General features: G+C 36.7%; 3 protein-coding genes across 3 annotated transcripts; all 3 read right to left on the bottom strand.

Moving 5' to 3' along the window:
- Positions 1 to 31,544: 31,544 nt before the first annotated feature.
- On the bottom strand, positions 31,545 to 39,338 carry LOC143883024 (replication protein A 70 kDa DNA-binding subunit B-like). Its single transcript, XM_077386395.1, has 9 exons — positions 39,293 to 39,338; positions 39,049 to 39,148; positions 38,824 to 38,948; positions 33,962 to 34,043; positions 33,733 to 33,877; positions 33,455 to 33,612; positions 33,221 to 33,341; positions 31,805 to 31,879; positions 31,545 to 31,601 (listed from the first exon to the last, which is right to left on the bottom strand). The coding sequence occupies exons 1-9, from the start codon at positions 39,336 to 39,338 to the stop codon at positions 31,545 to 31,547; spliced, it is 909 nt and encodes a 302-aa protein (XP_077242510.1).
- Positions 39,339 to 40,195: 857 nt separating this feature from the next.
- LOC143883022 (uncharacterized) lies at positions 40,196 to 41,512 on the bottom strand. The gene is made up of 3 exons (XM_077386394.1): positions 41,364 to 41,512; positions 40,792 to 41,246; positions 40,196 to 40,731 (listed from the first exon to the last, which is right to left on the bottom strand). Exons 1-3 carry the CDS (start codon positions 41,510 to 41,512, stop codon positions 40,196 to 40,198), a joined length of 1,140 nt encoding a protein of 379 aa, XP_077242509.1.
- Positions 41,513 to 42,010: 498 nt separating this feature from the next.
- LOC143883021 (uncharacterized) lies at positions 42,011 to 42,550 on the bottom strand. The gene has a single exon (XM_077386393.1). It carries the CDS (start codon positions 42,548 to 42,550, stop codon positions 42,011 to 42,013), a length of 540 nt encoding a protein of 179 aa, XP_077242508.1.
- Positions 42,551 to 53,866: the final 11,316 nt, after the last annotated feature.

Below are 53,866 nucleotides of genomic sequence, written 5' to 3'. Positions count from 1 at the left end.
CACTGACCACTTTCTCTCTCCATGGTGGTGAACGGTTACAATCTACACTTTATTTCACTTTAATTGGATTCTCAACTCTCTCTTGGGTTTTTTTTAGTGGTGCTTCAATATCTCTATAAACCATCATTCAACCTCGGCAGACTCTTTCGGACTCTCTTGCTCCTGGTCTCGGATCGAATAGTCACCAAAGGTAGGTATTCTATTCTCAGATTTTTTTGTATTTTTTGGCATATTTTTTAATGATTTTCGGTACTCAATAGAAAAACGTGTATTTAATTTAATATTGCATTGGTTGGCTTATAATTATGTTTTACATGGGTGTTTTACGTCCGTTCCATCTCAAAATTTAATACAATGTTCTATTTAGTTAGCCTAAAAGAACTATCCAATCGGATCGGACGTTAGATCTAAGGGTTTTGAAAATTTTGATGAAGTTTGAGATTTATTTGAAATTAATGGGATAGATATTTGGAAATTGTGAAAAACTGTTATCTTAGGATGATGTTTTTCTCAAAATATTATATTTTTCTCATGTTCATCACATCAGAGCAGTGTTGGAAACAATATTTCAAAGTCATAATTTTCCCAAAAATCAAGTTTAAAAAATAGAAAACCCTTCAAAGACACCTTTTTTCAAGAGAAAAATTGGAAAATATATCGAATAAATTAAAAAATTAACGAGATTTGGTTTCCAGTAGTTATTCAATGTTTCAAGACTAAAATTTTCTCCAGTGATTACGTAGTGTTTTGGTATTTTTTGTTGAATTATCGGAAAAAGGTATTTTATTTACAAAATCAATACAAAATAATAAACACCATAAAATCCTTTTTCTCATTACCAAATCTCTCATTATCATTATTTTCAGAAGAAATATGCAAAGAAAATTCAAATTTTCGAAAAAACCTATTTTCTAGATATTTTTATTGTAAAAAATCAATATATGCAATTTCCATGTATGCATATGTTCTATGATCAAACGATTGTTTCTGAAATCTATATTCTAGAATGTCATACTTTAATCCATGATATGCATATTTTGAATTTTTTGAAATTATTGGACATGTTTTACTATTTTTAGAAATTTCTGTTTAAATTGGCATGAATCTTAAAAAAAATTACTAAAAATAAAAAATTCAAGTAAAAAATTATGAAATTTTTTATGTTAAACTTTAATGATATAAACATGTAACTCTACTGATTTGAACCAATTTGGATTAGATTTAGTAAATAAGACAAGGAACATTACTAAAATTGTTTAAGATACTAAAAATTATAAAAAATTGGTAGAAATCTGAAAAATTTCAGAAAATTTTAGAATATCAAAGCATATCAGAATATGCATAATGTGTAAAGGTTTAAAGCAATAATCATCTAAAATGGGTTAAAAATCATCTTATCCCTAAAATGGTCATAATCCTTAGCTTGGTTAAGGACCCTTAGAGCTCTAGATTATGACCTTTAGGCATTAGGGGATCTCAAAAGAATTTAAATCACTCAATTTTCTAATTTGGGTTTGTCATACCCAAGGTTAGATCAATTCTGGAACCGTTAGATCACGGTCCCACCCCGTAAGAACCTTTAGAGCCCCTTTTAATAGCACTTAGGTTACATCGAGTTTTAGGTCTTAGAGAGTCCTAGAGTTAGGAGTCCGGTAAGCCTCAATCACAGCCAGTTGCTATTGTTAGCAATTGAGCCTTAGATTAGGTTTCATATAGTCATCCATCTTCCCTTATAGGACATGCCTAGTCAACCGAGGATGTAGAGCCCACCTGCATTAGTTTAGAAAAATCTTCACATTTAAATAGGTTCATATAGGAATAGTATCCTAGATGGAGTCCTAAGATAAGAAAATAAAATCAATTTGAATTAATTAAGCATATCCTGCAAACTGTTAAAACAGTTGAGTCCAGTCTAGATCGGTGTCCTAGATGAGTTAGGCATATGTAGCTTAGTTTAGGTCACCGAACTATGTCGACCTTGATCCTAGTGAGGCTTGGGTACGTAGGCAACTTGGATGGCACTCCAGGCTCAGGTCGACCCTACAGACTCTAGTAGGGTTTTAGGGTTGTGTTTTGTTTATTTCTTTATCATTTTTCAACCCTAAATTAACTAATTTATTCAAACTAAAGTTGAATATAAATTGAATAAATCATCTAGGATTCCCTCAACTTAGATTTTTTAGGAAAACTGTCACATAGATCAAATTAACTTAAAAGAATCGAAAGATGCATCTAGGAACCACATCGAAATTAGATCACTTAGGGTGCATGTTTAGTAGATTACTTCGAGAGAGTTTAAATGAGCCTTTTAAAAGAAATTCAAGTGAGTTAACATTTGGAATTGAGGACCGGATTACCGGGCGAGAATGGTGCCTAACACCTTCCATTCTCATAATCAGGTAACAGATCTAGATTCTGGGATCGTAGATCATTGCAGTGTCACTTATGGGTCCTAGGTCCCTTACCTAGGTGGCGACTCTGGTCATTCTCTTTTGCGTGAAATTCAGATTTCTTTAGTGATCCCAAGTTCATGGAAAAGAAGAGTCATATCAATAATCAAAAGCGCACACCACTCGCATGGGTACGAGAGACCAAGAGAGAGACGGGTCGCACTCCTCTCGCAGGATCGGGTCCCACAGGAAGTTTGCCAACATAAATGCCTAAATTCAATTACATAAAAAAAACCCCAACAGTAAAAAAAATCAAACAACATTTGAGAAACCATCCAATACATTTAAGCATGTTCAATACCTGTTCTGAATAAAACTTGTGTCTAATTATAACCATAACCATGTTAACATGGTAGATAAAGTATAAAAACTTCAACAACTTCCCAAATACCATAATGTCATAATCTGAGTAATGATTTCCGTTTACTTTCAATGAACACACTTCTAATTATTTTCAATTGTCATACTCAGTAAAGATCAATATTCTAAAATATCACCCAGTAAAATATAAGCAAAAATTATGTATATACAGATTTGCTTAAACTTAACTGAGACCAGAGAATTAATCCAATATTTCACGGAGGAAGTAATAATCACAACAAACGAAGATACCTAAAGTAAAGGGAATCTAAAATTCAAAGTTATTGCATTTAAAGTCATGTTATGTCAATATAAAGTTTATGTAGAGTGACCAAGTAATTTATGTACTTTTAGTTAATTTCTTTATATTTTCTCTGAAAAACTACTGAAATAGACATGATGATTTATTGAACCACTAAAAAAATAGCACTGTGTAATTGTGTAAGTGCTACTTTAAAAGTGAACAACATAGGAGGTTTCCAAAAATCATATAAATCAAGGATATGACTCAAAAAAAATAATCACAAGTGGTCAGAACAAATAGCTTATAATTCTTCTATAGGATCATAAAAAATCACTTCATAGCATGCATCATAGTAAACCATTTATTCCAAAATGCTTAAAAAAATAATGACTGTAAACCAAAGATGTTACACTTATCATTCCATCATAATGCTATTTTCCATCATGAAGCCTGGAGAAACAAAAACAATTCCCCAATTAAGCTAAACATCAACACCATTTTTTTTAAACAACTGAACTTCCACTAAGATTAGGATGCAATCCACAAAGAGGATTAAAATTTACACCCATACTACATTGTTATATGAACCCATCTTTATCCAACTAAACGTCAAAATCTAATTTCCATTTATCAAAAGAAAACTCTTTTAAAGAAACTTAATAAAACATATATATATATATATATATAATATACCATAGCATGATTTGCATTTCAAATACAACTACAAGAGAATTCCATCACTTCAAAACGAACTAACAAAACTGGTATAAATAATAAAACATAGCCATTTTTAGCAAAAAATGATAGAATATATCAATGATAAAATATAGCAATAATATGAACAAAAGGGCTTGCACTATTTGTCCTGTTCTACCAACTCAAAGGCCACTAAGATTTCTAAAATATTAACTAATAGAATTAACACTAAAGATGGAGCCAATGGAATTGACACAACTGCTAAAGACTATTTGTAAACCTATACAAAACCACTATGTTTGGGACTATATTTTTTTACTCCTAAAATAGCATTTGATTTAACCTGTTATCGAGTAAATAATGTTCCCAAGTAAATAATGCTAATTGTTTCAAACATTGGAGTGTACTATTTCATCATTAACTCTTCATGTCCTCTACCAACCACACTACTAATGATGCCTTTCAGTTCCTTATAATTCTTGTCAATCCAAAAGCTAACTCAGTGTAATTATAATAGTACCAATTCTAATGGCCAATTACCTTATCCCTAAACCAAGCTTATGGCCACAAAATTACTTATTAAACATGCTAATCAATGGACAAAACCTCAAGCATAATTTTGTATCTTGATAAAAAGAAGAGAACGAATCAGGTCTGTTCAATTATTAAAAATAGATTGACATTAATAAAACATTAGTCACAATACCATAATAATTTCCTCAATCAAAAGAACATCAAAAACTAATATCAGAGAATCAGAATATTCATAATTTTAGCCCTAATTACACAAATCCAGATTCAAAGTTAATGCGGACAACCTCTAATTGGCTATACAAACTTATTTTTGTACCACTAGAGACATACATACATATATATATATATAGCAAAGGAGAAGGAGAGAATTTTTTGAATTTTTTGAAAAATCTGTAAAAATTACACATCACCATTTTTTGCTTTTGTTAACAAAGGCACCCATTGAAGGTCCATATTTTCATCCTACCCCCATCACAATACCTATCTTATCCTTCTTTATGATTTTTTTATTATACATTTTGTCCACAAAGTCAACATATGTGACGTTTTTTCTATGCAAAATTACGGATTGGGTGCATATGTTACATAATACTATGGATTTTTGTGAACAAATTATATAATACTACGGATTCTGGACACCTTTAAAAATATTGACGAATTCCGGGCACCTTAAGAGGAACAACAATTATGGAGACCTCTATAGATTGGAGGGCTAGGATCAGCCTATGGAAATGATTTTACTGTCACAACCTATTTATGTTGTGTTCCATCACATGAATAGTTTGGATCAACCGATGATGTGGTTCGTACAGTTCTTTGTCGGCCCGTGCATCGTTTTTTACTCGTATATATATATATATATATATATATATATATATATAGAGAGAGAGAGAGAGAGAGAGAGAGAGAGAGAGAGAGAAAACGGTTCCTACACATATGTGTAGATAAGTTATCTACACACTAGCTTGAAATACAGTGGGGGCCACATTATTTGGGTGATCCAAACCATTCATTTTTAAGGCCCTCACATAGATAGGGTGTCCACAAAAAATCAGATTCATAGGATCATCCTAACCATTCGAACTGTGGAGGCAAAAAATGGACTAATTTGTGAAGGTTTAAAGACATCCATTTTACCTCCACAAATCGTAGGGTTGGGATGATCCTATGGATCTGATTTTTTGTAGACACCCTATCTATGTGAGGGCCTTTAAAATGGATGGCTTGGATCACCCAAACAATGTGGGCCCCCACTGTATTTTAAGCTAGTGTGTAGAGAACTCTCTACACATATGTGTAGGAACCGTTTTCTCATATATATATAGATGATTCAACAATCATTTTTTTTACACCTGCTCTCATTGCTACTAAAAATTAAGATAGCAGATTATTTAGTTACATGAATCTAGTCTATGCAATTCAAACAGCAACAAAATAAAATCAGAAATTTATCAATTAATTATTAAAAAAAATAAGAAAGAGAAAATTACTTGTAACGGTGTTATAGATGAAGAAACAACCCGAGCTCAATAGATCTTATAAACTACAGCAAACTACAATAATTATTCAGATACAGAGGAGCAAGTAGATTTTTTTCAAAGTATGAATTGTCCTCTCAACAGAGCAGGAGAATCATTTTAACACAAGAATTCAAACAAATTCCTCAAAGGAAACAAATGGATCTTTCAAATGACAAGAATTATTCACACAACAGAGCATAAGGATCATCTCATCCCAACATTCAAACAAATTTCCAAAGAAAGCAAGTGAATAACACGAATCGCTCATATAGCAGAACATGTGAATCATTTCAATCACCAAATTTTTGCAAACTCATCAATTTAAAACAGATCATGAAAAATATAATAATTTTTGAAGACAAACACACAATGATTATAAAATTACCCTTTGTTTGAGATCCATACCTTGTCCAATCCTGCAAATCTCCTATATCTTTTGAATAAACTCCTCTTGTGCTAAAGATTAATAATAATGATCACTCGATTGTTAGAAATCCTAGGCGAGACTACAGATCTGAGGATCTAAGGTTTTGTAAGCCCAAGGGTTCTCCCATGGGTCTAATCATTCACCTTAGCTCTTGTTTCGATACTAGCAAACACAAATTGATTAGCATCTATGGACTAATGTGTTGCTTTGAGGTATTGTGTTATATACAAGATTTTCATGTCATAATCGCCATTACACAACTCTTCTCAACACATAACTTATGGATCAAGAAGCAAAGGAACCAAGAGCTTGCACTCACAGTGAAGACATCATCATTTGAAGATGTTCAAGTCAAGAAGCTCAACATGAAGATCCCACAAGTTCCTAGCAAGTGTGAAGAAGGAGCTTGGAGTTGAACATGCCATGGTGACTCCTCATGCACCTCTCAACATGATTTGAAGATTGGAGGAAGTCACAAGAGCCAAGACAAAGTTTAAGATGTTCACTCAAGCCGAAGAAGTCCAAAGAACTGCAAATGAGTGAATACATTCCAAGAAGACTCATGGTATGCTCTTTTAGAATGTATTTAGAGTCCTCTTGATTTTATGTAAAATTGCATTTTCAAATAGGCTTTCAAATAATTTTCATACCAAAATTTTAACATATTTGGAAATCATCAACACACCCAAAAATATGTTTGAAATCCTAGGACTTAAGCCCAAAGACCATGGCCCAAAAGCCCCTGAACTTTTAAAATTAAAATGGAATTTTACAAAGGGCCGGTCGACCAGGGTGTCCCGGGCGACTGCGGCAAGGTAGCAAAAATCCAGCACTTGCAAGTAAATAGCGGGCCGGTCGACCGGGTTGAGCCGGGCGACCGCGGAAATGTTCAATGGAATCAGAACCATTCCATCATAGGTTTGGGCGGACGACCGCCATGGATTTTGAGTTCAAATTTTTGAGCGGACGGGTAGCCCTCGTCGGGTGACCTCCATGGGGCCAGTCGACCGCGACGATAGAAATTTTTTAAAAAAAAAGGCGCCCGATAGGGGCGGGCGACCGCTGTGGCTCGATTGACCGTACCGGTCTGGTAAAAGTGTCGTTGGGGCTTTCACAGGTTGACTTTTTTAACCCTGTTTATTACAGTTTTAGTCCCAAACGGTCCTATTTTCAAATGGGCTATATATACTTCATTAAAACCTATCTAAACAAGCTTTTGAACATTTTAGAAAGATCAAATCCCATTTTCCTTGAGCCAAAATATTTTCTATCAAAAGTTCATCCTCTTTAAACTTGCATTTGCACATTCTATCAAGAGGAACTTGATAGGCTCTACATTTTATCTTCCTTGGAGTATTTGTGAGCAATAAAGTTTGTAATCCGCCTATCAAGAGGCAAGAGAGTTCTTTTATTTTTTATTTTCTTCATTGTATTTGAGGGTCTTCTCTTTGGCCCGGTAAGAAAGGTGAAGACATTGTGAGGGTCTACTCTTCGGCCGGTTAAGGAAGGAGAAGATGTTGTAAGAGGGAGTGTCCCCTAGCCAAGGCTTCGTGCAGAAAGGGTTTGTTCCCTTTGGAGTTGGAGGAGTTGGGTGTACGGCTTGGAGATTCGCCCTATTGAAGAATCTCACTATTTATGTGGAGCGCCGAATGAGGTAAACTTGAAAGAGTGGAGTAGGTCTTGTAATAGACCGAACCACTATAAATCTTGCGCATTGTGGATGCTTTCTCTCCCCCTTGCACATTGTGGTGATTGGTAAACTCTACCATTTTCTTGTATTTATGTTTTATTAAAACAAGGGTTAGAGTATATAGGCTTAAAGTAACATATAAACCCTAGATTTCAATATATTGATTATTTTAACAAGGTTAGATTAACTAGTATTTAATTAACAAATTAATTTCTAATAATCCAACTAATTAGGCCCAAAATTTTTAATTGACCAATTTAACCCCTCTCTTGGATTGTCACACCTGAATTTCATTTGGTATGAAAGCTTAGGCTCTTGAAGAGATTTTTAAATTTTAAAATCTACAAAAAAAAGATTCGTGACAATCCAAATGGATTTCGAGTTACGCCAATCCGCTCTAATTCCTCCATTATTTGATGGAACGAATTATAGAGCTTGAAAAGTAAAAATGCTTGCCTATCTCAAATCCATTGACTTTGACATTTTAAATGTCATTGAAAGGAGATTTTCTATTTCAAGAAAAAGTAATAAAAATGATTTAAAATTACTTTCCTTGAACTCAAAAGCAATGATTTTATTGTGTTGTGGTTTAACCCCAAGCATCTTTGAGAAAATTCCAACATGTTTAAATGCAAAAGACACTTGGACCACACTTGAAAATATTTTTGAGAAAAATATTTGTCTCTTTTCAAATGATAAAATTCTTGAACAAAAAGAGACTCAAAAAGTTTTTACAAATAAAGAAAATGTTGAAACTTCAATTTCCAATTTCAAGAATCAAATTGAATGATTAAAAATTAAAATTGATGAAGGTTTAAAAATGAATGAAAAATTAAGTCAATTGAGCAAAATCTTGATAAATAAAAATGATGACTTAATTGGAAGATGTAATGCTTTTAAGAGAGAAAAAGAAAGCCTTGAAAACACAAATAAGAAATTAAATGAAAAATATAAACTTGTTTGTGAAAATGAAGAAAAATTAAAAACTAATTCATCTCATAATATAAATTGCCTTTAAGATTAATTAAATGAGGTAAAATTAGTAAATAAAGAACTCTCTATAAAGAACCAAAGATTACAAGAAGATAAAGACAAACATACATGTTTTCATGTGTATTCTTATGGTTCTAGTTGCTCCTCATATGCCCATGCTTATTCTTGTTCATATTGTGGTAGATTAGGGCATCACAAATCTAGGTGTAAGCTTAGATTTGTGAAATTAAATCAGTTTGTTTGGAAAAGAAAAGATACACTCCCACAAACAAACTTGAATGGAACCAAAGTAATTTGGGTTCCAAAGTCCCCAATTCAAATCATTCATTGAACATATTGTTCTTAGGGGTTGAGCTTAATTGTTATGTCTTGTATTTTTTCTCTAAATACTTTACTATATGTTGCATTCATTGTATCTAGATTACTTGTGCTTAAATGACATATCATTTCATTTTTTAGCTTAGATACTCATCTTTATACATATTTTAATAGAATATATATATGCCCATAGAGCTTCATGATCACATCATTCTCATTCTTAGTCTATGTAGAAAACTAGAATACATATCTATAGACTATATTTTATGCTTTATTAAATATCATTCTAGTATGTTTAGTCTAAGTGCTTACATCGCATAATAAATCTTCTTGCACTTAGTATTCATCCACAAAGAAAAACCACAATAGAAAATTTCAATGTGAAAACCATATGTGTGCTTCCATGAAAATCAACCACTCCTTTGCCCATGAGTTCAACTTGATCTATCAAGTCCATTTCCTCTATATTTGAACTCTATCTAGGACAAATTTGGCATTTTTAGATCTTAGAATATTCAACTTGGTTTGAATATCATTTCTAGCAAGATTAAGAAGTTAAAAGTCATGTCTAAGGAAATCCACTCAAATCCTTTCTTAGACATTTCTTGTGCCCTAGGTGAGTAGTCATGTCTATTACTTTGACTTAGTTGTCCTTCAAACCCATTCTTATGTGCTTAACAATTATCATTAAATGCATAAGAAATCTTGATGGGTTAAAGTAGATGTGTTCCAAAAGTCTAAAAATGAATATCCTCTCGTGACTAAGATGAAACCATCTAGTCATAGTAGGTCATGTTGGAATGCATTTGTCCAAGGTGTTCATCCCTTGATTTACTCTAAAAGAGTCCTTGGATCATTCCCTAAGTTCATATAAGAATATATTATTTAGGAAAGTTGAAAATGAATCAAGATTCAATATATGATACTCATTTGAGTAAAATTGACAATCTCATAGGAATCTAGTATCATTTTTTGGGCATTTACCTATGATGATGGTTGGCATGCAATACATTATAATGGGAACAATTATCTTCCTCACATTTTAGTTTTCTATGGGCCTATGCACTTTGTGCTTAATGCCTTATCTTTGTATAAGTGGTCTATGGATGTAAAATATAGATGTATGGACCATGAACCTTATGTGTCATCTTCCTTATGTCCAAACATTGTAGACTATCCATGAATGCATTAAAATGTCATATCTTGCTCATGATCACCCATAGTGGTATGCTCTCACATGCATGAGCCATGGATGTCTCTCTCAGACATAGTCCTTCATAGTTTATTTTTCTCCTGTCTGAGTCCTATAGATTTGAGCTAAAATAGTTTATCGATATAATCCATAGGTTTATCCCCTTGTAAGGCATTAGCTACATGGTAAAGATGGTAAACTTAAAGTTAAAAGCTACTCAATTGGTACTCTTAGTCCTCTTACCTAGTAAGTTGGAGAGTGTACACTCATCTCTTTATTTAAAACATCTAATCTCTTTGGCTTCTAGCCAACATCTTAACCATGATTGGTCATATGTGTCTAGTTAGGGGAGCATGGTCTGCTAGGCTGTCATTTATTTTGGTATTACTTATGTACCCCTAGCAATCATGCATTTGTAGCCCAAGGGTAGATTAAAAATCATTCACCTCTAAATCCCTTGGTACTTGTGGTTGGACAACCCTTTGGATTCATACTTGTATGAGTCTTTAACAAAAGGGGAGCTATACATGTGTATTGTCTGTCCATCCATCTTATCATATGATGTTAATGTGTATACTACATCACATATGATAAGTACACTCATGTGGAGTCCCATTGCTCCATTTGTAGTGTAGTTGGATCTTGTCCTATGCCTTCTTGTTTTAGATTATCTCTCATGTATGGCAAGTACCCTTAGCCTGAGCATCAGTGTCAAATCATCTTAGGCTTTATACTTATTTTGGATGGACTCATATGGTATCATCTTTTCCAATGATAAATATCTTTTTCTAGAGTTTGAAAAATCTCTAGAACTCTCCTTCATAGGATAGTGCTTGAGCTATTCATCTCATTGCCTATGAAGTGTGTCTCTTATCATGAGTTTTTGAAGAAAAAATATATCATTCATCATGATAAGATCCAATGGCTATACTTTTACAGTTATATCTATAGCCATTATGTATTGTCATGCTTTGCCTTATAGATTTTATCAAATGCCAATGATAATTTCTTGGAAGAGAGAGTTGATTCTTTGATCCTTAACTGTTAAAACTCTTCCATCTTTGGTTCATGTATATGGAGCTTTATAGCGTTCTATCATATATATACATGTCCCATTATCTGCCATGGATATGTACATCATTGGTTTGATTCGTGTATCCATATGCTTATTAGATTATACTCTCTTCATTGTGATATCTTAAGTCTAATAATCATCCATTCCTATTCAAATTGTGATTATCATTTGAATGGAGCAAAAATTTTGAATGGTTAAGGTGATTTTGAATCAAGGGCCTATGTGCTTGGAACTCACATTTACACTGGATGCACATAGTCAGGGGGAGCTTACATTTTCTTGTGTAAATCTCTAAGGGTAAGCAACTTAAGACCTCTAAAAGTTATATTATAGTTCAGAGCATATCCATGCTCTGGAAGAGACTTGTCTGCTTGCTGTCCAGAGATCCCCTCATGAAGAAACTTGTGAACCTAAATGGTTGTATCATAGATCTGAGCATATCCTTGCTTAGGTAGATACTTACATGCTTAAAAAGTTGCTAATGGAGCCCAAGTGTTCAAATCATTCACCTTTGCCATCATAGTGTCCTGTCATGCCCTATCACATAGGTTTCACGTAGGGCCTCTGACAAATTCATAGGGGGAGAGAAAAATGGTTTCTTATTCATATTTATATAGATCATTGTGATGTGCTCACATGGTTTATTGCCCCCATACTTGTGCTAAACTTATAAAATCTTAGATAAAAAAAGGGGCTTATCATGCATTTTACTTTGTTTTATTTTTTTATAAGCATCATATGAGCTTTAATGTAATATCATATACTTAGCACATAGCTTTGATAAGCTATTATTACCTTGACACCCCACTTGCACTTTCACTTGCATATCCCTACCTTTTTGCTGCCGCCAAAAGGGGAAGAGTTTTGGGAATTGATTAGGTAATCTACATTGTATGTGCACCAAATGCTTTACATTCATTCATTATACATGTGCATATAGTGAGGGGGAGCCATGCTCTATTATTTATATCATATCATGCTTATTCATCTACTGTTTGACATCTCCTTCCTCCCTAATCAATTTGTTTGCCATCATCACAAAGGGGGAGAATGTAAGCCCAAGGGTTCCCATGGGTCTAATTATTCACCTTACCTCTTCTTTTGATGCTAGCAAACACAAATTGATTAGCATTTATGGAATAATGTGTTGCTTTGAGGTGTTGTGTTATATACAAGATTTTCATGTCATAATCGCCATTACACAACTCTTCTCAACACATGACTTGTGGATCAAGAAGCAAAGGAACCAAGAGCTTGCACTCACAGTGAAGACATCATCATTTGAAGATGTTCAAGTCAAGAAGCTCAAAATGAAGATCCCACAAGTTTCTAGCAAGTGTGAAGAAGGAGCTTGGAGTTGAACATGCCATGGTGACTCCTCATGCACCTCTCAACATGATTTGAAGATTGGAGGAAGTCACAAGAGCCAAGACAAAGTTCAAGATGATTACTCAAGCTGAAGAAGTCCAAGGAAGTGCAAAGGAGCGAATACATTCCAAGAAGACTCATGGTATACTCTTTTAGAATGTATTTAGAGTCCTCTAGATTTTATGTAAAATTGCACTTTCAAATAGGTTTTCAAATGATTTTCATACCTAAATTTTTACATCTTTGGAAATCATCAACACACCCAAAAATGTGTTTGAAAACCTATGACTTAAGCCCAAAGACTATATGGCCCAAAAGCCCCTGAACTTTTAAAATTAAAATGGAATTTTACACAGGACCAGTCGACCAGGGTGTCCCGGGCGACCGCGGCAAGGTAGCTGGAAATCCAGCACTTGCAAGTAAATAGCAGACCGATCGACCGGGTTGAGTCGGGCGACCGCGGAAATGGTTCTGTGGAATCAGAACCATTCTGTCATGGGTTTGGGCGGCGACCGCCATGGGTCGGTAGACCGCGATAGGTTTTGAGTTCAAATTTTTGAGCGGACAGATAGCCCTCGTCGGGCAACCGCCATAGGGCCGGTAAACCGCGACGATAGAAAATTTGAAAATAAAAAATGCGCTCAATAGAGGCGGTCAACTGTTGTGGCTCGGTCGACCGCGCCGGTCTGGCAATAGAGTCGTTGGGGCTTTCGCAGGTTGACTTTTTTTACCCTGTTTATTACAGTTTTACCCCCAAACGGTCCTATTTTCAAATGGGTTATATATGCTTCATTAAAACCTATCTAAACAAGATTTTGAACATTTTAGAAAGATCAAATCCCATTTTCCTTGAGCCAAAACCTTTTCTATCAAAGTTAATCCTCTTTGAACTTGCATTTGCACATTCTATCAAGAGGAACTCCATAGGCTCTACATTTTATCTTCCTTGGAGTATTTGTGAGCAACAAAGTTTGTAATCCGCCTATCAAGAGGCAAGAGAATTCTTTTATTTTTTATTTTCTTCATTGTATTTGAGGGTCTTCTCTTCGACCAGGTGAGAAAGGTGAAGTCATTGTGAGGGTCTACTCTTCGGCCCGTTAAGAAAGGAGAAGACGTTGTAAGAGGGAGTGTCCCCTCGCCAAGGCTTCGTGTAGAAAGAGTTTGTTCCCTTTGGAGTTGGAGGAGTTGGGTGTACAGCTTGGAGATTCGCCCTATTGAAGAATGTCACTATTTTAGTGGAGCGCCCAAGAAGGTAAACTTGGCAGAGTGGAGTAAGTCTTGTGATAGACCGAACCACTATAAATCTTGTGCCTTGTGGATGCTTTCTCTCCTCCTTTCCTTCGCACATTGTGGTGATTGGTAAACTCTACCCTTTTCTTATATTTATGTTTTATTAAAACAAGGGTTCGAGTATATAGGCTTAAAGTAACATCTAAACCCTAGATTTTAATATATTGATTATTTTAACAAGGGTTAGATTAATTAGTGCTTAATTAACAAATTAATTTCTAATAATCCAACTAATTAAGCCCAAAATTTTTAATTGACCAATTCACCCCCTCCCTCTTGGATTGTCACACCTGAATTTCAGGTTCGCAAGGTAGGAGAAGGTTAGATCTGTAGTAGAAATATGAAAGGCTAGGGTTATCGAAACTAGATCTTAGGTTTTAAGCTCTGAATCTGAAGGTTTTTATGAAAGAAAGTATCAAAGTTAGGGTTTCTACAACTGATTCTAGGGTTAGAAAAGAACAGAGATCTGATCTTATAAAAGAAACCAGGATTTACGTGAGCATTGGCATAGGAAAAGAGAAGAAGTAATGATCGAAGCTTGGCCAGAACCTCGCCTGAGCATGGCCGAGGAAGACATACGGAAAAGGAGAAAAATGGGAATGGTTAGGGTTTTGGAGTCTCTCTCTCACTCTAAAAGCACAAAGAAACCCTAGATTTAAGAGAAGATCCCTAAAATGAGGCCTTTGGCTTTTATTTATAGATGTTGCCACTAATTTTTACCCCCTCGCCCCTCAAGTTCTTTAGACAACCCTTACTTGAAGCACATTTAACACTATTTCATTAGTTTCGGGCAGTTTTAGGGAGATTGTTTAATGAGAAATTAGCCTAGGATATTTGTTGTCTTTGCTAATCCACCCCTCTTTTACAATGTATTGCCAACTCGACTCGTCTTATTAGGTAATTTTTCAACGTATTTCTACGAAAGTTTTTAGGGACCTACTTGGGATCCTAACTTATTCTAGGGAGAAATTTGGGACACTAATTCATTGATTTGAAGGAATTTTATTCAAACTAACCTATTTAGGGATCGGTCAAAATGGGGTGTCTACATAGTCACGTACTTTTCAGAAAGTGCTGTACAGACCACATTGTAGGATGATCTAAACTGTCCATGTGATGGAACATAATGTAAATAGGTTGTACCCCAAATATCATTTCCATAGGATGATCCTAGCCCTCCGATCTATAGAGAACCTATAAATAATAATATGCAATTCCATATATCAAAGGGCTAGGATCATCTTATGGAAATGATTTTTTGGGCACAACTTAGTTATGTTATGGCCCATCACATGGACAGTGTGGATCATCCTATAGTGTGGGAATAAAAATAGCAAAAAAATAAAATGGCTGACCTACGGGTCTGCCCGACCCATACGTGTGGGGTCTGAGTTCACCAAATTATGACCCGTAAGATTCTAGGTCATTTGTGACCCGGCCCGTACCACCCGGACCCGTACGAGTTGGGTGAAACCCGGTCCGGCCAACCTATTTGCCAAGTCTAGTTAGTACTTAGAAAGTAACGCAACAACCCTTTCCTGAAAGAAAAAGAAATCCAAATGGGGAGAGATAAATCGAAGGCTTACCACTAGACCTAGAAAACAGGTACGGATCCCAACTTCTAGGCGCCACGTTCGTGCGCGGGGGTCTGTTGTTCTAGTGTGAATGTGTCATGTCTGCATTTTTCGTGAATTTATGACCGAGATTCGAAATCCACTCTAAAGAGAGTCTCTCAGAGTCGCCACCTAGGTTAGAGTCTGGGACTCGTGTCTGCTTTTTCGATGAATTAGGGATACAGATCCGAATTTCATAGGAAGAGCAGTAACCAAAATTGTCCTCTAAGTCTGGGCTTAGAACCTGTAATTTTACTCTATTTTTGGCATGGTCTTTACAGAAATCTAAGGGATATGGTTACATTCGGGAAGGTGTTAGGAACCCCTCATGCCCGGGTAAACCCAATCTCTTGACTTCGCAGATTTTAAAGAACTTTATGGAAAAATCTTGGATTTTTATCCTTTATTGTGATTAAGCTTAGCTCTTATCCAAAAGAAGGTTGTGGAGTTACAAAGAAGAAAAAATCGGTTACTACCCAAAATAGGGGTGTTTATTGCGTGATTTAGGCCCTGGAAGGATTTCTCCCGAACCACGTAGTGATTGCCTTAATTCGGATAATTAAATTGACGAAAGAAAAAAAGAAAAAAGGTGTGGGTTTTGGTTCCCTCCGTTTGTCCAACACTATCGGAGTGTTAGGCTCTCGTCTCTTTCTCTTTTGTCTATGGTAGGACCGAAGACAAAGTGGTGGGATTAGGAGAGAGAACGTAGCCCTATTTACAGAGAGAGGTACATGATTTATGTTATAGGATCCAGAGCAAGAGGAACCCTGGACCCTATAACTACCTTATACCGGGTTTTATAACAGAAATATGGAAAGCTGGGAAACAAATGTAATTTTACCGATGAAGCGGGACGTCTTCCGAAAAGCCGGCGGCGTATGAAGTAATCTCTTATCATGTGCTCTCAAAGATAAGAACATCTTTAATCATGGTAAGTTCCAATGGCTGTGCTTTTACATTCTTATTTCTAGCCATTGTGTATTGTCAGGCCTTGCACCATAAGAATTATCAAAGGCCAATGACAATTTCTTGGAAAAGGGATGATTTAAATATTTTTGAGTTTGTCATGTCCCATCATTTCTTCCAAGATTTTAGCTTCGAAGGACCCTAATCAGATCATGTCCTTCGTTGCTTATTTATGGTACTTTTCTCCTCCCATCGTGCCAGATGTAATAAGATGGTAGATGTACTCAATTTTTCTATGTCCATCTCTACTTTCTTCCACTGTGAAGGATGAACAGAGACTAAGGAAATTGAAGACTCTGTCTAAAGGCTGGCATATGCACTTCATAATCATCCTTTCAAGGATGACCCTTTATTGAAGGAGAAGATTTAAAACAAGTACCCAATCTCTCAATCCGGAAAGATTTGTCAAATGATGCTCCCTTACATGGAAGAAAGAGTCAAGCATTGATCTAAGCTCTTCTAAACAATCATCTGTAGAAGAGTCCCGGATAAAAAAAAGTTTAGTTTTACTTGTTTCGAGAGATTTTCAAATACCACTTTTATCATTTCTCGAAGTGATAAAAGAAATGTGGTAATAATCTTCCATTTTGATCATGTATATTGAGCTTTATGGTTCTCATCTATTTATACATGATCTTTTGGTTGCCATGGATATGTACTTCATTGATTTCTTTCTCTTATCCATGTGTTTATTAGACCATCTGCCTTAAACTCATATCATCTGTCTAATAAGCATCCATTCATATTCAAAGTGTGATTGGTTTATGAGTGGAGCAATCGAAATGGTTAAAGATGATTAATTAAATCATGGGTCCTATGTGCCTTGATCTATTACATTTAAATTAGATACACTCAGTCAGGGGAAGCTTTCACTTTGATATGTGTAAATCTCTATGAGCAAGAAACAAGTCATCTCAAAAATGTTATATTATAGTTCAGAGCATATCAATGCTCTGGAAGAGATTTGTCTGCTTACTGTCAAGAGATCCCCTACACAATGCAACCTGTGAACTTGAAAGTTATGTCTAATACTTGAGTATATCCTTGCTAAGGTAGAGACTCATCTTCTTACAAGTTGCAAATGAAGCCCAAGTAATTAAATCACTCACCTTTTAAACCATTCTGCCTGGTCATGCCCTATCACATAGGTTTCATCTAGGGCCAATGACAAATAAAGGGGCGGAGAGCCAAATGGTTATTTTTTCATGTTTATATAGACCATTGTGATATGCTCACATAGTCTATTGCCCCCATAATTATGCTTAACTTACATATCTTAAAAACAAAAAAACAAAAAAAAACTCTGCTTATCATGCATTTCACTTTGTTTTTATTTTGATAAGCATCATATGAGCTTCATTGACACATCATATACACTTTAAATAACTCTTATGACTTGTTCTTCATCTTGACACCCCACTTGCACTCACACTTGCATATCCCTACCTTTTTGCTGTTGCCAAAAGGGGGAGAATTTGGGGAATTGATTGGCTAGTCCAAGTGCATATGCACCACATGCTTTATATTCATTTATTATACTTGTGCATATAGTGAGGGGGAGCATTGCTTAATTGTTTATAGTGTTTAAATTCTTATTCATATATTTGTTTAATATCTCTGGCCTCCCTAATCAATTTATTTGCCATCATAAAAAAGGGGGAGAATGTAAGCCCAAGGGTTTTCATGGGTTAATCATTCACCTTACCTTCTTGTTTTGATGCTAGCAAACTAAATTGATTAGCATTTATGGACTGATGTGTTGCTTTGAGGTGTTGTGTTCTATACAGGATTTTCATTTCATAATCGTCATTACACAACACATGGCTTGTGGATCAAGGAGCAAAGGAACCAAGAGCTTACACCTACATTGAAGACATCCTAATTTAAAGATATTTGAATCAAGAAGCTCGTCATGAAGATTCCACAAGTTCCCTAAGCAAGTGTCAGGAAGAAGCTTGGAGTTGAACATGCCATGGTGACACCTCATGTACCTCAACATGCATGAAGATTGGAGGACAAGTCACAAGAGCCAAGACAAGGACAAGATGTTCACCCAAGCTGAAGAAGTCCAAGAAAGTGCAAAGAAGCCAAGACATTCCAAGAAGGCTCAAGGTTCTTATTTTTATAATGTATTTGGAGTCTTCTTGATTTTATGTTTAAATGCACTTTCAAAAGGTTTTCAAATGGTTTTTATACTTAACATTTTACATCTTTGAAAACCATAAACACACCAAAAAATGTGTTTGAAAACCTTGGACTTAAGCCCAAAGACCATAGCCCAAAAGCCCCTGGTTTTTAAATTTAAAAATAAAATTTCACTCAGGGCCGGTAGACTGGGCTATGCCGGGCGACCGCGAGATGGAACCTAGAAATCTAGGCCATCTCGAATTTTATCGGGCATGTCGACCGGGATGATCCGGGCGACCGCGGATGCGCTTCTGTTTCTACAGAAGCAATCCAATTTGGGTCTAGGGTGGGCGACCATCTTGGGTTGGTCGACCGAGATAGGTTTTTGAGCCAAATTTTTTGAGCAAACAGTTAGCCCTCGCCGGGCAACCACCGTGTGGCCGGTCAACCGCGACGGTAAGAAATTTGAAAATAGAGTAGGGTGCCCGATAGAGGCGGGCGACCGCCATAGCCCGGTCGACCGCTGCGGTCGAGCAAACTAGCTGTTGGGGCATTTTCTGCTTGACTTTTTCAAGCCAATAATTTACAGTTTTACCCCAAACGGTCATATTTTCAAATACACTATATATACATGATTAAAACCTTTCTCTACAAGCTTTTGAACATTTTGAGAAAGATCAAATCCCATTTCTCTTTGAGCTTCAATATTTTATTTCAAAAGCTAAAATCCTCTTTGATCTTTCATTTCTTCATCTTATTAAGAGGCACTCCGTAGGGCTTTACATTTGTAATTTCTTTGAGTGAATGTGAGCTTTCAATGTTGTAATTTCTTGGAGTGAATGTGAGCTTTCAATGTTGTAATCCTCCTATTAAGAGGCATTGAGAGTTTTCATTTTTATTTGTTCTTCATGTGAGGGTCTTCTCTTCGACCCGTTAAAAATTGTGAAGAAGAGGGTCTTCTCTTCGGCCCGTGAACAAAGGTGAAGACGAGGGTCTCCTCTTCGGCCCAGGAAAGGTGAAGACGGTATATGAGGGTTTGTTCCCTTGCCGAAGGCTTCGTACAGATGGGCTTCGCTTTGGCCCTTGAGAATGGAAAAGCTTATTGTAAGAGCTTCGAGATTAGGCTTTAAATCTCACCATAGTGGAGTACTCAAGGAGCTAAACTTAGAAGATTGGAGTAGGTCAAGTTGTGACCGAACCACTATAAATCTTGGTGTCCTCATTGTGGTCTGCGTTGTCTCTCTCTCTTTTCCTTTTCTTCTCTTGTACGTGTGGTGATTAGTAATCTCTAACCTTACTTATGTTTATGCTTTAATTGAACAAGGGTTAGTAAATGTACTTGTGTTAAATGTTATAAACCCTAATTGCATTTTGATATACCTATTTGAACAAGGGTTAAACTAATTAGTGCTTAATTAAATGAATTAATTTTTAATCTCCCTTAATTAAGCCTAAAATTTCTAATTGACCAATTCACCCCCTCTTGGATTGTCACACCTATATTTCATATTCAATAAAGCACATAAATATAGTCTAAGATAAAATATATCATTGAAATACATTTAGACTATAGTAAGAAAAAGATGTGATCATTAAGCTCATGAAAACCAGATAAAAAAGTATTCAATGAATTAAAGTATCTAGTATGAGTGTGAATGATACAACAATTTAGCATAGCTCCTAAACTAGCCCATTCACTAATTAGATTAGAGGGATTCTTTGGAACCCAAATCCCTTTGGTTCCATCCAAGTTTGTTTGTGTGAGTGTATCTGTTCTTATGCAAACAAACTTGTTAGATTACACAATTCTAAGCTTACACTCAAAATTGTGATGTCCAAATCTACCACAATAATTACGTGAGTAATGATTGGCAGATGAGGAGCAACTAGAATCACAAGACTTTGAAATATGATTATCTTTTTCTTCTTGAAGTCTATGATTCTTAATAGAGAGTTTTTCATTAGTTTTCAATTGTCATTTATTTTCACAAACATGTTTATATTTTTCAACAAATTCAATGTTTGTGAATTCAAGGCTTTTAATTTCTTTCTCAAAGGCATTACACATCTTTGAAATAAGTCAGTATTTTTCTTTATCAAAAATATGCTTACCTGACTTAATTTCTCATTTCTTTTCAAACATACATTTATGTCCAATTTTTAATTTCCAATTTGAATTTCCAAATCGGAAATGGAATGTTTGAAAGAACTTTCATATTCAAAAGATTTTTGTAAAGGCTCTTTTATCTAAGAATTTTATCATTTGAAAAGAGACCAACATTTTTCTCAAAAGTGTTTTCTAATGAAGTCCAAATATCTTTTGCATTGATGCAATATGAAATATTGTTAAAAATGTTTGGAGATAAACCACAACACAATAAAATCATAGCCTTTGAGTTCAAGGAAAATAATTTCATAGCACCTTCAGTGCATTTCCTTGAAAAAGAAATTTCCTCTTCAATGACATCTAAAATGTCATAATCTATGGATTTGAAATAGGCTTGCATTTGTGCTTTCCAAGCTCCATAATTCGTTCCATCAAAGAATTGAGGAATTAGGGTGGATCGGCCTTTCTCAAAATCCATATGGATTGTCACAGATCTTTTCTCTTGTAGATTTTTAAGATTTAAAATCTCTCCAAGAGCCTTAGCTCTGATACCAAATGAAACACAAGTGTGACAACCCAAGAAGGGGGTGAATTGGTCAATTAGAAATTTTAAGCTTAATTAGGGAAAGATTAAAAATTAATCCACTTAATTAGACACTAATTAGTCTAACCCTTGTTCAAATAGGTATATTAATAAAAGCTAAGGTTTAGACATTCTAATCATGCACATTTGGTAACCCTTGTTCAAATAGACATTATAATGCAATTAAGGTTTAAACATTTCAATCAAGTGCATTTATTAACCCTTGTTCAATTAAAAGCACAAAGACAAGTTAGGGTTAGAGTTCACCAATCACCACATGTGCAAGAAAAGGAGAAAAGGAAGCAACCACAAGAGACACAAGCTTTTATAGTGGTTCGGTCTATCAATAGACATACTCCACTCTTCCAAGTTCCTCCTTGGATGCTCAACTAAAGTTGGGATTCTTCAATGGCGAATCACCAAGCCGTACGCCACGACTCCTCCAACTCCAAAAGGGCACACCCTTTTCGTACGAAGCCTTGCGAGGGACACTCCCTCTTACATGATTCACCTTTCTTCACGGGACGAATCGGAGATCCTCACGTCTTCAACTTTCTTAACGGGCCGAAGAGGAGACCCACGTCTTCACAATTCTTAACAGGCCGAAGAGGAGACCCTCACATGAAGAACAAATAAAAAGAAAAACTCTCAATGCCTCTTAATAGGCGGATTACAAAGTTTATAGCTCACAATCACTCCAAAGAAATAAGCAAAAGAAAGCCCTATGGAGTGCCTCTTGACAAGATGTAGAAATGCAAGCTCAAAGAGGTTTTGCTTTTGATTAAAAACTTGAAGCTCAAAGAGAATATGGGATTTTGTCTTTCTCAAATGTTCAAAACCTTGTAGAAATAGGTTTTAATCAGGTATATATAGTGTATTTGAAAATATGACCGTTTGGGGTAAAACTATAAATAACTGGTTGAAAAAGTCAAGCAGAAAACACCCCAACGGCTAGTTTGCTCGACCACGGCGGTCGACCGAGCCATCATGGTCGCCCGCCCCTATCGGGTGCCCTTTTATATTTTTAAATTTCTTACAGTGGCAGTCGACCGGCCCCATGGCGGTCGTCCGGTGAGGTCAACATGTCTGCTTAAAAATTCGGCTCAAAAACCTATCTGCGGTCGACCAACCCACGGCGGTTGCCCGCCCAAACTCATGATGGATTGTTCTGTATGAAATAGACACATATCCGCGGTGGCCCGGCTTGTCCCGGTCGACCGGCCAGATAAATTTCAAGATATCCTGAAATTCCAGGTAGCATCCCGCGGTCGCCCGGAATAGCCCGGTCGACCATCCCTGTATAAAATTCCATTTTTACTTTAACAGACCGGGGGCTTTTTGGCCATGGTCATTGGGCTTAAGTCCTAGGTTTTCAAACACATTTTTGGGTGTGTGAATGGTTTTCAAAGATGTGAAAAGTTAAGTATGAAAACCATTTGAAAATCTCTTGAAAGTGCATTTAAACATAAAATCAAGAGGATTCCAAATACAATCTAAAGGATATAAACCTTGAGTGTTCTTGAAAGGTATAGGCTCATTTGCACTTTCTTAGACTTCTTCGGCTTGAGTGAACATCTTGAACTTTGTCTTGGCTTTAGTGACTTCCTCCAATCTTCAAATCATGTTGAGAGGTGCATGAGGAGTCACCATGGCATGTTCAACTCCAAGCTCCTTCTTTACATTTGCTTAGGAACCTTGTGTGATCTTCATGTTGAGCTTCTTGACTTGAACATCTTCAAATGAGGATGTCTCCAATGTAGGTGCAAGCTCTTGGTTCCTTTGCTCCTTGATCCACAAGCCATGTGTTGTGAAGAGTTGTGTAATGGCGATTATGATATGAAATTCATGTATACAACACAACACCTCAAAGCAACACATCAGTCCATAAATGCTAATCAATTTGAGTTTGCTAGCATCAAAACAAGAGGTAAGGTGAATGATTAACCCATGGGGACCCTTGGGCTTACAAAATCCCTCTAAGTGTAAAATCCCACCACCATGCACTTAGTATCCACAAATAGAGAGCTTAACATGTCAATACTTTGCTAGATATAAGTCAAACATGTTTCACACACTTCATCTATCAAAAACTAACCAAGAGTATCCACATAGAACTTCAATGGAAATTTATGTCAATCTAACCAATTGAGCTAAAATGGAAGAAAAATAAGAATAAATTTTTGAACATCTTCACACGACCCATAGGACAAAGTTACAAGCTCATTACAATCCCATGAAGAAAGAAAAATATGAGAATTGAATAGACCACAAAATCCCTTGGAAAATATCAAACAACTGAAAACAGGGGAGTGGCGGTCGATCGAGCCTCGGGAGGCGACCGTAATAGGTTAAAAATGCAAAAATAAAAAGTTCAGGTTATATGCGGAGGTCGACTGACCCAGTGGCAGGCGACCACGGAAGGTCGCAAGACTAAAAATAAAAATGGACAGACGGGTCACGACGGGCGACTGCGAGACCCCGGTCAACCTCAGGCGTCGAAAACTGCTTTTTAAAGACCTTCCGCGAATCATTTTTCACCTTCCGTGGTGCAATTTTCTCCTAGGTGTTTGCTCGTTCCTCCCTTACAAAGCCATTTTTGTGCAAGAAACTTCAAGATTAGGGTGATTAGGTAAGATCAATCCATCAATCTCACTCCATTTCTTGTTTCCCCTCATTTTCTTCTATTTTCTCCTTGAAAACACATTTTCTCTTTGATTCTCCTCACTCTCCTCAATCACTCCACATTTCCTCTCTTTAATCCTTAGATTTCATCATTCTCTCATCTCTTTTCTCTCCTTTCACACCCAAATACAAATCTCTTCCTTTTCTCCTCATTTTCCTCTTCAAAACCCTAACCCTAGAATGGCATCTTCAAGGAAAACACTCCCACAAAAAGGAAAAAGAGCTAGGACTGAACCAGAGGAAGAGGTATTCCCCACCGAACACTTCTTCAACAAGCAAGCGAAAGATCGACACAAAGCTCTTATGGATCGAATTGTCATCTCAGGAAGGAATGTTGTTTTCAGGGATTTCCAAGCCTACGAGCACTCTTCGCTATTCGCAGCACAAGGTTGGATAATCTTTCTTGAACACAATTCCATGATTTACCCTGAGTCAGTTAGATATTTTTATGCGAATCTTGTTTTTGCTCACGGGGGAATAGTGATGAACACTTATGTTCAAGGTGAATTTGGGCTAAATTTGGCAGATTTTTGCAACTATATTGATGTTCCCAATGAAGGGAGGAGGATCTACTTTTGGGGAAAAGATCTTATAGAAAAGTACTTTACAAGGGAAGAAGCATATGAGACACTAGGAACTGTCCCACCTATAGGAGAGAAGCTGAACATCAATGCCAACAAAATGAATGATACGGCCAGAGTGATTCACAAAGTTGTAGCCTACAACTTACTCCAAGAGCAGGAAACTTTGATGCAGTTAAACCCTTCGAAGCCCTCATGATCCATTGTATCATGAAGAAGATTAAATTGAACCTAGGATATATTATTCTAGGAAACATGGATGAGGCAGTCAAGAGAGGACAAGGGGGACTGCCATATGGGATGCTCATCACTAAACTTTTGAGGTTTCATAAAGTGGATTTGACATATGCATTTGCTAGGAAGCCTGATCCTGTACTTAACCACACCACCATAGTTCAAATGGGAATCAAAGGTGCCCCCAGGTGCAGGCAGCAATGGAGGTGGTCCTAGTGCAGTCCCAGTGGATGAAATTGATGAGGCAATGAGAGAAGCAGAGGAAGAAGACCAGAGAGAGGCAGAGGAACGGGCACAGGCTCAGCAGCGCTAGGTCCCCACCACTGGATCATACGAGGATCTTGTCAGAGATATGGGAGTCTTGAGGACTGGACTAAAGAACCTCACCACTAGCTTCGTGACTGCCGAGAGTCAGAGAGCCACTGACCACTCTCAGTTGATAGAGGTTCTAGCTGCTGATCAAAGAGCCAGAGCAGAGGAGCATGCCGAGCTATTACAGGCTATTTCAGGGAGTCGAGCTATCAGATACTACAAAAGGACTCCACCTCGTGACCAGCCTCCTCCTTAGTAATGGATGTACCGGCATGTTTTTGGTAGCAGATGTGCTGTAGATTGCTATGCCAAAGATGGCATGTTATGTTGCTGTTAGGTTATCCATTTCTTTTTAGCTTCTTATTGCCCTAGATGGGCATTTGATGATGGTTGTTTATATTTCCTTTTTTGGTTGGATGATGTATGTCTTGCCTAGTATGGGCTTTATGGTTGGATGTTCATGCCCAGGAGGGGCTTCATTTTCATTTTGATATGGATGGGTATGCCATGTTTGGCATAGAAGTGGATAGTTTGGGATGTTTCCCATAGGGGCTTTATGTTTCTTTGGTTATTTGTAGGGTTAGATTTAGAGTTCTTGTGTTCCTAGTTGATGTAGTTGTGATGAGAAGCACTAGACTCTCACACCCATCTATTGAACTCTGTAGGATTTAAGCATGATGTGAAGAGGGACTGTCTCTTCCATCATATGACATCTACTGGGGCACCATATTGTACTTACTCTTATATATATATACATGTCATTTTCATGGTCATGGATGTGTACTCTCATTTTGTTTCACTAATCTATGTATCCATGTACCTATATCAGACAATGTCCATATTTCATATCTTATGTCTGATTCATTCATCTGCATCAAATGGTAACACTTTTCTGATGAATCAAAATGATTGGTTAAGGATGTCAAACTAAAACTAAAAGTCACTCAATGTGTGATCATGCCTTCTTACGAAGGAACGACACAATCACTTCAATTAATGCATCTAACAACTTTGGCCTTAAAGCCTGCATCTAAAACCATCAAACTAGTGATACCTCCGTATACCTAATGCATAGAGTCAGGGGAAGCGTATCATAGTCAGGGGGAGCTTTCACATCCATATTGAATCACATTCTATAATGACTCCTTCAACTGAAAACTCAGGATTTCCATTCCAAGCGCATCAAGTGTCAAACTCTAACGGGCAAGCAATTGGTGAACACAAAAAGTTATATAATAGATCTGAGCATATTCATGCTCAAGACGAGACTTGTCTGCATTTCAATAGGGAAATCTCTATCAAACAAGTAACTAACCTTGAAGTCCAAGAGTTCTACTCAAGCATTCTGAGTATTTCTATTCCCTAAAACATACTTTCACTGGTAAATTCAAGGGAAACATTATCCCCAAGTGTGATTCTTGAGCTTCACTTTGTTTACAAGATACAATCTCACTTCATATAGGATGACTACTCACTTGCAAATCTACAAACCTAGATATTTTGATCCTCAAAAAATCCTATTATAGTATGGGGCAATTGTCAAGCCATATGACCCACTTACTTCACCTAAATGGCTGGCAATTTACATGAGCATGATGATCTCTATCTGATACTTGTATTTCATATTGAAACATGCTTTATAAACAAGATTAAACTGTTTCATGACTTTACTTGCAACTTCTTTTTACTTGTTTCATGATTAGGCCTATAGACAAGATTAAACTATTATATCTAATATGTCTATAGATACATTGGGGTATTTATTGCACGCATTCCATATTTCACCTCTTATTCGAGCTATAAATTGGTTACAAACTTCCCTTTTCGGATGAATGCCAAAAGGGGGAGAAATATGTGAATTGATTAATATTCCTTATAACATATGCATATCTACACTACATTTATGAAAATTCATCTGTGCATATGCTTAGAGGGAGGATAACAGTACTCCTTTGCCTAATTTGTTGATCCTCCTGCCCTTTAATCAATTTGAGTTTGTCATCATAAAAAAAGGGGGAGAATGTAAGCCCAAGGGTTCTCCCAAGGGCTCCTCATACTTTCACCCATGTTTTGATGATTAACAAACACAAATTGATTAGGTTAATAGAACTAATAAGTTGCCTTCAGTGTTGTGTTGAAACAGGAAAATCACAGTACATTACATTACACAACACAATGCATGACTTGGAGATCCATGTGGACACTACATGAAGCAACTCAATCGTGATGGGAGCAAGCTCAAAAAGGCATTTGATGGATGATCCTACAAGATGAGGTGGAATTTTGAAGATCTCTACCAAGTCAAGCATCGAACAGAGCACATTGAAGATCATGTTCAAGAGAAGACTCAAGAGTTGAAAAATTCGATCATAGGTTGTATCTCTAACACTCTTGATGTTTTCTATATAAAGGCACACTCTCTTGGACCCCCTAAAATTATATTTTTTATGTCTAAGAGAGAACCCAAAAAGATTGCAAAAGAAATCCTGAAAATTTCCTTTAAAACACAGTTTTTGCAATCATCGGTCAACCGACCCCAGACCCCGGTCGACCTGCCCTTTAAAAAGGTGAAATATAAAACTAGTCAGAAACCATGCGGCAGGCGACCGCGACAGGCCCGGTCGACCGCTATGATGAAAAAATGATTTTTAACATCTGACCAGAACATGGACCGCGGGCGACCGCGATCAACTCGGTCGACCGCGTCGATAAAGAATTTGAATTTCTCAAAAAGCACTCAATAAAGCACGGGCGACCTCGACACCACGGTCGACCGCCCCTCTTTGGAAAAATAGTCATTGGGTTTTCTACACAGCTTTAATTTGCACCCAGTTTTTACGATTTTACCGTCCAACGGCTATATCCATTCGAAGGCTATAAAAAGGAGTACTAAGCTCCATTTTAACTTGATGAAAATATTTTGAAATAGCCTAACACCCACAAATCTACTTTGCTATCATTTTTGGGTTTCAAACCTCTCTCCAAAATACTTGTGCCTTGATATTGATTTCATCCAAAGTTTTAGACTTAGGAATTTCTTGCTTATCTTTGAGAGAGAGTTTGTAGTGAGCTTTATTGTGTCATTTGTCTACTTAGAGGATTTTGTGAGCTTAAACTTTCTTCTATCATTCATTGTATTCGCAAAGAGAAGTTGTAATCCTTGAGGTGGTACGCGAGGAGGATTAGCTTCTTGGAGGCGGTTCTTGCAAAGAGAGGTTGTAATCCTCGAGGCCATGTGCGAATAGGATTAGCTTCTTGGAGGCGGTTCTTGCAAAGAGAAGTTGTAATCCTTGAGGCGGTGTGCGAATAGGATTAGCTTCTTGGAGGCGGTTTGTACAAACGGGGTTTGTCCCTTGAAGGAGTTCGTTGTAAAAGCCCGGAGATTCGGCGTTCGAAATGTCATTTTAGTAAAGGTAAATCCCAAGGAAAAACCACGTACTTGGGTAGTGGAGTAGGTCCGCTTGTGACCGAACCACTATAAATGATTGCATCATCTCCTATTTCCTTCCTCCTTCTAGTGGTGAATGGTATAATCTAAACCCTAATTTCTATTATTATTATTAATTGAACAAGGGTTAGATTTATAATTGATAATTGTGAATATTTAACTATTAACTTTAAAAGTGCACTTAACTGGGGAAAACTTTTAATAATACAATTCACCCCCCCCCTCCCTCTTGTATTGCCCTTTGGGATTTCATAAAGAAATCTCCAAAATTGAACCCATCAATTATAATTTCCACAAAAAAGGTAAGAACTGCACTTACATCCTTAACCTAGAAACATTGCCATAGCTCTAAAGTAGCACGAATTCAAGCTATAAAATATTGAAATGGGCAATACTTTGGGATTAAAAATAATAGTAAAAAATGGAAGATGAGATACATGGTTAGAAATAACTCCGCAATCAGTAGAAGGTCTCTTCAAAACCATTTCATCATTTAAAATCAAACAAATTAAACCATTTCATAGCCCCTTTGATGCCTAACTCATGGAAGCCATACAGGAGAAGAGGAAACTGCAAGAGTAATTTTCCCAAATCAAAAATAAATATGTACCTACTTTTAAAATATAAAGTCATAAGGGAAAAGGAGAGATGAACCTGAATGAAGATAGAGTGTATCTCTTCTCGTATGCAGAAGGAAGATGATCTTTTTTCTCTATGCAAAAGGAGGGTTTTTTTCCTTGTGAATCTTTTAAACGGAGAAGAGGAGAATGAAAGGTCATAGGGTTTTGGTATACGAACCATTGGGATCACAATTGCGAATAAATGGGCTGAAAATTTGGAAACAAATGGGAATACGAAATGTGTTCTTAGAATTTTTGCATTTTTAGAGCAATACTCTGTTGGCAATTCACGGAGAGAGAGAGAGAGAGAGAGGAGGGGAGAAAATCCAGAAAATGGTGAGGTAATCGACGGAAATCCCAGAAATCTTGGATAATGAAATTGGTGAGGATGCCACATCACCATCAACAGCAAAATGGATCTTTTACTCTTTGCGTTGAAAGGAAATGAAAAACATATTCAAAATTCATTTCGAAATCGATGGAAGATATCCCGAAATTTTCAGAATCAGGTCAAACGAGGCAAAAATAGTGGAATAGTGAACGGTGGGTCTGTGAAAATATAGACTACTAATTTATTTGATTTTAAAAAAGTTGCCATGTAGGAAATTCAGGAGGGAGATAGATTGTAGGGTAACACATCACCGGAAACAACTCTTCCTCCTTATACACACACACACACACACACACACACACACACACACACACACACACACACACACACACTGGTAAAAAAAACCGTGCTATGCACGGGGGCAATAAATTAATGGGTAATTAAGAGAAGCATTACAACTTTTAGAATAAAAAAATAAATAAGAAAAACATGAAAAAGGAACTCTTTCTTAAATGGAAAATAAAAACTCTTCAGAATTTGAAAAACATAGAAAAGAAGAGCTCTATTCAAAATGGCCATATTTAGTTGCAACCTAGAATTAATTTATACAATTTAGAATGCAAATCAATACTGTGTGGTGAATGCCATGTTTAACAACCAAAGAGTTGTATTATAGATAAGTTACATGTCAGTTATTCTTGTGCATATGATATTAGTAAAAACCACTTTAAAATGGAGTACCCCTTTGCACAATCCTCTGTGAGTTTCTTAATTTATTCGCCATGTCATATTGCTTTGGTCTTTGGTGCGCTCCGCGCTCTATGATACGAATTTGGCCATGCAGTAGAAGTTAGGATCTTGTTGACCCCTAAATAGGAGGATAAGAAAGGAGGTATCATCAGAAGTCCATAACCAATGCTATTTCTACCATAGTAAGCAAGTCAATATGGCGTCCAGAATCTTACCAACTCCATGATGGTTGCCACTTGCCAGAGCGATGATTGGATATGCTTTGGCAAATCTTTGTTTGAGTTTCAAAAAGGCCATATGGCTGAAAAAAACAGCACAAGAGCACTTGATAAGCATGTGAAATTGGAAGGTTAAACAAAAAAGTCGATGATCAATCTCAAAAAGTCGGTCGCTAAAGTGCATTTTTAAGGCTGGAACAATTAGAAGGGGTTTGAGCTCAGGTGGATAAAACTTAGAGTAATATCAACAATTATAATTGTGACTTTAGAGAAACGTTTTCAGGTTGAAAATAGATTATTGCATTAGAAATGACTTAATAAGAGATCCCATCAAAACCTGAGCATGTAAACACAACAAAGGAAGGACAGAATGAGACGGGCTTAATTAAAGAACCCATGAGATGTAGAAATTAAAGCAAGGAAAAAAGAAATTAAGAAAAAACTTTTTATTAGTATTGTAAGGACTTTATCTTAAGCCGTTGTTTGGATTGAAAGAGAAACATTTATGATAGGAAATTATTTCTAAGGGAAAAATTTTGTTATTTTTGAAATGGTTGGGAATTTTTTTCTTTCCATGATTTAGTGGGAAATGATATATGATTATGGTTAAAATTTAGAGCGATACCATCATAAATTGAAGGTCCCACTAAATAAAAATTGATTAGGACTAAGTGAAGGTGTCTTGAGAAATATTTTTCCACTCCAAAATGTCTTAAAAATTGAGCGTTGTAAACCAATATTAATTTTTTTGTTTTGAGTCGTATAAGTATAAAAATCTTATAATAAAATTACATACTTATTGGAATGCTGCATTTTCACATCTCAGAGAGGAAAGCCTCTGCCTTCTCTAGCAATCTTGATGGGCAATAGGACTGTGAAAGAAAGGCATAAGTATCATCAGTAGTTACACATTGGGCTTCTAAAAGTTTGAAGTAAATTGATTATGCCATGTTATGCGAACACTTGTGGCCATATCTACCAATGATTAAATTGTAGTAGATGAAGTGTAAAATCTCAGATGGAATGCAAGCATTTTTTCTTCTCATCTAAATTTAACGATAAAATGTAGAAATACATACTCGAGAAATGCAAAGATGGATAAAAAGCCAGGGTCAGACAGAACTCGATGCTCCTTTTGTTGTCCCTGGCCCTGCAAAGGAAAAATCAAAAGCGTAAAAATGGGAATATAAAACATGGGTATACATAAATTAAAACCCAAAAAAAGAAGGAAAACCATATGTGAGGAGACTATACCTGCCCACTGGGATGACTGTAATAATAAATGGGGAAAGGGAGGGTGGAAAAGAAGGACGAAGGGAAATCAGTTTTAATATAGAATGGTACTTGTGTTCGTTGGTAATTGATACATCATAAGGAGAAATGGAAATAACAAAAGCAAGGAACATAACAGAGCCGAAGCCCCCCTAAAACACTCGTAGAACTTTTGGAAGCATCATTGACCCATCCTAACAGAAGGTGTTGTCAGATGTAAACTAAAATAGATCAACCCATAAGTAAGATTCACTTTTAATGATACCCAAAAAAATATCCAACTATACCATAAACAAAGTCCCATAGCAGGTAGTTAAACAGTTTAATCATCCAAAGGGAAAACCAAGCTTGGTTGATTACACAAAACAACCAATGGGATCTAAACCTTCACTTATATACAGATACAAAATCCAAGGCAGTGTAATAATGTCATATCTTCATGATGTTATATTTAAAAACAGCCAAAAACTCTAAAGCATCAAATTCAACTTTGCTTGGTCATATCTCGGTCGCTCGTTTCTTTGAGAGTTGAAAAATGTCATCTCCGACAAGAAAGTCGTCAACTATTTTTTTCCCTTGTAACCTGTTAGAAGTTGAAAGATTTGGACATTAGATAATAGAACAAAGAAATATGATATTGAAAGTTATGAAATTTACCTCCAATAGATGTATTAGCAATGATATTAGGCATATCTATGTTATGGCTACCTGAAGGAAGGAAGACATGATGTTGAGTGCTTGAGCTAGGGAGAGAAAGACGTGCCGAATGATGTAATTAAAACATGATGAGAATATAAATGTGGCTTTGATGATGAAGCCCCATTTAAAGAAGCTGTGAAATATATTTGTTGAGATGCAAAATCCTTAAATGAGTGTATTCTATAGGTACAATAAACTATGAGCAAATATAATTTCCAAGAGTTTCAGAATACCGTCTATCAAACGTAGAAGCGCCATGCTTTCTTCCAAGAAGTAGACACTTATAATTGAATGCACAACCAAGCTTGGCGCACTGCTTACCATCATGTTGCCTTTCATATTAGAAATAATAAATACATATCTCCGGCCTAACCGTGGACAGAATAATGTATTCATGACTTTGATATCAACTCCCTTTAAAAATAAAGAGACGTTAGTGTTAGGATCATTGAAGTTAAAAAATACATATTCAGATTTAGGTTAATGTTATGAACAATTGTAGATGATTCTTAAATTATACCTCCAATAATTTCTTCCTAAAATCCGCAACAAACAACCCAAGTAGATGCTCTGCCTCATCATTGAAAAATGTTAGTTGTTTCATGCCTGTGCCGTCAACGATATTTGCTCCCATTACATACCTGAACCAATAAGGTCTGAACATCTCAGTATAATGCACTTTTACCTTTCTCATTAATAAAGTAGGTGGAAGCAATTAAAATAGCATATAGAGGGCCAACGGAAATTTGAATACCTTGGGATAGCTATGTCACCATATTTTCCACAATTGTCACACTGAAATGCAATATCTGTCTCTTGAATCTTCTTATTGCATGATAGGCATGCAATATAGCATTGAAAATAATCTGCATCAATTTCGTGAAGTGTGTCTGTAATACGATAGTACGTTGCCTATAGTTTGGAGCATTAATTAAAGTCGAAGAAATAAGTGAGGCTCTAAAAGGTACATAAACATGTAATGGGATATTGGATGTCATGGTTGTTAGAAGAGAGGATGAGTGTCATGTTTACCTGCGAGATGTCCGCCTCTAGTCTCTCATCCAAGTCAAACACATTGATCCTCCTTGCGACTGGTAATGCAGATGTCACAGCAGCCGATGAAGAAGATGATATTGTCCTCATAGTAATTGAGCAGCCCTCGTCACTGTATTCCAACCTATAAAAGATGATGTACCAATGTTTAATGTACGTAAATCAGGATGTTGGGAATTCCATAAACAGGCATATGGTTCTTAAGTACCAAGGGAGTAGTTTTTCAGCACCAGCATCATCCGGGTTAACTTTAACAGTTGTATACCTTGTAGTTGATAAGGATAGTCCTCCTGGCTTGCATTTAAATTAAAACATTAGCAGGTGTAGACACCCCCATTTTGCTACGCTTTAAAAAGCAAAAGATTTGGTAGTATCATCGAGTTTTGAATCCGTATTCAGCATTAGATTAGGCATCCATGCATTTTAGGGTAGATTTCATTTCATTATGGGAGTTTTGAAGTTGATTCGCGATCCTGAAGGTCTCTAGGGGGTTCCTTTGGCCTCTGGAAGATGAAAGTTCAAGTTTCCAAGCAAATAAAAAAAACCTGTCATTTTTAGAATTTTCAGGGTTTCCCTCATTTTTGCCTATTTTGCACTGCAGGGGTATTTTGGTCATTCCCGATGTGTCTCGTTTTTTACCCCCGAGTTATATTTGAGAAATCTTGAGTGATTTTACAAATTTTGAAAAAGCTGCTATTTTTAGAAACTCATGGGGCTTCCACATATTCATCATCTTATGGATATTTCAATCATTTCTCATATGTCCAAAACAATTTCGTAAGATTTGGAAAACCTGCTAAATTTAGATCTCTCAAAATTTTCTCTTAGTCTTGCACTTCGGGGGTATTTTAGACATTTCCAAACATATCATATTTGGTCCCTAAGTTGTGTCGAAGAAATCTTGAGTCCGTTCATAAATTTTCGAAAATCTCCTATTTTTAGAATTTCTCAGGATTTTCCCTAGTCTCGCCAAATTCTAGCACCTCGGGGTAATTTGGTCTTTTCCTGTGTAATTCTTTTGATCCCCTAAATATGTCTGAGAGATTATGAATGATTTCCTGAATTTTGAAAAACCTGCTAAATTTAGAATTTCTCAGGAGTTTCGCTTAATTTGGAAATTCTAAGTGTTGAGGGCATTTTGGGTATTTTCAAGGGATACCAAATGATCCTGTTTGATATTGCTCACCGAAAGGACCCAATTTTAAAAGTTTCTATTTTTTAAGTTTGACCACAAAGACTTTCCATGTTTAATTTTTCCCTTTAGGGGTGAATCAATCTGAGTGTATTCTGGTCGCATTTGGATGTCTAACAGTCAAATAGGGGCATTTTGGTCCGAAAAGTTATTTTCCAAAAAAGATGGTCCGATCATGTGTGAGGGATGCACCATAAATGTCAAATGGGTTGGGTCCACATATAGAATGTTGAATTTAGAAAGATTTTATTGATTTTTTACGGAAAAACCCGTGTGAAATGGCTCATTGGGCTAAAGCCCGCAAAGATGGAGCTCATGTGGGTTGACCCATATGGGTTGACCCACATGAGTTGAGCACCCAACCTTGATGATGTCACAATGGTGACATCATATTTGTTAAAAGAAAAATAAAAAGAATAAAAAATGAAAAGAAGGAAAGAAGGAAAAGAGGAATGATTGCTTAAAAATGTTTTCTTGCAAAGAAGCAATGTGGAATGAGAATAGCATGTCTTGATTGACAAGAAATTAAGATTGGAATCAAATCCAATTTGGAAACAAGAAAGAAAGAAAGCAAGAGTGGAAAATTGGAAACAAGCCAAAAAGGGAGCTCTCACATTGGAAATTACTATTTCTCTCTTAACCCTAGCTTTTTTTGTATAAAAATCAAAGCAAACAATCCTATAAAAGATTGAAAAAAATCCAAATTCGTCTTTTTTCTCTCTCCTCCTAAGAAAAAAAAAAAAAACCTCTTCTCTTGAAGTGTAATCATATCTCTCAAGGGTTCTTCACAAAAGGGATTCTTAAAATCCCTTTTCTTCTTCAACAAATCACACATTAAGGATCTTTGGGGTGTTCTTTGGGTCTTCTTCATCATATAAAATGGTGCGACAAAGCGTATACCTCGGATCTACGCACCCTAGAGACAAGGAGCGCGATCAACGGTAGGATCTTTATCTTTGTAATATCAAAAGTAGAAAAGCATGCTAGGGTTTTACTTTTGATAGATCAAATCAATGAATTTTTCCTTGAAATTCCAGTATGTTATAATATAGATTATAAGTTTTCAAAATTCAAAATTTCACCAAAAGATTAAATTTCCTCCATTTAATAATGATTTTCTTTCGTTTTTTATTCAATATGGATTTAAATCGGATCATCAAAGTAAGTGTTAGAAAACATGAGTTTCTTTAAAAACTGATTTTTTTAGGATTTCTATAAAATAAAATAGTGTTGTAAACTTAATTTCCAATCGCGGTTTGGCCGTTTTAATTTTTATTCTAATTTTCAAACAATAACCCCGAAAGGGGTTATTTCTTGATTAACGAATCCAAAAGTATATCAAACCATGTCCAAAATTTGTGAACTCTTATTTCCAAACCAATGTTTTGATTTTCGGAACACCCAAAAATTTTCGAATTTTTTTGAATTTGGTTAATCCGGTTTTAAATTATTTTAAATTTCGGCCATTTTTAATAAATATCAGAACGTTTTAAAAATTGATGAAACTCTCCATAATTAGTTTTAAATAATAAATTGAATTTCTCATCGCTTCTTCGTTTTACGTGCCGTAATTCGTTTTTGGATTAAATTAGTAAATTTTTAAAATTTTTCCTTACAAACCAGTAACTTTGGTTACTGAAATGTTAGATAAAAATTTTCAATTGGTTTCGCAAAGTTTTAATATGGTTTTGTAATTTATTTTAATAAATGGGTTTCAATTCCTATGAAACAAATTCTCCTTTTCTATTTAAAAATCGATTTTAATGAGGAGATTTAATTTTTAAGTGTTGAAATTTTGATAGAAAATTTTATAATCTATTATATATCTACTGGAAATTTTTATTTGATTTTAGGAAACTATTAGGTTTCCTTTTTAAGTAATTCTTTGGTTTCATCCGATATTTGTGTGAATTTTAATTGACATCAAATCGTAATAAAAGTCCATGAAATTCATACCGTAGCCTAATAATATGATTATATTTATTCTGTGAAAGTTTGGATTAATTTGAAATTGATAGGCTATAAGTTACTGTGTTAATCTATGAACTGATTTGAATTTTGAGAAATTGGAAATTGATATCAAATCTTAATGAAAATTTATATACATTTTCCAATAAGCTATAATAATCTATATCTCTATTCTGTGAAAGTTTGGATTAATTTGAAATTGATATGCTATAAGTTACTGTGTTAATCAATAATCTGATTTAAATTTTGGAAAATCAGAAATTGATATCAAATCTTAATGATAATTCATGAAATTTTTCCAGTAAGCCACAATCATCTATATCTTGTTACTGGAAAAGTTTCAGCTGATTTGGGGTTTGATTGCTTAGGGTTTCTGTGTAATCCTAGCAATCTGGTCTTAATGTTAACAAATCATAATTTAATAGCAAATCAACATAAAAGTCAGTAAAAACCTCAAAAAAATCTTAACTTTACATCATGAATTTAATCCCTAACTTTTTTGAAACAGAAACCTTAGGGTTCATAGATCTCCATTGTAAATTCGCTATACCGCGATAGTCTAACTGTCGAGATCGCAACCGTAATCGTATACTAATTGAGATTAATCCTGCATAATTTGAGTGCGTAAATTATAGTATGATATTGGCTCCGAGGTCCACTGTCCACGGAAATTCTGAGAAATATGCCAGGCAATAAGATACTATAATTTACGTGCTAAATTATACAAGGGTTGAGAGCACGATTCCCTTCCATGGTTGTTATTCGAGGCCGAAACTTGCGAATCATAGAGCCTTTGGTATTCCTTAGATGTTTAGGAATCGAAAATTCTCAAAAATAAAAAATCATTAAGTTCAACAAATCGAATTAACTCGATCCGCGTCTTAGGAGTCGTTGGATTACGGTCTCCTATCGTAGGAACCTTTGGGGCCCCTTAGAAATACTTACGTCACGTTGTGTCCTAAGTTTTAGGGAGTCCTAGAGTTAAGAGTCCAGCCTCATCACGGGCGTTTGCTATGGATAGCAACCGTGCCATAGATCTAGTTACACTAGTCACCCAATTTTTCCCTATGACAAACCTAGTTACCTAGGATGTAGGTTAACCTGCATTAGTCTAAGGGACGTCTTGCACTTAAGACCATATAGCATCTTAGATGAAGTCCTAGGATAATAAAATCTTCAACTTGAATTAAATAATTTCTCTTAAACTGTTAAAACAGTCAATCCAGTCTAGGTCGGTGTCCTAGATAAGTTAGGCATTAGTAGCTTAGTTCGGGTGCACCGAACTACGATCAACTCTGATTCCAGTGAGGCTGGGATACGTAGGCAACTTGGATACTTAAGTGGCATACCAAGCCCGAGTCGGCTCCACACATAAGTGGTGGGGTTTTGTACATTAATCCTTAAATTAAAAGTAATTAAATCACTTAGGACTTTCCATGAAAAGTAATTAAATCACTTATCGGGCAGGAATGGTGCATGTAGTGGTAACTCCCCATACCTTCCATTCTCATAACCAGGTAACGAGTCTAGATTTCTGGTCAATTATGGGTCCTAGATCCCTCATCTAGGTGGCGACTCTGTCACTCTCTTTTGCGTGAAATTCAGATTGCCTTAGTTATCCCAAGTTCACGGAAAAGATGAATTAAATCACACCTTGCTAGGCTCGGCGGCTTACCCCTGCCCTTATGGGTACTGGGTTGCACGTTTGTTTGCACCATATGGCTTGGTTGCTGCCTGCTTGGTTGGGTAATTAAAATCAATAATAAAAAGCACACGCCATTCGCGTGGGTACGAGAGACCAAGAGAGAGTGTAGTGCCTCGCGCGCTCGCGACCCTCTCGCGGGATCGAGTCCTACAGCAGGTGCATGACATAATAAGAAGTGTCTATATAATAAATAACTCACATATACCTTGGTACTGAACAGGTTTTACAGCCATCGCCAAAATTACAGTATGGAAGTTTGGTGGGGTAGCTAAATTTTCTGTCACTAACATAGTCTCTGAAGCCCACAAAGATAACATGATGGGGCAGCAACTAAGGGAAATTGGTCAGAAGAAGTTATATAAGAACAATTGCCATCTTTTATTTATATCGTCAGTAAAGATTGCCTAGTGAGAAGTTGAAAGCATCAAACCTCTCATGTATTAGCACCAACTCTCTTTTGATTGTGGCTGAACTGTTCTTTGGCTTAAGAGGCCAAACATTTGAAACGTATAGGAGCACACCAAGGATATCTTCATGAAAGTACAATATGTTAAAGTTCAAATAGAAAAATGCGTTGTGAAGGAAGGCTGTTGATAAATGCGTCAAACAAATGCGTAAGTTTTAGAGGAAATTTATTAGCTTCATTAAGAGGGAAAACCCTATATAATACGTACCAACATAATCTGATGAATAAGGAGCCCTCTGGCATGCATCCTTCATTGGCGTAAAAACTGAATATTTAGGAATACCCTAGCCAACAATTGATTCAACCGTGAGATAATCCGTAGCTAATAGCTCGCATCGATGACTTGAGATCCGATAACACCGTTCGACTGGCTTAGTCCTGACATGCTTAATTTTGTAGGCGTTACCCTCCTTTAATATAGACTTGTATTTGTCAGCATTTGCATCATAAAGAGTTAATTGAATGTCTGCTCCTTAGAACCATTAAGTAGGAGAATATTTTTTTTTTTAAATCAGTTTAAGTTAGATCGAAATCATACCTAAAATTGTGAAAGTACATCGGGAAATCTTTCTATGACCTAAATATTTACCTCCTCATCGACCAAAATAGCTTTCAATATTTGTCCCTGCCGTGATATATATATATGATAATGGCGTGTAATATGGATCATGCATCCTGCAAAACAAAACATAAATCATTTTAGTTTGATATATGTACAAATTAAGCAGAACCAACTACAACAGGTTGCAACAAAATGTATGCCAACCTAAACAATTACACCATATCTGAAAACATAAATTATAAGCCTCGTAAGACTTCTTTAAAAACCACATTGCGCGTGTAGCCATGGTTGGGGTGCATTTTCTCCCCAAGTAATATTCTAACACCAGACCGGGAAGTGACACGTGATAGGGCAACATAGGTCTGGTAAGTATATTCCAACACTTGACAAAGTTTGCCCTTGACTTTTATTAATTGTCATAGCAAATGCAACCTTTAAAGGGAACTGTCTCCTCTTAAACATGAAAGCATAATCATTCGAGGATGGACACATTATGATTCTTGGAATGCAATGTACTTTACCTTTGTTAGCTCCTGTAATTATACATGCCTAAATTATACGACGGCCCAAGGTGAGAACAGTCAATCTAGTTCCATTGCAAAGGCCAATTGACGGGTTTAAATTACATAACAATATAACAGGAGCACCAACCTTTAATTCCAAGAAATGCTTTGGCATACCAACAAAATTTAACGAATGTAAATATTCAGGAGTGGCAAATGATCCAAGAGAAGAGAGATAAACATCGCCATCTCCAACATCTTTAAGATCATCAACGCTCAAGTAGTTGCAAGCTTCACCAGGCAACATTTCCAGCATTATAGAGTTGATGGTATCAACGTCATCATTTTTTGGGGCTAAAATAGCCCGTTCTTCAAGGTAACTCGAATCATGTAACCACGGTATTAAGTTTGGGTATATCTCCAAAATTAATTTTGTAATCCCAAATCTAGTATCGCTTATGAACATATCATCCGGAACTTTTATCCAATCGGACTCGTCGTGACCATCAATCGAAATTGAAGGTAAGGTCCCATTCCCAACATCAAGAAGCCACTGTGCAAATTTGGCGCCTCCAATACGATCTATAGGTGATAACCCTTATTACAGTAAACGCATGTTGGTGGTTAGGTGGAATAGTTTACAGTATTGCCACAAATATGATCTTTGTAAGCAAGCACTAACAACAACTTCTCGGCCTGATTTTGGCACAACAGGAAGCACCTGTCTGAAGTCACCACCAAGGACGAAAGTTTTTCCCCCAAAAACCTTATCAGCTACCTCCAAAGACGTATGCTTTAGCAAAACCTTGAACGTACGGTCAACAGCTTTCAGGACGTGTCTATGTGCCATCGGTGCTTCATCCCATATGATCAAGTCAACCTCTTCGATCAACTCTGCTAGCTCTAACCTTTGTTTAATGAAGCATGTAGAAGAATCATCCAAATCGAGAGGAATTTTAAAACAGGAATGAGCGGTACGGCCACCTAGCAGTAAGAGCGATGCAATGCCTGATGATGCAACCCTTAACACCAACATTCCATCACTCTGCAGCAGATTCACCAATGTTTTCCATAAGTATGTTTTACCAGTACCACCACTACCATACACAAAGTAGAACCCACCATGTTTATTCAGACATGAGTCGATAACAGTGTCAAATACCAATAGCTACTCTTGATTCAGGCCACAATGTAAACGTTTGCATTCAACATACGCCTCTACCCAATCGTAATTTAACTCCTCTGAAATAAGCCTATTGCGTAACATGCGACTATTTCTAGCAGTAGGCTTTGGCATTGAAGGATAATCTGACAGGCTCCTCCCGATATTGTTTAGGATGCCCTCTATCTCATAAAGTGCCATATCTTACAAGTCATGGTCAGATATCATCATATGTGGGTTGCGATGCTCTCGTCGTGCTACAACCTGGAAGTCTTCTGATAAGACCCTCCAATGCATTTTCCATAAATTTAAGGGGTCTGTCACCTCACATGATGCCAAAATTGATGAAAAAAGATGTCGAAGTTGTCGTCCCGAAGCCCAAACTGAAGCCTCTTCAAGTGCCTCATGCCATTCAATGTCATCATCTAGAAGACCTAAAGCATTGCATGCAGACTTAAAATCTGGATAAAGGATCCCGTCAACTGTGCGAATATCTTCATAAGTTAATGGCCCACGAATAATATTAAGAAGCATCCACAAATAATACCGTTCGCCAGATGATGGGTGCACATAAAATAATCTACCAATAGTTTTCCCTCGTTTTCATCGATGCCATTGTGTTTCTAACCTGTCCCAAACCCAAGAAGTTGGGAACTGAACATACCGCAACAATCGGGCGTCCTCAAATTTCTTATTAGCCTACATCCATTCTGTAAACATAGTCCTACCAATCCCAGGCCTCAAGACAACATCATCAAGATCATTGTTGTCTTGGAACACGACGAACTGCTCACTGGGCAAGTGAAACTGGAGGCGCTCAACGGGTGGTCGTTGGGCTTGCAAATCGAACTCAAAAATCCTCCAACATGCCTCTGGTGGGGATATGTACTTGCAATCTAAGTATTGCTTTATTTCATCATTCCCCTGATTGGATCCAGTGGATTGAGGTAGAGTTGTAGTGTTAACCTCCAAGACAACAGTTGCTCTGTCCGGGCCTTTATGAATGTACTTGTATAAATACTTAATAGCTTTTGTTCTGGCACAAAGTTCGATTTTGATATGGGCATTATATTTAATTAGAAGATCAAGGTTGTACGGGACAACCCATCTATTCCCTATTCTTTGGCCGCGAACTATAGCCTTTCGCCCGTCCTTCCTTCGACGATAAGTAGGAAATCCATCACTGCCAATTGATGTGGCACTTTTGTATTGCTTGGTAATTTTTTTTGCAAATACCATTTTCCATGCACGGCGAGTTAGGATTCTTACGACCACAAGGCCTATGAATCATCGATCTCAGAACGATTTCATAAGCCGTAGGGCAAGATTCCTTATCAGGCAGCTCTGCACAAATGAACTTATCAACCTCTTCTAGGGTGGCAATCTTATCATCTTTTCTAAGAGTAATCAAAATATGAGCATGTGGCAACCCCCGCTTTTGGAATTCAACAATATGCATGTCTGCAAATTCGAAGGATAATAAATGGACAAATAAGTCTGAGAAATGTGAGGACGTGGGTATAATAGCAGAAATGTGAGGACATAGAGTGGAAGAGAATCAAAAGGCGCACCTGTAACCACCCTTACAAAAATGTTTTTTGTGCGCAGATCATTTATAAGTTGTTTTTTTTTAATATTAAACACCCTTATAACTATGTCCGGCCTATCCTCAACATGCTGCCCGAGTATAAGTTGTAGAGCTGAAGTTATCTCCTCCCATTTTGAATTCCACGTAAATGTTATAAACAAATCAGGTGGGCCATACCATTGACATATAGCCATCGCATCTTAAAAGGCCTGAGCCATGTATCGAGGTCCCTGATATACAAGGTGACAATCCAAGAGGGGGGGATGAATTGGCTAATTAAAAATTTGGGGCTTAATTAAGTGGATTATTAAAATCAATTTACTAATTAAGCACTAGTTAATCTAATCCTTGTTCAAATAATCAATATAGTGAAATCTAGGGTTTAGTTATTACTTTAAGCTTATATACTCTAACCCTTGTTCAATAAACCATAAATGTAATGTAAAGGGTAGAGATTACCAATCACCAAGTGCAAAGAGAGGGAGAAGAGAAAGCATCCATAAGGCACAAGATTTATAGTGGTTCGGTCACAACTTGACCTACTCACTCTTTCAAGTTTTCCTCCTTGGGATTCTCCACTAAACCAATAAGATTTTTCAACGGGTGAGTCTCAAAGTCGTACACCAACTTCTCCTTCAAAGGGATCACACCCTTTTCACACAAAGCCTTGCGAGGGCACCTCCCTCTTACAATGATTCACCTTTCTTAACAGGCTGAATCGGAGACCCTCACAAACAAATGAAGAAATAAAAGAAAGAACTCTCTTTGCCTCTTAGATAGGCAGATTACAACTTTGAAAGCTCACAAATACTCCAAGGAAAATAAAATATAAAGCCTATGGAGTACCTCTTTATAGAATGTACAAATACAAGTTCAAAGAGGTTTTAACATTTCATATAAAAGTTTAGGTTCAAGAAGATAGGATTTAATCATGCAAAAAGGTTGTTTAGAAAGGTTTGGATAGTGTATATCCCACAAGGAAATATGACCGTTCAGGAGTAAAACTATAAAATACAGGGTTGAAAAACTCAACCTGCGCAAACTCCAACGGATCTATTTCATGCCGCGGCGGTCGACCGAGGCACAGCGGTCTCCTACCCTTATTGGGTTCTCACTATGAATTTTAAATTTCATACCGGCGCGGTCGACCGGCCCTAGGGCGGTCGCCCGGAGAGGGCTACCTGTTTGAAATAAATTTTCGGCTCAAAAACACTATCGTGGTCAACCGGACCTATGGCGGTCGACCTCCAAGCCCAACCTGGATGTTTTCTAGATTTCCAGAAAATATATCCGCGATCGCCCGGATTACCCCGGTCGACCGGCCCGATAAATTTCGAGATGCCCTGGAGTTCCAGGTAGCATCTCGCGGTCGCCTGGCATAGCCCGGTCGACCGGCCCTGAGTAAAATTCTATTTTTAACTTTAAAATCCAGGCACTTTGGGCTTTGGTATTGGACTTAAGTCCTAGGTTTTCAAACACATATTTGGGGGTGTGTATGATTTCCAAAGATTTAAAAAGTTAAGTATGAAAACCATTTGAAAACCTTTTGAAAGTGCATTTAAACATAAAATCAAGAGGACTCAAAATACATTCTAAAAGTAAGAACCTTGAGTCTTCTTAGAATGTCTTTGCTCTTTGCACTTCCTTGGACTTCTTCAGCTCGAATGAACATCTTAAACTTTGTATTGGCTCTTGTGACTTGACCTCCAATCTTCAATGCATGTCGAGGTACATGAGATGTCACCATGGCATGTTCAACTCCAACCTCCTTCTTGACACTTGCTGGGGAACTTGTGGGATCTTCATGTTGAGCTTCTTGACTTGATCATCTCTAATTGGTGATGACTCCAATGTAGGTGCAAGCTCTTTGTTCCTTTGTCTCTTGATCCACAAACCATGTGTTGAGTTGAGTTGTGTAATGGCGATTATGTTAGCCCAAGGGTTCCCCATGGGTTCATGCAATCACCTTATTTTAATGATTAACAAACGCAAATTGATTAGTCTTTTATGGACTAATTGTTTGCCTTGAGTGTTGTGGTATGGACCGAAAATTCACAGGTTAATCCATGCTGGCACACACCATTGATGGCCTATGCTTGAAGATGAACCAAACACGTGTCAAATGAGCTAGAGCATACAAAGGATCAATGATACCTTGGAGGATCAACCAAGGAGAAGCTCAACATTAGTCATCTCAAAGTATTGAACAAACAAAGAAAGATCGATGAAGGCCAAAGCTTGGAGATCAACAACTTGAAGGAGTGATCCATGCAAGAGACCAAGACTTGAAGATGAGCTTTAAAGTTGAAGATGTGAGTAATGAGTCTTGTGTTAGATTGTATAATTTAATCCCACTTAGGTATCCCTTGTTGAGGCATAATCAAGTCACTAATAAAGTCCCAAACAATATTAGAATATAAGGAAAAGACCCGTGGACCAAAGCCCTAGTGCCATAGATAGCTTAGAATTGTAAAAGATTCAAATTGGCACACTTAGCAGTTGAATTTTGAGATCAAGTCATAAATCCTATCATAACTTATCCTAAACATTTTTAAATATTTTTGAAAATATTTTTAACAGAAATCGCTCATCATTTCCGTTCAAATCGAGTATAAGAACGTCGAAATCCAACGGGAAACGAGTGAGATATGAATTTTACAAAACCGAGTCTGAAATCTGGAAAATGTCAAAAATGCCCTGAAATAGATCCGTTGGGAAGTTGCCCAGAATTATAGAAATCCCTTGTAACGGCTAGTTTTGGGTTTTCTCTATATATATGGGTTCCCTAAGCATGTGAACAAATCTCTCTCATTCCTAAACTTGTTGTAAACATATTAGAGAGTGGAAAACACCCGTGTGCCTCAATTTGGGAATATCTAAAGGGATTAGACCTAGGCTTATCTTTGTAATTATCTTTGAGAGACTCTTGTGAGCTTTACATTGTATCAAGCCTTCAAGAGGCTAAAGAGTGTGCTTCAATCTTCTTCTTTATTGTAAACTTGGCAACAAATGGCGCCGTATTTAAGACCCTTGGAGCTTGGACGCTCGGATTGTACAAGGCGAAAGGAACGCCGTATTTAAGTTTCTTGGAAGATAGTGGATTCCTCAAGGAGACAAAACTTGAGAAGAGTGGAGTAGGTCTTGGGGTTAAGACCGAACCACTATAAATCTTCGCGTCTCTTGTGTGGTATTTATCTCTCACCCTCACTCTTATTTGTGCTTGCATTTATACACTTAGAATTGAGTGAGTAGTTAGCAATGGTAATTAACTTGCTTATCTAGTACCTTGCTAATTGCCCATTTAATCTTGTTAATTAAGTTTGCATGAGCCTTCCACCAAGTGTTTGATAAAAGGCTTAAAAGAAACCATTCACGTAATTCTTTTCCCTTGTTGTGGGATTTACAATCATTAATCAACCACCAAGTATTTTCATAGAAAGATTAAAAAAGGAATAATCAACTAGGATTTTCAAAAGCCATCTAACAAGTGTTTGACAAAAGGTCTAAGAAAGGATATTCATTTAAGATTTTGAAACTAATCTTACAAAAGTTTTTAAAGAGGATAATTTTTTTTAAAGACACCCAAGTCACCCCCCTCTTAGGTTGCCTAGTGGAATTTCAGATTAGGACATGAAATTCCTGTATATGACACAACACCTCAAAGCAACACATTAGTCCATAAAAGCTAATCAATTTAGTTTGCTAGCATCAAAACAAGAAGGTAAGATGAATGATTAACCCATGGGAACCCTTGGGCTTACATTCTCCCCCTTTTTTATGATGGTAAACAAATTGATTAGTGAGGAATGAGATATCAAACAAATAGATGAGTATGCATGATATGATATACACAATAGAGCATAGCTCCCCTCACTACATGCACAAATATAATTAATGACTACAAAGCATTTGGTGTGTATACAAATGGACTACCTAATCAATTCCCAAAATTCTCCCCCTTTTGGCAACAACAAAAAGGTAGGTATCAACAAGTGAAAGTGCAAGTGGGGTGTCAAGATGAATAATAGCTTGTCTAAGCTATATGTCTTGTATATGATATACCATTCAAGCTCTAGGAATGCTTATCAAATAGAAAACAAAAGTGAAATGCATGATAAGCCCTTTTTTTATCAAATGAGGGGCTACAGACCTTCTGAGCACATCACAATGATCTATAAAAGCATGAAGATATAACAATTTGGCTCTCCCACTATGAATTTGTCATTGGCCCTAGGTGAAACCTATGTCGTAGGGAATGACATGGCAGAATTATTTGAATATTTAGGCTTTATTTGCAACCTTTTTTTTTTAAGCATATAAGTATCTACCTGAGCAAGGATATGCTCAGATCTATAACTTAACCTTTCAAGTTCACAAGTTGCATTATGTAGGGATTTTCTTGTCATAGGGCATACAAGTCTCTTTCTAAGCATGAACATGCTCAGAACTATAAAATAACTTTTGAGTTTAAATTGTTTGGCCCTAGATAGATATATATTTGCAAGTGAGAGCTCCCCTTGACTATGTGCATCAAATCTAAATATAAAAAGTTATAAGCACATAGGCCCTTGATTTAAATTACCTTAATCATTCTAATTTTTGTTCCATTCAAATGAGAAGTACAATTTGAATTAGAATGGATGATTATTAGTCATAGGATTATAAAGGTGAGGCAAGTACAGTCTAATAACCACATGGATACCAAAATAATAAACAAGAAAGGAATACACATCCATGGCAACCAAAAGATATGTATATATATATATATAGGAAACATAAAACTCCATATACATGAGCCAATAGATGGAAGAAACACACCATCTTCACATCAAAACTACATGACAGAGATACACGAATAATGGGTGTGAGGAACAAGAGCTCATCACCACTACAATGGGTAAAATCACATAATCTCTGAACATGACAAACAAAATGAACCATAAAGCATAATGCCTCTCCGGGCAAACATCTAAAATCATCCAAACATATGCCAAACATGGCATATCCATCCACATCTACAAAATGAAAGCCCCTACTGGGCATAAACGTCCATCAAGCATAAAACCCTTACTGGGCAACATTCATCACAACATAATAATAATATCCAAAAGCTCATCTAGGGCAAGAAGAAATGGAGAAGGATGTCCTAGCAGCATTATAGTATACCATTTCCGGTGTACCAACTACAGTCCATCTGCTATATAAAAAAACTGGTGAATCCATTTCATCTTTGGAGGAGGCTGATCAAGGGAAGGAGTCGAGGAGTAAAGTTGAGGAGAATGGGATCTTGATATAGCCTGTAATAGCTCATCGTGCTCTCTCTCTCTCTCTCTCTCTCTCTCTCTCTCTCTCTCTCTCTCTCTCTCTCTTTTCAGTGGCTAAGGTATCCATTAGTTGGGAATGATCAGTGGCCCTCTGAATATCAGCCCTAGTAAGCCGACCTATTTCTGCATTCATCGGTCAATCCGTCTGACGAGATGCTCATATGATCTCTGAGGCTCAGTAGCATGTTCTTGCTCATCTTCAGCCTGTCCCCATTGGACTTTATTAGAGCCAACTCTACTGCTACCTCCCCCTGTGGTATCTCTTACTCCCACTTGAATCAAGGTAGAAGAATCGATCACAGGATCAGGCAGTGTGAAGTAGGCCTTCATCAAATCTACTCCGTTATAATTTAGCAATTTAGTGATGAGCATCCCGTAAGGTAAACCCCATTTTTCCTTCTTAACTGCTTCATCCATGAATCCTAAAATAATGGTACCGAGGTTTAGTTGAATCTTCTTAATAATGCAGTGAGTTAAGAATGCTTCAAATGGCTTGACTGCATTAAGATTGCCAGCTCTTGGAGTAAAATTGTGAACTACAACTTTATGGGTTATTCTGGCTTGATGATTCATTTGATTAGACATGATATTCAATTTTTCACCTGTAGGGGAGAAAGATCCTAAAGTTTCGTAAACATCCTTCCTTGTGAAGTGATGGTTCTCCATGTCATATTTTCCTCAAAAAAAGATTATCTTTCCCTTATTAGGGACATCAAAGATATTACAAATTTTCACAACATTCAACACAAGCTGTGATCTGCAGTAGCTATTCATCACTGCTCCTCCATGTGATATTAAAATATTTGCAGAAAAGAGCTTTACAAGCTTGGGGAAGATCAAGGAGTTAGATTCTAGAAATGTTACCCATCCTTGTGCCGCAAAGAGATTGAAGAAATCAAACTCAATAAGGTCAGTAATCTCGACTTTCCTTCCCGAGATGATCGGCCTATCTTTGAGGAGCTTGTACCTTTCTTGTGCTTGTTGATTGAAGAAGTGTTCATTAGGAAATTCCTTTTCTTCGGATTCTGATCTTGGCCTCTTTTCTTTATGTGCAAGTATTTTTCTTCTTAAGGATTCCATTCTAAGATTAGGGTTTTGTGAGGGGATTAGAAAAATGAGAAGAGAATGAGGGAAAGCTAAATGGGAGATGGAAAATGGAAGGAAGAGATGGAAACACATAGAAATCGAGAGGTTAGTGGAAGATATGGTAAGAGAAATGGAGAAGATGAACAATGAAGTCGTAAAACAAGAACAATACGAAATGGAAGATGGAGAAAGAGAGAATAAGAGGACATGAAAGAAAAACTCATTAGAACCCTTTATTCTTGAAGTTCTTGACTGAAAATAGCTTGGAAGTGAAGAGGGAAGAAAACCCTAAGAGAGAAAGGAAGCGGCGGAAGTGGAAAAATGATTCGCACACGCCTTTTAAAAACCAGTTTTCAACCGTCACGGTCAACCGGGCTATCGCAGGCGCCCGCCGCGACCCGCCTGTCCCTTTTTATTTTTTATTTTACGACCATCCGCGGTCGACCTAGTTCACGTGGTCGTCCGCCGCATCTAACTTGTTTCGATTTTATTTTTGTCCAGGTTGCCTTCCGCGGTCGCCCTCCAAGGTCTGGTCGACCGCCACACCCCAATTTTCAATTTCTTGATATTTTTTAAGGGATTTTGTGAACAAATCAATTTTCTCCTATTTTTCTCACCTTTATGAGATTATAATGGATATGTAAACTCGATCCCTAGGCTATGTGAGGATATCTAAAAATTTATTTCTATTTTTCTAGCATTTAAGCTCAAGAGGATGATTTGACATATGTTTTCGTGAAGTTCTTTGGATGAGTTTTTGATGGATTTTGCTAAATACCAAATGTGACACTTGTTTGATCTATGTCTAGCAATATTTGACATGTTAGCTCATCTAGTTGTGGATGCTAAGTGTATATGTGTGTGTTTTTGCACTTAGATGGGTTTTTCTAAAAGATTTTCAATATAACACAATATATAGTCTAAAGAGGTAATTTCTTGTTTTCTTTATAGACTATATAAGTGATATATGATGTGATCATGAAGCTCAATAGGCAAAGATACATTCTATTAAAAATATGACTAATGATATGCTTAGTTATAAAATGATATATCATTAAAGCACAAGTGATCTAGATACATTGAATGTAACATTGAAGTATCTAGATAGAATTCGTATGATATAATAATTACAGCACAACCCCATATATCAATAATTTTAAACAATGATGTGAGTGGGGAATTTTGGAACCCAAATCAATTTGGTTCCGACCAAGTTTGTGTGTGGAAGTGAGTCTTTTCTTATCTATACAAACTTGTTTGATTTCACAAATCTAAGCCTACACTTAGATTTGTAATGCCCTAATCTACCACAATATGAACATGAATATGAGTGGGTAGATGAGAAGCAACTAGAACCACAAGAATACACATGAGAACATGTATGTTTGTCTTTATCTTCTTGTAATCTTTGGTTCTTTATAGAGAGTTCTTTATTCATTAATTCAAATTCATTCATTTTATTCTTAAATGATTTATTTGATGAGTAGAATTAATTTTTAAATGTTCTTCATTTTCACAAGCAAGTTTATATTTTTCATTTAAATCCTTGTTTGTGTTTTCAAGGCTTTCATTATCTTTTCCAAGAATAATGCATTTTTTAATTAAGTCATCATTTTTGTTTATCAAGATTTTGCTCGAATGACTTAATTTTTCATTTCTTTCTAAACATTCATTAACCTCCAATTTCAAATTTTCAATTTGTTTTTTCAAATTGGAAATTGAATGTTTGAAAGAATTTTCCTTTACAAAAGATTTTTGTAGAGTCTTTTTTTGTTCAAAAATATTATTTTTATCATTTGAAGAGAGACTACTATATTTCTCATAAAGATTTTCAAGAATACTCCAAATATGTTTTGCATTTGTACATGATGAAATTTTCTCAAAAGCATTAGGACATAGTCCACAACATATTATAATTATAGCTTTTTAATTTAATAAAAATAATTTTGTATCATTTTTAGTGCATTTCCTTGGAATAGAAAATCCCCTTTCAAAGACATCTAGGATGTCAATGTCTATGGATTTGAGATAGGCAAGCATTTTTACTTTCCAAGCTCTATAATTTGATCCATCAAAAAATGGAGGAATTATAGTGGATTGACCTAGCTCAAAATCCATTTTGATTGTTACGGATCTTTATCTCTTGTAGATTTTGAATTTAAAAATATCTTTAAGAGCCTATATTCTGATACCAAATGAAATACAAGGTGACAATCCAAGAGGGGGTGAATTGGCTAATTAAAAATTTGGGGCTTAATTAAGTGGATTATTAAAATCAATTTACTAATTAAGCACTAGTTATTCTAATCCTTGTTCAAATAATCAATATAGTGAAATTTAGGGTTTAGTTGTTACTTCAAGCTTCTATACTCTAACCCTTGTTCAATAAATCGTAAATGCAATTTAAAGGGTAGAGATTACCAATCACCTAGTGCAAAGAGAGGGAGAAGAGAAAGCATCCACAAGGCACAAGATTTATAGTGGTTCGGTCACAACTTGACCTACTCCACTCTTTCAAGTTTTTCTCCTTGGGATTATCTACTAAACGAATAAGATTCTTCAACGGGACGAATCTCAAAGCCGTACACCAACTTCTCCTTCAAAGGGATCACACCCTTTTCACACAAAGCCTTGTGAGGGCACCTCCCTCTTACAATGATTCACCTTTCTTAACGGGCCGAATTGGAGACCCTCACAAACAAATGAAGAAATAAAAGAAAGAACTCTCTTTGCCTCTTAAATAGGCTGATTACAACTTTGAAAGCTCACAACCACTCCAAGGAAGATAAAATATAAAGCCTATGAAGTACCTCTTGATAGAATGTACAAATACAAGTTCAAAGAGGTTTTAACCTTTCATATAAAAGTTTAGGTTCAAGAAGATAGGATTTAATCTTGCAAAAAGGTTGTTTAGAAAGGTTTGGATAGTGTATATATAGCCCACAAGGAAATATGACCGTTCGGGGGTAAACTGTAAAATACAGGGTTGAAAAAGTCAACCTGAGCAAGCCCCAAGGGATCTATTTCCATGTCGCGGCGGTCGACCGAGGTACAGCCACTGCTCGCCCTTATCTGGCTCTCAGTTTTAATTTCAAATTTTGTACCGACGCGGTTGATCGGCCCTAAGGCGGTCGTCCGGCGAGGGCTACCTGTTTGAAATAAATTTTTGGCTAAAAAAACACTATCGCGGTCGACCAGACCTATGGCGGTTGACCTCCAAGCCCAACCTGGATATTTTCTGGATTTCCAGAAAATATATCCGCGATCGCCCGGATTACCCCGGTCGACCGGCCCGATAAATTTCGAGATGCCCTGGAGTTCCAGGTAGCATCCCGCAGTCGCCCGGCATATCCCGGTCGACCGGCCCTGAGTAAAATTCTATTTTTAACTTTAAAATCCAGGGACTTTGGGCTTTAGTCTTGGGCTTAAGTCCTAGGTTTTCTAACACATATTTGGGTGTGTGTATGGTTTCCAAAGATGTAAAAAGTTAAGTATGAAAACCATTTGAAAACCTTTTGAAAGTGCATTTAAACATAAAATCAAGAGGACTCCAAATACATTCTAAAAGTAAGAACCTTGAGTCGTCTTGGAATGTCTTTGCTCTTTGCACTTCCTTGTACTTCTTGAGCTTGAATGAACATCTTGAACTTTGTCTTGGCTCTTGTGACTTGACCTCCAATCTTCAATGCATGTCGAGGTACATGAGGTGTCACCATGGCATGTTCAACTCCAAGCTCCTTCTTGACACTTGTTGGGGAACTTGTGGGATCTTCATGTTGAGCTTCTTGACTTGATCATCTCCAATTGGTGATAACTCCAATGTAGGTGCAAGCTCTTTGTTCCTTTGTCTCTTGATCCACAAGCCATGTGTTGAGTTGAGTTGTGTAATGGCGATTATGACATGAAATTTCTGTATATGACACAACACCTCAAAGCAACACATTAGTCCATAAAAGCTAATCAATTTAGTTTGCTAGCATCAAAACAAGAAGGTAAGATGAATGGTTAACCCATGGGAACCCTTCGGCTTACAGTCCCCCTGTGAAGGATGATGGTAAAACCAACCTCCGTCCAACGATTGAGGAATCATGATCACCACTTGCAACAGCATCCTACAAGCCTCGCAAGAGATCTATAAGGAGATGTTCCTGATTTCTACGCACCCAAAGCAATCTTTGCTCTTCAATCGCTGAATATGCATCGACGACAAACTGTTGGAATGCGCGGCCAGATTGAATAAGTGTCCTTCCCTCTTCAAGTCGATATTGTATTCGATATGCTTAAAACTCTCGTATGCTTACACATTCCCTCTTTCATTTGGTGGTCCCAAGATTTGATGTAATTGGAATATTGATTCTCCAACTATCCTCTCCGTATGGAAATACAAGAGGATATTGGAGGGCCATATAAGAAGGGTGACACTCAATGATCCTCTGCAGGTAGCCATCACTTGTGCATACAAACACGTCACGGTTCTCAACATTGGCCGATCCATCACCAACCATTAGTGCAGCAACGTCAGATGCAGTAAGACGATTGTATTGCCTAGCATATTTA

The sequence above is a fragment of the Tasmannia lanceolata genome, unplaced genomic scaffold (genome assembly GCF_043159265.1).
Source record: "Tasmannia lanceolata isolate RefF3 unplaced genomic scaffold, GAP_Taslan_0.1 ptg000008l, whole genome shotgun sequence".
Lineage (NCBI taxonomy): Eukaryota > Viridiplantae > Streptophyta > Magnoliopsida > Canellales > Winteraceae > Tasmannia > Tasmannia lanceolata.
Note: the sequence above shows the minus strand (reverse complement) of the source record. Positions and strands in the feature narration are given on the sequence as shown.

What these genes read in the sequence shown, in the direction of transcription:
- LOC143883022 (XM_077386394.1), bottom strand. Translation starts at nt 41,512, where the DNA reads ATGGCACTTTATGAGATAGAGGGCATCCTAAACAATATCGGGAGGAGC. An exon ending in AATTACGATTGGGTAGAGGC is followed by an intron (nt 41,247 to 41,363) that starts GTATGTTGAATG and finishes TGTGTATGGTAG; the next exon opens with TGGTGGTACTGGTAAAACAT. An exon ending in ATCATATTTGTGGCAATACT is followed by an intron (nt 40,732 to 40,791) that starts GTAAACTATTCC and finishes TATCACCTATAG; the next exon opens with ATCGTATTGGAGGCGCCAAA.
- LOC143883024 (XM_077386395.1), bottom strand. Translation starts at nt 39,338, where the DNA reads ATGAAGGATGCATGCCAGAGGGCTCCTTATTCATCAGATTATGTTG. An exon ending in TTGGTGCTAATACATGAGAG is followed by an intron (nt 38,949 to 39,048) that starts GTTTGATGCTTT and finishes AATTTCCCTTAG; the next exon opens with TTGCTGCCCCATCATGTTAT. An exon ending in GCTGAAAAACTACTCCCTTG is followed by an intron (nt 33,878 to 33,961) that starts GTACTTAAGAAC and finishes CATCTTTTATAG; the next exon opens with GTTGGAATACAGTGACGAGG.
- LOC143883021 (XM_077386393.1), bottom strand. Translation starts at nt 42,550, where the DNA reads ATGGTATTTGCAAAAAAAATTACCAAGCAATACAAAAGTGCCACATCA.